Source organism: Phyllostomus discolor, chromosome 12 (assembly GCF_004126475.2).
Source record: "Phyllostomus discolor isolate MPI-MPIP mPhyDis1 chromosome 12, mPhyDis1.pri.v3, whole genome shotgun sequence".
Taxonomy (NCBI): domain Eukaryota; kingdom Metazoa; phylum Chordata; class Mammalia; order Chiroptera; family Phyllostomidae; genus Phyllostomus; species Phyllostomus discolor.
In genome coordinates this window covers 50,695,158-50,767,089 of record NC_040914.2, presented here as the reverse complement: position 1 = coordinate 50,767,089, position 71,932 = coordinate 50,695,158, and the positions used below count along the sequence as shown (strand labels likewise).

Here is a 71,932-nt window from a genome sequence, read left to right as displayed (position 1 = left end):
ATAAAGGCCAAACAAAAGACCCAACCACCAGCCAGCCTTCCACTGCCCGTTTCCCACCCCAAGCTTTAAGGAAGTCCTCTAGTTATGCACACCAGAAATAAAATAATGTGTTCTCCCCACCTCTCCAAGGATGTAGGAAAAATCAAAGTACATTTGCTATAGACAAAAAAAAAAGAGCAGGTTACTTTGTTTACTTTCTTGTGCTAAGCGCTTGCATCGCTCTGTTCCGGAAGTGAAATTTGGCTGCCAGCTGATCTCATTCTATGAGGAATCATTCTGGTCCCTGCTCACAGATACCAGTTAACTACAGCAACAAACTTGAACTATCATTTAGGAAGTAACCCAGATCCAGTCTGTTACCCATTGCAAAAGTCCACCTGCTGCACTAAACTCAGCCTGCACTCCCTGAGTACCAGGGTGAAAGCACACCGCCCGCTTGACTTCTGTGTCCGCCTGTGCATAGAGGGCTGTTGCTCGGCCTGTGATAAGACCTGCTTATGAAGCACAGGACAAAGACCAGATCTTTGATTTTGACTTGCATGACTCTTGAGGATTCTAAGGGCCTAATGGTCTACTGGGTCCCTTTCTTTCCCATAAATTATTATTATTTTTCCTGCCCCTCTATGACGGGATAGGGGATGCGGTCAGGAGGAATAAAAGGTAGGTGTACTTTGCTTCTGGACCCTGGTTCTTTTTCGTCTGGTCATAGAGATTCATCTGTTGAATTCCGCTCTGACACTGCTCTTCTGAAAGAGACATGGATGTATAATAAAGTTGTTAACTTTATTTTACAGAGTGCAGAGTTCCCATTTTGTGTGGGCACAATGCAATATTTGTTTTTCTCTGGCTGATTGCCTTTTTATTCCACTTCATTTTACTTGAGTACATATTTATTTTGGGTGGTGCAGTTGAAAGCAAGGAAGAACGGACTTAGAGTTAGTTACTGAGAACTCGACGCAAGATTCTAAGGGTAGACATAGAATGTCCAGATGGAAAATCTGCTTCCCAGAGGACATTTGGCAATATCTGGATACATTTCTTCTTTATGGTTTAATTGTGCTTTTATTTTCCTAAAATTTTATTTTTCAATTACAGTTGATATTCAGTATTATTTTATATTAGTTTCAGGTGTAGAGCACAGTGGTTAGACATTTACATAATGCACAAAGTGAGCCCCTGAGAAGTCTAGTACCCACCTGGCGCCATACACAGTTATTGCAATATGATTGACTATATTTTCTGTGCTGCACTTCATGCACCCCTGACTATTTTGTAACTACCAGTTTGTAATTCTCAGTGCCTTCCCCTGTGTCACCCAGCCCCGCCCCACAATCCCATTCCAGGCAATTATTTGTCTGTTCTCTGTATCTATGAGTCTGTTTTTCTGTTTTTCTTGTTCATTTACTTTGTTCTTTAGGTTCCACATATAAGTGAAATTATATATTTGCCTTTGTCTGACTTATTTCACCCAGCATAATACCCTCTAGGTCCATCCATGTTTTCACAACTGGTAAGATTTCATTCTTCCTTTTTTTTTTTCCTGGCGAAGTAATATGTTCCATGGATTTTTATCCACTTGTCTATTGATGGGAACTTGGGCTGCTTCCATATCTTGGCTGTTGTAAAGAACACTGCAATGAACATAGGGGTGCATATATCTTTTCTAATTAGTGTTTTGGATTTCTTCAGATATATACCCAGAAGTGGAATTGCTGGGTCATAAGGTAGTTCAGTTTTAATTTGGGGGGAACCTCCATACTGTTTTCCACAGTGATTATACCAGTCTGCATTCTCACGAACAGAGCGTGTTCTTTTCTCCACATTCTCACCAAGTGTTGTTGTTTGTTGATTTATTGATGACAGCCATTCTGACGTGTGAGGTGGTATCTCATTGTGATTTTGATTTGCAATTTTCTGATGATTAGTGATATGGAGCATCTTTTTCATATGTCTGTTGGCCATCTGTGTCTATTGGAGAAGTGTCTATTCAGGTCCTCTGCTCATTTTTTAATTGGATTATTTGCTTTTTTGGTGTTGAGTTGTATGAGTTCTTTATAAGCTTGGGACATTAACCCCTTATCATATTTATCATTGGCAAACACCTTCTTCCATTTAGTAGGTTGGATCTTTTCATTTTGTTGATAGTTTCCTTTGCTGTGCAAAATATTTTAATTTGATGTCATCCCATTTGTTTATTTTTTCTTTTGTTTCCCTTGCCTGAGGATATGGAGATATATATAAATATAAAATATATATCATATACATATTATATATATTATATATACATAATTATAATATATAATTATATATTACATATATAACTATATTACATATGTAACTATATAACTATATATTATATATATGTATAATTGCTCAGAGAACTGTTAGAGGGTTCACTGCCTATGTTTTCTTCTAGGAATTTTATGGCTTCTAGTCTTATATTTAAGTCTTTGATCCATTTTGAGTTTATTTGTGTACATGGTGTAAGAAGTTGGTCTAGTTTTATTTTATTTTGTTTCATTTTTGCATGTATCTGTTAAAAGGACATTTCACAAAATGCAAAAGCAGCTATGGTCCAATAGAACATTTTTTTCTAGACCAACTTCTCTCCACATTCTTAAACAGAGCAGACATCTGAAAAGCCAGACATAAGAGAAAGCTTAAACATTGAAAGATTGAAATTGAAATGAGTAAAAACAATAGCAGAACAATACGTTAAAAAAGGAACTGTGCACAGACAAGAAATTAGAAAAAACAATCCTTATTCCTATTGCATCTGCAAATGAAGAACAGTATGCTTTAAAAAAGGAATGTTTTGAAGACAGAATAGAGCTCTCAACAATGAAAAATATGAAGGAGTGAGAAATTCGGCAGGAGGGTTTGAAAATTAAGCTGAAGGCAAAGATGGAAGCCAAGAAAACCTCCTAGAAAACAGCGTAAAAAAGATGAGGTAACAGGAAGTAAGAAGATTTAGAGAAATCTTCTCATGTGAAGTCCAAAATCTGAACAATGGGAGCTCCAGAAAGAGATCATGGAGGGAGACACATTTGAAGAACATTTCTCAAACACGAAGGGTAAATTCCCAGACAAGGAAAGCACCTGGGTTGTCAGCACGGTGGGTGGAAATAGATCTACGTCAGACACACGTGCCTCAGAGTACTGGGGACAGAAGAGAGAGAGAGAGAGAGAGAGAGAGAGAGAGAACTCATCCCGCACAAAGGGCCAGACTCTGGATGGCTTTAAACTGCTCCACAACCATAATGCCTGCTGAAAGACAATGGAGAAATGCCTTCAGACTTTCAAGAATATTTATTTCTGCTTGGAATTCTATGCACAGCAAAATACCAGTCAAGAATCTGTGTTTTTGGTAAGCAACGTTTAAAAAAATTTTTATCTCCCCCATGTTCTTTCTCAGGAAGTTACTAAAGGATACACTCCATCCAAAAGAAGGAAGAAATCGATAAGGGGGAAAAGGGGGGAGTCTGGAAGGAAGAGCTCCGACACAAGAGAGAGGCAAAGCGAGTCCACAGGAAGGTGTTCAGGGGAGATGGCAGGTCGTAGCTGTGCACCAGGCCTACAGGACAACGAATTCAGTTGGAAGGTAGCAGAGACCCCCGGGAGCAATTTCTCCAGAATGGGAAATGGATAGGATATCTGATAATATAAATATTTTAAAAAGAGGTTTAGACAAATAACAGAGAGGTTGAAGTTGAATTGGTGATAAGTTCACACACACACACACACACACACACACACACAGGAAAGCAAGACAATTATCTCTACGGAAACTAAAATACATGTATAGGAAAGAAAAATAATCATTTCTTTGCTCATGACTCAGCTGGAACAACGTTGACCTAATCCTAATGTCAACACTGAATCTGATCTAGCAAAATTACAGAATAGTTATAGGGAAGCTGGGAAAGGAGAATCACCCCAGGAAAGGTGTGTGAGGGCCGGGGGAATGAGCAAAAGCTAAATTCTCACTAAAGAGGTGATCCTAAGAACGTTTAGGGGTGTGATAGTACATACCCAAATAACCTCTTCAGAGCATTGAAAGTGGTGGCTTCTGGTGGGATAGAGTGGGGAGAAGGGTGGGGAGATGCTTAGTTTTAAATAAACTTATGTAATGCTTTGACTGTTCACATCTGTACATTTGATAAACATAAAATTAAAAAGGTCTCAGCACAGTGCCTGTTGTGTCCTTAATAATTCATGAGTCTTTAAGAATGACGAGTCCTTTCATCATGAATCTTATTATCCCTAGTGTCCTCAGTCCTGGGCAGATGTGAAAGGAAGCAAGAAAAAACCATCCTCGGTGCGGAACAGTTCAATCTCTGCGTTAGTTCTCAGGAATTTTCTTCATGACGAGCTAATTGTTGAATGGCAATGAAGATGTGGAACCCTACAACAGCTCAGGAAGTGGAAGGGAAGAAGCAAAATTATATTCACTGAGTGCCAACTCTGTGTCCAGGACCACCCTAGGGTGTAGGTGACATCATCTCCATTTGATGGTTGAGGACAGTTGGTCTCAGTAAGGATAAGTAAAATGGCCCCTTGTCATACAGTAAAAGAAGTGGGTCTGGGGGTGGAGCCAGCTTTGGAGTCTAAGCCCATGCTCCACCCTCATCATCATCATTCACAGCATCAGAAGGCATGCAGGTGAAGTCCTGAATGACAGTTTCATAGCAGACAGAACAAAGGAAGTCTGGGTGTTTGGACGACAGGTGTGACTGGCAAGGTCCAACTAGGTCTGTGTTCTCCCGTCAAAAACAGAGCCCCGGGATGCCTGCCCGGGAAGCTGACCCAGCGGGCTGCCCTTCTGTTCGTGTGGTTTGCGGAGCACCCCGTCTTGCCAGCTGCAGACCCACAGAACCAGTCTGCTGTTTGTTTAATCTTTTAGATTCCTCCTGTCAGAACAACTTGTACTCCTTCCCTCCTGGTGAGATAGGTGAAGGCTGAACATAAACAGAGCCTTTCTTTTCCTTGTTTGCAACGTAGAAATGCAAGTGGAAGCCAGCAGCTTGAGTTACAAGGGTGGCCGTGGGCTAAAGAAAGCACGGGAACGTGGGGTGGTGAAGCGAGACCCTGAAAACGAGAGTCCCGTGTGGTGATTCTTCTCGCTTCACCCCAGTCCCCGTGGTCAGAACTGGGGGGGCAGGAATTTGGGATGACCAGAAGCCTTGGGCATCCCTGAAGTTGGGTAGGGGTGGACGCTTATTGCGGGAATTTTGGAATACATGGAAAAGAGAGGGCAGACTCACAAAGGCTAACAGGGTGTGTTAACTGCATGGATTTTTTTTTACACAAAGTTGTGGGTAGGATTAAGGGAACCTGACAAAGAATGGTGAAGCACCCCAGGCCAGCAACAGTGAGCTGCTGTCTCACCTCTAAGCCTGAAGGAGCCTTGGAAGGGAGGGGTCACTAGACCCCAGAGAGAGCTGTAGGCACAGGAGAGAGCTGAGACTGTGGGTGGAGGGATATACCCCCCTCCCAACCTGGACTGGCGAGGAGCGAATCCTGGGGATCAATACCCACTGTCTCTCTCCTCCCACCCTCCTATCACGGGCTGGTGTCTTCCCTTGTTGAACCCAACTAAAAGCCAGAGGGTGAGGGCATGCGTTACTAGAGTGCCTAAAAGTCAGCTTCTCGGGGCACAGAGCAGGATGGGAGGGAGATGCGAGGGGAGTGGGTTTGGAGGAGACGGAAAGGGACCCTCCAACCCAGGTGTTGAAAAATAAAACCAGTCACCCAGGGCCTCCAGCATGTAGCTCCAGGGCCCACCCTCTGCTCTGCCTGCTGGCTCTCCTCTCTGTGGGCTTCTTTTCCACACTGCAGAGCCCCAGCTCCAAGGGGCGCCCGTTCTCCTCAAGGAGACGAGCGCGCCCAGTGAGTGTATTTTTACTGGGAAGACAGCTGCACCTTCCCGCCAGCCAAAAATAACATATGGAAACGTTTCCCACATTTTCACCAGGGGGCACTCACTCCTTTCCCATGGATGGCGAGGAAAGTGTTTGGGGAAGCCTTTGCCGGCCAAAACAGAATCCTTTCTTTGTAGCCACAGCGAATGTTGGAATCCTGTCCTGAAGTCATTTCTGGCCAAACGATGTTTCTGTTTAAAGTAATGGGACAGGGCTCAGAGAGCGTCTTCTTGGTAAATGTTTGCGATCCGGCTGGCGCGTTCCATTTAGAAATGCGTTGAGTCTAAACGCCGCCGTGTTCTTCTCCCACCGAAGCGAACAGAGCTAAGGCGACGTTGAGGAGATAATCTACACGCTTAATCTACAGGTATACTTTCCAGAGTCGAAAGCCCAACAAATCAAAGCAGGTGAGCAAATCCTCTCTTTGGGGACTGCCTTCTAACCCATCCCCATGATTCATCCTGATGGATAAATGGAGGCTTCCGGGGGAAACAGGCTTTCTCAGGTATAAATTCTCCCAAATGGAAAGGCATTTGTTTGGTATCATATCAATCCCGTTTAGCTATTAGGTGTGGAAGTGACACGCTCTTTGTCAAAGGGACCGTGCTGTCGGTTCGGTGACACAGCCACATGTGGGAAGTGGGTGGGAGGCCTTAGACACACGTTTCTCAGAATTTCCTTAAAAGTGGATTGTGTTTGACACTCGAGGAAAATAACTGTAGATCGCTGAGTGTTTTTACGTGAATGGTATGATGTGTAGGGAAATATAAGCGTACGTTAAAACAGGCAGGTTGGATAACAATGGGGAAAATTGGCTCCTATTAAGCTATTGGAATCTTGTTATAGAGATCCTTTGGTCTATCAGTAAATGGATTCATCAAAGGGATTGATGAAAATTGATTTGTTCTGATAGAAAAGCTTGTCCTGAAGTCTGGAGACTCAATATGGTACAGTGAATAAGAGCGAAAGTTTTGGTAGGAAGTCAGTCTGGATTGGAATCCTGTCTCCCTCGTGTCTTATCTCAGCAAACTTGGGAACGTCATGTGACTCTGAGACTCAGTTTTCTAATGGGGGAAGAAGTAATGGTGCACAAAACACTCCATACGTAGGATATTTTCATTTTTATAATAAAACAATCTCATCGAAAACTTAGCAACAACACATAATAGAGAAATCATCCCATGGGCTGAAATAATTCATGGCTTCATTGCTGGGCTTTTTCTTCTTTTTTTCCAAATTAACTTTAGTAGCCAGCTTTAGGAGTGCTAATTAGTTATTTTAAAAAACAACAGCTGTTCCAGTGAATTCACTGTCATAAAACATAGGATCCTGGAGCTGAAGAGCTAACGGATTCAACTCCTCCAAATGTCTTTCAAGACTAAGGGGATTCTTTCAGAGATCTTGAAAGCTGTTTTGTCTGCTTAGCCACAAATTGGAAGTATGGGTAAATCATTGCAGTTATTGATTTAAAAAATTGAGATGTATACATTCCTCTTTCCCTTACAAATCAGTATGGGAGAGAAAGAGCGATTTCTTTCTATTTTCCTGCATTCCAGCTGACCAAGTTTATTTTCAGGGCTTTTTGTAGAATTTTGAACCATGTGAGAGAATCTCTTATGTCAGGTTTTCAGGGGAAATTAGAAAGGAAATTTGATTAAAGAATTCTCCAAGGACGTGTGGGACAAAGCTCTCTTGTCGAGAATAAGCTAAGAAGATCAAAGTTGTCAGCGCCATCCACGGGGGTGGGTCGATGTGGTTAAACAGTGTTGATTCATTTGAACACTCTCTTGTCTTATAGCACAGACTAAGAAGAATGAGGCTTTTCTGGGTTTTCCCTATTTGGCGGCCATGCTTTTCCGTGCCTCTGTATGGGGCGGGCAAACTCTAACTGGCCCAATGGTCCCATCCTAAGTAGATAAATATCCTTATTTGTTTGTATTGGTAAAAGCCAAAGAGATCAGTAGACTGATCTCAGGCTGACTTCTCTCTCTCTGTCTCTCTCACTCTCTGGCCTGGCACCCTTGTTATTGGACTAGCTGGCCGGTCTGTGCTCTAAGACTTGCCATCTCCGAAGGTAACACCCGTGCCCTCCCTTTCGCAGACCCCCCTCAGCTGGACGTCCCGTCAGGAAAGTAGTTTTCGTTTGCATTTTTCTTTCAAGTTCTCTTCAGAGACCCTTCTGACAGCTGCCATCCTCTGTGATCCTACAGCTACAGCACATAATCAATCCAAAGCTTCTGGGGTCTTTCCGTCTATGATATCAGTCCTCTCTTTAGGCTTCTGAGCTATGACAGTGGCATTGAAGTTCCAAGGTCCGGGCTCCATGATGAGATGCCTGGCTTCCCCAGGGCTTCGTGAACGGCTCCATGCCTGTGGCTATAGCCTCTTTCCCACGTGGCCCATCCTCCTTCCCTACGGAGTGTCCCCATTTCCATCGGCAGCATCACACGCTGCTGTGCAATGCTGGGGGCTGAGCACACGGCCACCGGGAGGCAGAGGGCGGGGAAGGGGGAAGCGTCCCTGCTAAGCTGGAACCCAGGGCAATTCCCAGGATGACCTGCCACATGCCAGGTTTCACATATTCTAGTCCCATTTGACCTTGCAGTTTGGTTGTTTTTGTCATCAGGTGGATTAGGAAATCTACTCCCGGGAAATAGCATGCTGTCCCCACGTGGCATCTGCTGGGCTAGCTGTTCAATCATGGACGGAGCTGAGATTCCAGCAGAATCTCACTACTCAGTCCAGGAGAATTTCCCCGGTTGGACCTCATTCCTCTCCCTTCTAAGAATCTGTAGTTCTCCACTTATTGTGCTCTTCCGGTGTTTTTAATTTTCTAAAAAAACCCACATGATTGAAATTCCTTAATAAACGTTGTTTTGTAAAGTTGTCGTAGTAAAACAGGATTGCATTCTTGTTCTAAAGTCTTCCAAAATATGGAAGTAAACGGGAAAACAGCGAGTGTCTTCCAGACGCATGGCTCTTCTCACAGGTTTGGGACATATCGTCCTCGTTGCCTTTTTTTCTGTGCATTTACACGACAGGGTGCTAACCCAGCCATCTCCCGGGGCCTGGCAGGTAACAGAAATGGGGGTGGGAGCCTGGGCGTCCGTGGAGGGACAGCATGGAGACCGGGGAGAACTGGGGGTGTGTGCACAGCAGCCACCGAGCTGCAGCAGCCAGCCGTTGACGTCGTGCTGAAAGACGGGTCTGGTGTGGCCCAAACTTCCTATTTTTCCAAGAGAAGCCTGAAATGTAGGTTTGGAAGTAAAAGGTCCTAATTCTAAAATGCTGACAACCACTTCAGATAGTTTGCAGTCGTGTTGGAGTTAAATGCAACACAGCTGCGGGCCTGAGGCGGCCGGATGCCAGCTGCTCCATGCCCTTCAATTTACGCGTGTCCCCACGGTTTGCACGCTGTTGCATGACCTGTGCCGTTGCATGTCCTGTGTGTGTTGTCTTTCTAGGGCAACTCACTTTTTAAATTAATTAATTATTTTAAAATTTATTTTATTTATTTACTTTTAAAGATTTTATTTATTTAATTATTTTTAGAGAGGGAAGGGAGGGAGATAAAGAGAGAGAGAGAGAGAGAGAAACATCAATGTGTGGTTGCTGGGGGCCGTGGCCTGCAACCCAGGCATGTGCCCTGACTGGGAATCAAACCTGCGACACTTTGGTTCGCAGCCCGCGCTCAATCCACTGAGCTACGCCAGCCACGGCAGAGAATGGCAACTCACTTTTTAAAGGCAAGGCCCTTTCCTTAGTCATTTTTGCTTTTATTCCATAGGACTCTAGTATATGCACAATCCACCTATCTCCAAAGTTTTCCATCCACACAATGTCCCCAAGATGATTCCAAAACTGAAGCTACTGCTGAAAAACAAGAACATAACCCAAACCCCAACAATAGGAACATTCACAAAACAAGAGCAGTAAACAAAGTCAACGTAGAAACAAAGTGTAATTGAGGACTTGTGGTTAAAATCACCCCCGCCCCCAAACGTCACTGACCATGGTCAGTGTAGGCGCCATGAAAGTGTAGTATTGCTCTGATTCTCTCCCCGCCCCCATTCCCCCATCTGACCTATCTGATTGGCCAGCAGCAGGATCCCTCGCTTGTCACTTGATTGGCCAGTGGCTGGAACGATGGACAGGATTGGGAAGCCTCTCTCAACCCTCACTCTCTGATCTCTGAAGTAGGTCCCCTAAGTGAAGAATGGAGATGCCAACAGGACCCTGAAAACTTGGAATGCAGAAAAAAGGTGGTCAATGGTCCTTTTGAGATCCCTTCATTTTGATGTATACAGGGCAGTGGAAGACCGAGAATGGAACGGAATCTGTGACATTGAATTTCATCCAGGAACAGCCTTATGTCTAATTACTTAACCTTGGACATTGAGCTACAGAGGAAGGATTTCTCATAGGGTTTCCGAGCGTGCTCTGACCTCACCTTGCTGCCCTCTGCCGGGCACATGTTTGGACATCGGGGTGGGTGTGGCGAAACGAGGGTTTGGGCAGGCAGAAGGATATCTAGCCTGGGAATACTCGTCTCCCCTACTCCACTCTTGCATCCCATTGGTTGGAGGGATCCTTTTTTTTTTTTTTTTGCGGAAAATCTGTCCTGTCATCCCCCCTTGCATAAAATTCTTCAGTGGTTCCGTGACCTCAGATGGAGGTTTACTCTCAACCTAACCTGGAAGGCGCTGTGTTGCGGGGCTCCTGTTCTCCAGGCTCCCCCTGCGGGCCTTCCCCTTTGCTGCTCCTTCCTCCTGCTTTCCAGCTCGTCTATTCTCATTCCTCAGGTCTCCGTTTAAGTCTCGTTTTCCCGAGACCTCATCCCTGACGCTCTAGAACAGCCGTGTCCAATAGACACCCAATGTGAGTCACAGGTGCAATTTTAAGTTTCCTAGTAGTCACATTAAAAAGGGGGAAAGAAATAGGAGAAATTAATTTAAAAATACCTTTTATTAAACGATGTCCCATATATTTTATTTCAACATGAAATCAATAGGGACATCATTGAGATATTATTATTATTATTATTATTATTATTATCATTATACCGTTCTGGTGGTAGGTCTCCGAAATCTGGCGCATATTCTGCACTCACAGCACATTTAATTAAGTCTAGGCAACTTTCCGGTCTCAGTGGCCACGTGGGGCTGGGGCTCCTGGGGCCGGACGGCGCAGCTGTAGGCTAAGCTGACTGCCCTACTGTGCGACTTGTCTCTCATCTCCCACGCTGTGCTCCAGCCACAGAACTTGTGTCTGTCCTCAAGGAGGCTCTTGCTCTTCGTCACCTCTGGGTTTCAGCTCAGGTTACTTCCTCTGCCCGGAACACGCCCATCTGCTCCTTTCTCCCCGTCCCCTCCAGGACCCGCCCCGCCTTCCCTGCTCTGTATCTGCTTGGCTCCTCTGTCATTTTCAGGTCTCAGCTTCCTCCAGGAAGCCTCCTGTGACTTCCCAGACCCAGGTGAGGGGTTCCTCAAGGAGCCTCAGTGTATGTTTCCTGCTGTGTCACCACTGGTCATTTCCTGGTTCGTTGCTCCCCCTGGACTGTTGGTATATCTCCAACTCACTAGTCCATGCCTCATGCCCACTACATGTTCAATTAAGCATTACTTTCTGATTTCCAGATGCCAAAACAAAATTTGTATACTCTCTTCTGCTGGGTTAACAAGTAGAGTCAAATAGCTCAGATTTTTCAAAGTTAAAAACTCCAGATCTAGTTGATTGATTCATATCCCGTAGCCTTGGAGAATACTATGTAAAAATAAAGGGTATAACCTGCATTAATATCCTACCAATGTTAGTCTCCTGGTTTTGACAACATACAATGGTTTTACCAACTATAATCATCGGGAAAAACCAGGTAAAGGGCTCATGGGAGCCCTATACAATTTTTGTCACTTTGTGTGAGTTTTAAACTATTTCAAAATAAAGAGCGATTTTAGAAAAGTGTCTTCTCAACCTAAACTATGGTAGGTAATCACAAACCCTACAGCCCATGAGTGCTTTTGCTTTGTGTCACGAAACGCTGTGTCTTGAAGGCAGAACGAGGAAATGAAATGAAACGTAAGAGTAGGTGAGGATGGCTCTTGGGGGTCCCCAGACTGTGGGTTCATGGCACACTTTTGAACATGAGGCTTTTGGCAGCCCTCTTGGAGTGATTAGGAGAATGAAAACAGCATTTACATGAATTCACAATAATTACAATGCAATGCAGTCTTCACATAACAATGTCTCACAGTGTCTGCAAAGCAGCCAGTGGTCACTCTTTCCCTGCCGCCCTGTCGTATAAGGGGGATTGTTTACTGCCTTGAATGCACCCTCTTAGATGCTCAAAAGCTCTTGCCCATTTGACCCGCACGCCAGCCCTGTTCACTGAGGACTGGACCAGCCATTGTATTTTCCTGGCCTTTTAATGAAACCGCCCATCCGACAGATGCTGCTGCACCTTATGTTTTCAATTGTGCCCCCATTCTGAAAAATGTCATATCGGTAAAAATTTGGTTATACCTCTGTGCCAGGCTAATAGTTCATTAGGATGTGACAGCTTAATGATTGAGAACCACTGGTCCAGATATTATAGACGGACAATCTATTTATGTTTCTAGACAATGCAAGTTATTATTTTTAGAGCCCAATCAAAACCATATGTCTCTTTTGGCCATTTTAGACTCGGCTGAGCTTCCTCCTCTTCCTTTAATTCAGCCTATGTATTCTACACCAAGTATTCTAACATGTGATCTGTAAGCTTTTATGTCATCTTATAATTCTTCTTTAAATGTATGTTTTCTCATTCTAGAAAGATGAGTTCCATGAAGATGGGAAAACCATCTGCTCCTTCTTTTGGGTCATCTTTCTTTTGGGTCCTGTGTGAGTTCAATTCCTTTCTGTCTGTGGAGTCTGAAAATATCTTTTAGGTTGTTTTATCTAAATTCAACAATTTACACAAGGGCGACAAACTTTAATCATGCCTATGCTGACCTTGTAATTGAAAAATTTGCCAACTGCCGTGCAAAGGACACTGTCAGGAGAATGAAAAGATAAGGCACAGGCTGGGAGAAAATATTGGCAATAGACAGAGCTGATAAAGGACTCTTATCCAAAATATACAGAGGAGTTTTAAAACTCAACAATAAAAAAACAGACAACCCAATTAAAAACATGGGCCAAAGATCTTAAGAGCCACGTCACCAAAGAAGATATACAGATGACAAAGAAGCACATGACATGATGTTTCGCATCATCTGTCACCACGGAAAGGCAAATGACAACAGCAAGGAGACACCACTGACCACACACCGGTCAGAAGGGCTGAAACCTGGAACACGGACAACACCAAGTGCTGGCGTGCACGTGGGGCAGTCGTGGCTGGTGAGTTTGCAAAATGGTGCGGCCACTTTGGAAGACAGCCTGGCATTTTCTTACAAAACTGAACCTACTCTTTACCGTAGGACCCAGTAATCAAGCTCCTTGGGATCTACCCACAACTGTCAAAACTTAGGTCCGCACCGAAACCTGAACATAATGTTTATAGCAGCTTTATTAATAATCCCCCAAACTTGGAAACAACCAAGATGTCTTTCAGTATGTGAGTGGATGAACACATTGGTGTAGGTGGGCAGGGAAATGTTACTCAGTGCTCAAATAACGGGCCTGTCAAGCCATGAAAAGACTAATGCATATCACTAAGTGAAAGAAGACTATCTGAAAAGACCACTTATTGTTTTATTCCAACCATCTGACATTCTGAAAGAGGCAGAACTACGGAGACAGTAAAGAGAACAGTGGTTGCCAGGGGTTAGGGAGGGGAGAGGGATAAACGGGCAGAGCATAGAAAAGTTTTAGAACTGAAAAAAAATGCTCTGTGTGATACTGTAATGGTGGACTCATTGCATTATACACTTGTCCACACTGTAGACCTCACACCACCAAGAGCGAACCCTACCCCTGGTGGAGGATGCTGGTCATTGAAGAGGCTGTGCACGTGTAGGGGCAGAAGGTATGCACCCTGTCAGTGTCACTGTGAACCTAAAATGACTCTAAAACCTAGTCTTTTAGCAATCCCACCAACAGTGTCTGAGGGTTCCTTTCTCTCTGCATCCCCTCCAACACTTGTTATTTCTGGTGGGATTGTAAATGGGTGCAGCCACTCTGGAAAACAGGAGGGAGGGTCATCAAAAAAAAATAAGAATAGAACTACCACATGATCTAGCAATCCCACTTCTGGTTATTTATCTGAAACATATGAAAAGGTTAATTCAAAAAGACATACATACATTACTTATATTACTACTTATAGTAACTGACATAGCAGCATTGCTTGTAATGACTGAGCTATGGAAAATACCTAAGTGTGTATTGATGGATGAATGGATAAAGATGTGGGATTTACATATCTCTACCTATACCCATACCTGTATCTATATCTGTCTATATTTCTCTATGTATCTATATCACCTATCATCATCTCTAAGTCTATATAGCTATGCCTATACCTACATCTATATACATACACACAATAGAACACAACTCAGCCATCAAAATGATAATGAAATATTGCCATCTGTGACAACATGGATGGATCTTGAGGGTATTATATTGTGAAATATGCCAGATGGAAAAGGACAACAATTGTAGGATTTTACCTACAGGTGAAATATAAAACAAAAGACAAATAAATAAACAAAAAGAAGACCATAGATACAGACAGCAGGTTGGTGGTTGCCTGAGGGGAGGTGAGCAGGGGGTGGAGGAAATGAGTAGAGGGGCTCACAGATACAGCGATGACGGGTGGAGACTAGACTTCCGGTGTTGCACCTGCTACAATGCATACAGATGTCAAATTGTGATGTTTTCCACCTGTCCCTTATAGAATGTCATTAACCAGTGTTCCTCAAACAGTCTTAAAATGCAAAAAAGTTCTTCTCAGTGCAGCTCCATACCTTTCAAAAACACATTCTGTACTTACCATACTCACTTCTCTCAGTAACTATTTATGAGTTGCAGACTAGGTACCTGCTGTGGGCCAGACGCTGGGGAAACAGGGAAGCAAGATGGATGGGTCCTTGCCTCCATGGAGCTCACGTGGGACCTTCTTCCTCCATGGTAACCCACCGCCCAGCACATCTCAGCCTTGGGAATATGGTATGGTCACCCACCAGGGGCTCCCAAAAGGCAACCCTCCCCCGTATGACTTGAGGAAGAGGCAGGGGTCGTAGAATACTCTGACTTCGGCAACCTTCCGAGCACCCTCTCCGGCTGGCCTCCCCATGCTTTTCCTTCTCTTCATTTCCGACGTAGCTCCCCCTTTTATTTTCTGTTCCCAAAAGGAATTCGTCCATCCCTTTCTTTGAATATATAATACAGTGGCACCCAATTGCACCTGCTATTTACTAACCTTTTTAAAAACCTGATAAGTTGCGGACTGGTTTCCAAGCCAACTGATCTGTGGGTTCCCACACACTGAGGCTGGAAAGCCGAGTGCCCGCGCTGTGGGCTCACCTCCCAGCTTCAGACCCATGAGCTGCGCTGATCTGGAGGAACTGACCCCCTTCGTGCCCCACTTCAGCAATCAGCCAAATGAGCGACACTAATGTGACCTACTTCACCGTGCTGCCGCAGGGTGACATGAGAAGGGCTGGAAAGCCCAGTGTAAGAGCTCGTAATGTTCGCTGTCTTTCTCTATCTGCTGTTTTCCAATGCGTCTGTTTTCCAATGCGTCTAAAGCAGTTCAGCTTGTGAACAAATATTTTTGTGGAGCTTTAAGTAAAGAAAAACACACACGCTTTCCATCCCTGTGACTATTTCGTAACTACCAATCTGTATGTCCCCTTTGTCGCCCCAGCCTCCCAACCCCCTTCCAGGTGATGATCAGTCTGCTCTCTGGATCTGTGAGTCCGTTTCTGTTTTGTTTGTTCATTTACTTTGTTCTTTAGATTCCACTTATAAGTGAAACCATAAGGTATTTGTCTTTCTCTGACTGAGTTATTTCACTTACCCTCTAGGTCCTTCCATTTTGTCACAAATGGTAAGACTTCATTCTTTTTTAAGGCCAACTAATATCCCATTGTATATGTGTACCAGCGGTTTTTATCTACTCGTCCACTGATGGGCACTTCAAAGAGAATAAAGTGGTACCAGAATTAGCGGGGCCGGGATCACTCTATAAATTGTATTCTTGTCTAACCACTGTGCTGTAGACATGAAACTGCTATAAAATACTATTGAATGTGAAAATCATATTGAATATTGCATGTGAACTGTAACTGAAAAAAATAAAATAAAATAAAATAAAATAAAATAAAATAAAAACCACATGCATGCCCATACACACACTTGGTAGACTTCCCTGGAATGAAACTCTGGTGAGGTTGAGAGTGTCCGATGTCCCTCCTAGGTTCCCTAGAAAGGAGACTCTTAGAACTAATTGCTTCTCACCACCTCCTAGAGAACCTGGTGGTCACGCAGAGGCCCCGGCCGTATTCTGCTTCAATGAGCCCGGGCCCCTGCATCCTTTATTACCTCCCCAGGTGACTCTGGTGCACACAGAAAATTGACAACCGCAGCTCTACAATTCTCTGCAATACTTTCAAAGCCATCGATCCCCATCATAATATTTAATGGCCACATAAACCTCACACAACGAATACACACTGATGTATTTAAGCACTCCACTATTGATGGATGTGTTCGTTGTGTCCATTTTTTTCCTTCCGGGTGTAACAGTTTGCCGTGGTAAATGTTCCTACACGAATATATCCTCCTGTGTGGGCGTGAGTGTCTGCCAGATAGGTTTTTAGAAACGAAATGGTGGGGCCCAGATTATGGGTGCTTTAAATTTTGATAAATATTGCCAAATTGCCCTCTGAAAGGGTATATCAATTTACTCTCCTGCCAACAGGGTGGAAGAGGGTACCTCTCTCCCTAGTCTTCCATTTTTCTCTTGACTCAGGGTCTAACGCTGTTTATTTTAGGGCATTGATGAAGTCGGCATCAATGATAAACGGATCTGTAGGTGCCCAGCTGATTACCTTTCAGAAGGAGATTCAGCAGCCCCATCGATACTCCAGAAATCATTTCCTTATCCATGACCCCCTCCACCACATGGCCGGGGAGGGCTTCCACCGATGTATCTGCTTATCTGGGTATCTCTGGCATATTCAAAAATATAAGAAATTTTGCTGCCGCTTTTGATTTCAGCCTGAGTTTTCTGTTTTCCACGAGAGGGGTTATTATTTATAGTCAAGAAATTCTGAAGTCAAAAAATATAATTCTCCCATTGTTGGGTTCTTGGATGCCTTCCTCCGATCAGAGCTGTATCTCCGAGTAACACATCACGGGAGTGACAGCTCTCTGGTGATTTAGGAGACTGCTAGCTCATTAGAGCATTACCAATGTAAGGGTGTATTAGTGTAACCCATCATCAGCGCGCTATCGCTCCGTGATGAATTGCTCCGAATCAGAACAATGGCCTACAGAAACTATGAATTCTTTTAGAGTTAGAAATGAAATCTTGTTTTTTTGAATAAGGAATAAATAAATATGACGGTTCTTTCACAGTGGAGAGCGGTCTAAATCACACAGTCTTCATCTTTGTTTTATCCGTTGGTTGTTGTCTAGTTGGAGCTAGAAACGAGATCTTCAGGCTGGATGGGTGGGAGGTTTTGTAGTTACAAAATGTAACTACTTATGCTGAGGGAAGATTAGCATTCAGAAAAAAAGGTCTTCGCTCCAATTTTGTGTCGTTTCCCTTGTACGTTGTGGGGCATTTGTCTGTGGGGAACGTTTTTATTAGTGTGTTTGACTTGAAATGGGGACCCCTGGAAAGCAGAGATCTTTTTCTTTTAAATAAAAAAAAGTATTTTTTATCTTCACCCAAGGACATTTTTTTTTCATTGCTTCTAGAGAGAGGGGAAGGGAGAGAAAGAAACATTGATTCGAGAAGAAGCATCCACGGGTTGCCTTCTGTACACGCCCAGACCAGGGATCGGAAACCAGACCCACAACCTAGGTACTGGCCTGACCGGGAATCAAACCCACAACCTTTCAGTTATAGGATGAAGCTCCAACGCCAGCCAGGGTGAGATAGTTTTTTTTTAAATAACTTGGTTTATCACTGCAGTGCCTGAACCAAGTGCATTGAATTCTTAGTGACGGAGAAATGAATGTGTTTCTCTAAAGCTGGATGTTCCCACTGCTGGAGTCATTCCTTTGCGTCATGATACTCCCCTTAGAACAGGCGCCTAAAAGTGCGATTGCGCCAGCAGCGCATGCACGAGATGCCGCCGCAGTGACTCGCACCACTGGCGGGAGCAAAAGGGACCCCTGGGGAAAGAAACAGAACGTGGGGGACCACCATCTCGGGTTTTCATTACGGAGGGCTTAAAACCTTGGGCTGTGGAACTAGACTGACTTGGGCTTGAACTCTTGTCTGTCACATCCTGGTTTGGGCCAGCTGCTCGACCTCTCTAAGCTAATTTTTTCATCTGTAACATGAGGCTGCAGCTAGCAACTAACTGCCTTGAAGGACTGTTGTGTGGAAGGGGCCGGAGCCATGCCTGTGTTCTAAGAGGAGAAAAGTGTGGCCCAAAGGGGTCAGGGACTGTGCCTGGGGACGCATCACAAGACACATATGGAACCGGGATTTCATTCTGATGTTTCTGAATCTGGAGCTTGAGGTCTTCCCCGCTACCCATTTCTGGAAAGCACACTTCCCATTCACAGGGTAGTTCTGCCTGTTGGGGGATGTGTGGTCCCCCTGGAGGCATTCCTTAAAACAGACACAAACCGAAAAGGCACCAGAAAAATGAACCTCAGCATCTCGGTGAATAGCAGAGCGCCCAGAAGCCCTGGCTCCCCTGTGGCCAGGCAATTGGCGTAACCGAACCCGATGGAGCCTTCCAGGAGGGGCCCAGGGTGCTGCACTTGACTTCTCGCCACTCTCTGCAGTCCGCTTCTCATTGTCCTCCGCCCAGGCAGGGCTGGCATGCAGCGTGTAGATAAGCAGAGGTGGAATGTGAAAAACCTTCCTCCCGTTCCTGTCCCCTCCCTTCTCGTCCCCCCTCCCAAGCACATTGCAAAGAACAGTTCTGTTCGGATCGGGCGTTAAAATGTCTTCCAGGCACGTAGTTCCGATCACAACTTAATCCTGCAGCTCGCTGCTGCCGCGGGCTGCATCAGCGCGTCCGACTTCGGGTTACGGGAGAACAGTGATCTTCTGTGGCTGTCGATTTGTTTTTAAAGCGCATTCAAATGGTATAAACGCATCAATGCCACAGACTATGGTATACATTATTTCAGCGAACTTTTAATTTCAGTGGATAGATGGAACGTAAGTTTGTTGAAATGAGTTTTTCCCGGTCAGCAGGGTTCCTGTGTTGTCTCTGGAATGGCTTTGGGAAGGGAAGGAGGCCCCTACGTTCCCTTGTTTCCCTTGCTTTTTATTTTTTATTTTTTGCAGTTGTTTTGGAGAACAATTTTCTCTGACATGTAGCTGGGTGTTTTATGGCTTTGAGAAATATATTGGTTTATTCATCTGTTGCAACTATAATAATATTGCCATTGGAGCCCCACTCGGTAATAAATCAGGCCATTCCTTTCCACTCTATACAAATAATTAAAATAAAAATCGAGTGTGCCAGTGAATTTGTTCTACAAGCTGAATAGAATTGTGTGCTATAAGTCTAGATATTTTGGTTGACACGAGACTGTATATCTTAAAAATAAGAAACCAAAAGGTGGGAAAATAAGGCCTTATTTCATTACATGCAATTTATAACATTTATCTTAAAGATAAAGTTGCCTTTCTCTGCTGCCTGTTAACTAGGAGCCAGAATTCGGATACTGTGGTGTGTGCGGGACATTGCATCCTCTCCCCGCCCCCTCACCAACACTCTTTCTTCTCTTTTCTTTCCTCTTCTCCTTGCATCATTAAAAACAACAACAACAACCCAACAAGTTGATTATTAACCAATGTCACCCCAATACATTTGATTTAAAAAATAAAATGAAGAAAAAAACCCAGTTGAGTTTCATTGTTATGGCTCTGGAAATGAGGTCCTGTTATTTATGTCTGCACGCTTGCATGCCATATATATTTTTATTCATGTCCTACCTTTCTCCTGAAAAGAATTAAGGGAGCTTGCAGAAATACATAATTCAAAATAAAATCAGAATGAGTGAGTCAGAGAGCTTGGTGGAAAGGGGGAGTCAGTTGAGGAGAATAAACTGCAGGCGTGACGGGCCCCCATGGCGGGCGTCTGCTGGGAAGGTTGGCACGTTGTTGGAGGATTGGTAGGATGGATGCCCTAATTCTTAGTAATCGTTAGGTGAGAAACGCATTAACGACTCAGGAAAAGCCGGACTGTGCTGGGTGTTGACGCCAGAGACGTTTCCCCTCTGGGTCCTCACCGAGAGGTATTCTCAAGGGTAAAGCTGAGGGGCCTCGCAAGGACACTCCTGATCTGAAGATGGGGAAGATGGGCCTGTTACCTATAGGATACCTGTAGGTCGGGGCAAGACTTTTCTCAGGATGTAGTTTTGGCTCTGTTACAACCCTTACCACTAGGTCCCAGGCTTGTGTGCCCTGGACGAGTGGTTCTTAACAAAATGTGAGAGACAGAATCCCCTGGTCTCTTTGGAAAAAAAATAGCATGCTTGGAGAATCCAGGCTGGTTCCTGGGCGTATGTCTTTTTATTACAGCTCGGCGGGTAGCCTCCACGTGAAGGAGCACAGGTGTTGCGGAGCTGGGACAAATTAAAGCAGTTATAAACAAGTCTATCCCTCACCTGTCTCAACGAAGAGTCCCCCTGAAATGATTAAATATTATTTTGTGGCCACCAACGTTTTAAAAATCAGCATGATGAATGAACATAGTTAAAGATAATTTAGATCGGATTGGACAGCAAACTCACAATTATTAACAACCACACCTAAAACAAAACCAAAAGAAACTAAGCAAACAACTAGAACAGGAACAGAACCACAGAAATGGAGGGCACATGGAGGGCTAGCAGCAGGAGGGTGGGAGGAGGAGAGAGGGGGAAAAGGGACAGAGAATAAGTAGTATAGATGGTAGGTAGAAAATAGACAGGGGGAGGGCCAGAATAGTATGGGAAATGTAGAAGCTAAAGAACTTATATGTATGACACATGGACATGAAGTAAAGGGGGGAAATGTGGGTGGGAGGGTGTGTACAGGGTGGAAGGGAGTGAAGGGGGGAATGGGACAACTATAAAGGCATAATCAATAAAATATATTAAAAAAAAAAGAAAAGATCGTACTGGAGAGGCTGAACAGGAAGATCGTCATCCCTACCTCCTAGAGGTGTCATGTTGAATGCGTGCATCCATTTCTTTTGATTTAAAGCCCTATCCGTACCAAGCTCATGGTGCTCACCCCCTGCCGGCCACGTCTCATCTTCATCAGAGACGACCCAGAGAAACGTAACGCAGACTGTGTACTCGAGTTTAACTTTTCTAGTTGCCGCATTTAAACAAGTGAAGAGAAACAGGTGACAGTAATGGTAATAATATGTTTTATTTAACCCAACATATCCAAGATACCGTCCTTTCGACACGGAATCGATGCAGAAATGATGAATGAGATATTTGACATCCTTTGTTTGGCTTAAGTCTTTGAACTCTGTTGTGTGTTTTGCACCTAGAACATTTCTCTGTCCTCCCTGGGCAAGTGCTTCATAGTCATGGTCATGGTCACACGTGGCCAATGGCCCCTGTGCTGAACAGCGCATGCCTAGAGATGTCCTGTTAGGGTAGATTTCCTTCCATGCAGGCTAAGAACACGATCGCCTGTTGTTTTTGACAGGTTACTCACTACAGTGCTAAAATGTATAATAGTGAAGAGTAGAGAAATAGCTTTCTGTTCCAGTCTGTGTGTCTCTCCCCCGCTCCCCACCTCTCTCTAACAGACACTTTCCATGTGGATTACAGGACAGGGGGGCTTACCTTGGAAGGAAATGGTTCTATTTTTGGCTTTTTTCTGAGATTAAAATTTTGGTTACTTTGGGGGAATCGGGATTAACGCTTGGAAGAAAAAGGAGGGATAGATGGAAATCTGCCGTCCCATCTGATAAGACCACAGCCACAGAAACGACACCGGGAAACAAATTGCAAGGATCAAGGTTAACTAAATAATTGGGTCAAGTTTTGAACAGATCCGGGGACCTGACCTCCTCTTGGGGCGCTGTGTTACTTTAGGATTTTTAATCAACTGTCAATAGGAGGGGCTTACCCAAGTCAGTCTGAAAGCTGGCAGGTTGGAAATGCAGGAGAATTACTCTTTGTACCGGGGATTTGCCATTTCAGCTTCCCAACATCCATTTTCCCTTCTAGGAAGAGCCCCCCAGTTTTCCCCTGGAGACCTCCCCTGTCCTTCACTCTCAGCCCTGCCCTTCGGGAAGGATTAAGTCTGTTCTGACTTGCAGTGGCGGAGGGCTGACTTGGCCCGGCCACTCGGAGGGTTGTGGTCTCCTGGCCGCAGTGACTGGGTTGAGGGCGGGCATACTTAAGCCAAACCGACTGGGCTCCCTCAGAGCCTCCTTGGGGGTTTTGCTTGAGCACGTGAGAAGAGGCACTCGTTTCCCCGGGCTTGGACGTAGAAGGATGTGACCTTGGGGCAGCCAGGGCCACCCCAGGAAGCCTGGGAATGAACCCCCCCCCAGGGGGTGAAGATGCTGAGACATGCAGAGGAACTGAATCCTGACGATTGCCTTCCAGCTCCAGGATTCCGCTGTGCTTGCAACCAGAGATCTCTTCTCGACCCGAGTAAATCTCCCAGCTCTCTCTCGTTTGGCACCATTTCTGCTCATAAGTTTTTAGTAATTATTTTTTTCCCCCATTTGATGCATTCATCTTGCTCTATGACAGTATTTCCCAGTGTGGACTTCTCAGGTTAATAGTCCTATAAGATGCTTTAAAGGAAAAGTGTTTCCATGGTCAGATGAATTTGATAAATTGTGTAGACCAGGTTCCCCCGCCCCCCACCTTGGTGATTCTCAATGCACTTTAACCCATTGAAAGCTCTCAGAATGTCTCAGGTTAAGAAATTTGATTAGCTCTGTTTTTCCAAGACTGACTTGGCCAGAGTGTTTTGTTTTCTGTTCTTCCTGACGTCTGTCACTCTCCTGTGGGCCACACTTCACAGGCTTCTGCTCTAGGAAGGCAGTCATCCTCCCGTGTTTCAGGTGACCGGGCTGGGGCCCCCTCTGCTTGAGGTCCCCTGGGGGTGTTTGTGTACCGCCGTTGTCAAGAACCAGCCCCGAGAGGCCATCTGTCTACAGAGACATTATATGCCTGACAGGGGAAATGAAAGTGTCTTAGACGCCCATTTAGATGGCTAGGTAGCCAACTTAGGATGACCCCAGCACGACCCGGGCAGGTCGGCTTCGATGTTTATACAGCCACTGCATCATTTGTTCATAAACTCAACGGATGCTTATCAAGTCGCTACTTCATTTTAGCCCCTCTCCTTAAGGAAGTAATAACCTAGACATCCTCCTATGTGAATCTTGCAATATGTTAATTATTGCTTTTCTTTATTTTATTTTTTAAAGGTTTTATTTATTTATTTTTAGAGAGGGAAAAGAGAGAGAGAGAGAGAGAGAGAGAGACATCAATGTGCGGTTGCTGGGGGCCATGGCCTGCAACCTAGGCATATGCCCTGACTGGGAATCGAACCTGCGATGCCTGGTTCGCAGCCCATGCTCAATCCACTGAGCTACACCAGCCAGGGCCATTATTGCTTTTCTAGTCCTTCCCCTCCTTTAGTGACCATTGATGCTGCTTGGGCTGCCTGCCCTCTTGGAGGCCGTCTTCTCATTGGTAGATTAGGGACTATGTTAACACCGACATCGTTGAACTTCTTGAGGATTCCATACGCTAATGCCTATATAGAACATAGACTAGCATTAGGCAATGTTTACATTCTCATTACTTTGTTAGTAATAATGATAATTATTATTATAATAATACCGTCGGTATAGGATGCAGACAGACTCCCCAGGCTTGGTAAATGGTGGTGTTTTTTCCCTGAACTTCATTCTTCCCAGTTGTCAGCCTGCGCTGCAGCCCGGTGCAGCGGATTAATCACACCCTGTTTTGTCCCCACTGACAGTAATGAATAGTAACTGATACAAACCAGCCTGCTAGGTCACTGATGAGGTGGCTACAAATGCTCTTTTCCAAGGCAGTTCTTAATTACCTTTTGTGTGCGAAATACCATATGTCGTAACTCCTCGGGCTGGAAATCTGCCCTGGGTTCCAGTGCCGGGTTGGATTTTCAACCGCATCTCTGGTTGGCCTCTCCTCTGTAAATCTCAGGGACCAGCTTGATTCAGTTGTTTTTCTTTATCATTTCATTCTTTCATTGGCTGACTTTCTAATTCTGTCTTTTTCCATCTCATTTTTAAAAATTATTATTGCTCGTTAAGTCAGTGACTCCAGCTGCGCTTTGAGGCTCGGGACTAGCTGTTTGAAGGCATCTGAACTCCGAATGACGGTGATGTTTCTATGGCCGACAGCTGCAGATGTAGCTCTATCGCACACAAAGGCCATTTTTTAGGGCACTGTGAAGAACTCGGACACACAATGGGGTTTTATCACTTTGAAAAGTCTGGGAAATGCTCCCTTATCGAAAGGTCGGCTTTATAGCTTCCTCAACCACCCAGGACACATCTGGAAACGTGGGTCTCAGCAAAAAAAGGCCTTTCAGCTGCTAAGAACACAGTTGTTGCCAAGCACAGGACTTTATTCAGAGGGGAGGGCAGGGTTTATCTAAAAGACACTGACTTATCCCTGAATCTAAAACAAGGGTCGGTAGACTTACAGATACGGAGAACAGGCTGATGGTTGCCAGTGGGGAGGGGGTGTGGGGGCGGGGTGACAAAGATGAAGGGGTTGAGAAGTATAGATTGGCGGTTGTGGGACAGTCACGGGGATACAAAGTACAGCATGGGGAACACAGTCAATAATACCGTAATAACTATGCACTGTGCTGGGCAGGTACTGGAAATATCAGGGGGATCACGCTGTAAATTATATGATTGTCTAACCACTAGGCTGGACACCTGAAACTAATGCAAAATCATGTTGACTGTCAACTCTGATTGGAAAAAAAAACTCAGGGGCTGGTAACCTTCTTCCGGAAAGAGCAGGTAAATATTTTAGGCTTTGCAAGCCACACAGTTGCAGTCCTAATTACTCCACGTGGCCTGTTGTGGAGTGAAAAGCCAAGCAGCTATGGATGGTGTGCAAAAGCATGAGCCTGGCCGCGTTCCAATAAAACTTTATTTAGCAAACCAGTGGTGAGCTGGATCTAGCCCAGGGGCTGTGATGTGCCCACACCTGATCTGTAACGTGGTGGCAGATTAGAAGGCACAGGGCAGAGGGGGACAGCGAGAAGGGACAGCTGCTGAGCAGAAGGACGGGCAAAACCTTCCAGCAAGAGCAGCTATCCAGGACCCTCCCACGTGGGAGAAACGGTTCTGGGGCCGTCTCCCAGGGCCATAGCGACATGATCGATGCTGTTGATGATGTGACTTCGGATGGGGGAGCTGGGACTCATGCTGCTGCTCTTACCCTGCCCCCCCCAAGGAACTATTAAAATGTCGTCTCTGTATTCTGATCGCAAGGACAGTACTTTGGAGAGTGTGTTTAGGAGAGAGACATCAACCCGGTGAAAATGAAAAAAAAAAAAGGGATTTCGACACTTTCAGGGTGGTGAGCGCCCGTTATCTAAGAGACTCTTATGGAATTCCCTGTTTTCTGAAATCCGTGGCCCTTGAAGAGCTACCGTTTTTTCATCTTTTGCTCTTTAAGTGTGAGACTAGCTAACAAAACCAACTTTCTACATGAGTCTTCGGACAGATTCTCCATGGGGGTTAGGAGAATATTCAAAATCAACATTACCTCCTTTTTTTAAAAGCAACCTATGCAGAATGAGAAAATGTACTTTATGGAGTCACGATTCATGCTGACTGCTGAAAACAGAGCGTTCTCCCAGGAAAATGAGCATCTTGGACCCACTCTCACTAAACTTGGAGGGAAATTGGTTGTTTCCAGCTCGGGGCCCTGAGAATACATCCCTCTCAGCAGCTGGGCTGCTGCTGAGTTTGTGCCTTTGAGGGTTTTTCCAATACAGTCTCCAGGACTTTTTTCAAGGGAGGAAATTCTGTGACTCGCTATTCAGCAGATTCTAGCTCTTTCTCCCCTTTGCTCTGACTCATTCTATATTTATCACTATTGATAAGGAACATCCGTAATGGTTGGGATTTATTCTACTTCGCTTAGATATTGTTGATGTTCACATTATAAAGTATGAACTTGTACAGACAGCTTAGAAATTTCCCCAAGTTATTTACAAAACCTCTCAGGATTTTCTGTTGGGGGTTGACCATCAAGGAGAAGTAGAGATAAACAATGATTTAAAAAAAATATCCTGCCTTTACCTTTGCAAAAATGTTTCCTCCAATGCCCTGACTGGTGTGGCTCAGTGGATTGAGTGCCGGCCTGTGAACCAAAAGGTTGCCGGTTTGATTCCCAGTCAGGGCACTTGCCTGGGTTTCGGGGCAGGTCCTCAATAGGGGGCGCTTGAGAGGCAACTACACATTCATATGTCTTTCCCTCTCTTTCTCCCTCCCTTTTCCTCTCTCTAAAAATAAATACAATCTTTATAAAAAAGTTTCCTCCATAGCTAAGAGTTTATTATAACTTTGCAATAACACTGCCAAGTGTTGCCTGAGGTCCATAATGGGGGCCTCAGAGCCACACACCACAAATGCAAATGCTGGCTCCATAGCTTATGGCTGGGGGATGTTGAGGAAATCACTTTGCCTCTACACCTGTTTCTTTATTTGTAATTGAAACCCGAATTCTATGTTTTTCAGGGCTTTTGGGGGGATTAAATGAGATAATACACATGGAGTCCTTAGCACAACGTAGGGCTGCCAAGTATAGCCATGTAGACTGTGAGCCACACAACTCCAGGGGGCACCAGTCACAGAGGCTACAAGGCAACATGGCAGCTCTGGCCCTAAGCCAGTGCTTGATATATGCAACTATTATTATTATTATTATTATTATTATTATTATTACATCAATGAGAAACCCAGAGCACACCAATGTTATAAAACCTGTCAATGGTTACAATACATTCTTTTTTAAAAAAGGTTTTATTTATTTATTTTTGGAGAGGGAAGGGAGAGGGAAAGAGAGAGAGAGAAAGAGAAACATCAATGTGCGGTTGCTGGGGGCCGTGGCCTGCAACCCAAGCATGTGCCCTGACTGGGAATCGAATCTACGATGCTTTGGTTCGCAGCCTGTGCTCAATCCACTGAACTACACCAGCCAGGGCAGTTACAATACATTCGGTGAAAAAAAAAACTCATCATCTTGTGGCAACAACTAGTAGGCATACCTTGTTATCAACAATCCTGGGGTGTTTTTAATATTAGACTTCAATAGTTGGATTTAGATCATCAACCATTACCCAGGAAACACTTGGGCTAGATTTTTGTTTGTCTGTGGACTTGGTTCATCTGAGACATGACTCCAGAGTTGCCTTTGAGATGACTCCTTAGCCATCCTCTCCTACGCCTAGTGCTATATTATTACTAGGAAAGTAAAGTTCCATCCATCCATCCATCATTCATTCATTCATTCATGAAATACTATCAAGTACTGAATTGTGTGTGACACTGTTCCAGGCACGAGGCTCCGAAGGTGACTAACTTGTTCCTCAGGGGGCTTGCAGACTCCTAGGGAGGCAGACAGGTGAGCAGTTCATCAGAGCGGGGTGAGAGATGCTCTGTAAGGGTGAGTCATTCATTACTTGATTCACCACTCTCCCTGTTTACTGAAGGAACGGACGCGCAGGACTTACTATGAACTAGGCGCTGACGTTGTGGCAGTAACAGAGCGGTTTAACCAACAGTGGTTTGGACTGGGTCCCTCCCTTAAGAACGTCAGTGGGGGCTCAGGGTAGGCTTCCTGGAGTCGGTGAGGCTGGAGCAGCTGGGGCTGGACAGCAGGAGGAGGGGCTGGACAGACATGGAAGGCGGTGGCGCTGTGGGCGGCTCAAGGGAAGTCCAAGTGCACTGGGCGCTGTCAGGCCCGGGTGGGTGAGGGTGTCCAGCCGTGTGGTCCACAGCCCCCGTGATCCTGGCTGATCCTCTTTCCACCTCCGCACCTCCACGGCCCAAATGAGAAAAGTAACCTTCTCTCCATTAACAAGCCTGAGGGTTTTTGAGAGGTCCCAATGTGGTATGCCTATGACATTTCTTTGGAAATTATAAGGTGTTAGGTATTCCATCCAAGGGAAGAAGTGAGCATTTTAAGTCCAGAATATAAAGCCCAATGAATAGTGTCTTAATTACATCACCAGGAACACCTGAGATGAAGACCTGGAGGCAGGTACTCCCAGAAAGGTGGAGCGAGGGCCCAGGGAAATGCACCAAGGAAGCAGAACGTTTCAATGGAAGAGCATGTGACTGAGGTTGCTGCTTGGGCCATGGAGGTTCGATCCTGCCAGGGCCTCCTAAAAAGCAAAGGGAACGCCTTCCAGAAAGGTGCGCCCCAAGGATGGGAGGTGTGGGTGTTGGTCCATTGGTCCTGTCAACTAATAAAGATTTGAGGCTGTAAAACAAACTAAAGGTTTACTCTGGGGTCTCAAAGGATTCGAGTCTGAGAGACACGATTCGGGTCGCAACCCAAGCTGGACTCTGGAGATAACATAGGAAGGCAGGGTTTATAAAGGCGAAAACCACAAGATGTAACTGTTTCATGCAAATGAAGGATTGCCCACTAGCTTAACGGGGATGGGTTGGTTCCAGTATGCAAATGAGGGGGGGTGAAAACTACAAGGAAGGAAGTGAAGTCCATATATGTCCGTGTAGGTTGTTGCAGAATGTGTATAGTTCTGGGATGTTTACAGGTGGGCCTTGAGCCAGGGACAGCAACAGGTTTAGCAAGTTGGTAACACCTCGCAGAACTGAGGCAGACGTGCATAGATCCCGGCAGCCTCCTGACTCTGTCTTAAGTGACTCTTAGCAATGCTTATTCCCCTCTTTCCCTCATAATCAATTCCTGTTCCTCTAGTTAAGGGCATGGGCCTGGATGACAATGGGGAAAAGACACAATTATCTAAGGCAGGTCCACAATGTTTGAATATCTGATTCATTCCCAGCTTCTAGATCTAATACGCCTCATCGTTACAACTCGATTTTCCTCCTCTAACTCTTATTAATAGAATGCCTGCTGGGGAAGAGCCACACAAATTAGCGCTACAAATGTGTTCAAAGTCTTCCCCCCCCCCCCCCGCCCCCACCTCAGTTTTGATGTTGCTTCTTTGGAGATCTTTCTCATCCCTGAACATTCCCATAGAACGTGGGTATGGCTGAGAAGTACCTCCATGATTAAAATGGAATGTTCCGTAACAAATTATGGTTAGACATCCAATTTTTGAATTCAAGCAATTAACTTATTCAGTAGGAAACAATACCCTGGCTTTAGGGGCAGAGTGCCTGGAATTTTAAATTCTGAACTTTCTTTGTGACTTTGATAAAAGTGTACTCTATCATAGTAAAACATGCTATAAGTAATATAGAATGATATATATATATATATATATATATATATGCCTCCTACTAGGCCTTGAACATCCAGCATGCCTAGCCTATCAAAAGGATGCCAAAAATAGTCTCACCCACAAAGAGGTTCTGAAGTTTGACTTCTGATAGAAATAATGTCATAAGACTAAGCTGTAATTTGGTAACTTCGATATCAACAAAATCTCTTTTCAAATTCTCCGATTAAATTTGTCTCTTTAGCAGGAGGCCAATATGTTCGCATTTTTGGGATTTAGATGAGAATGCTTCTAGTCACGATTTTGTGCTATGCTAGATGTCTTTTATTTTATTTTATTTTATTTTTTATAAAGCAAGCTTCTGCTGGCCTCTAGTTATAAGTACCTTTGAAGGTGAATCCAGGAAGGTAGGAAATTTGGGCCAAACGCGTGACCTAATTATTTGAGTTTCTGGATGTGGCAGCTGGTCGTGACTTTAGATGTTTCAACTGAAACAATTAGCCGTGAGTCCTCATTCCTCACTCTTCGGCCCCCCCGAGTAGGCAGCCAGCTCCCTAATTAGCTGAGTGATCTTCGGTGAGCCACCGTCTAGATGGGGAGTGGAGGGTCAGTGTGGAAAAGGTCAACAGCCACGCTTTCCTCGGAGCTGGAAACCACCTAGCGTGGTGCTCCGCATAGAGCGTGCGCTCATTCCAGAGGCATTTTTGAGCATCTGCTGTGTGCCTGGCATTATTCCAACGGCTGAGGTTACCACGGTGCCCGTGGCAGACAAAAGCTTCCACCCTGGTGTAGGAAGACAGACAAAAGCAAGGAAAGAAATCAGGATTTCAGGCTGTGTTGCAGAGAGGGCAGGACTGCTGAAGACTGAATATCCTGGGACGTCTCTCTGAAAAGGGGACATGGGAGCAGAGACATGAATGACAACGGGCCTGCCCTGGATGGACCTGCAGGCAGAGGGAACATCGACCCAGGACCCTAAGCTAGGCAGGAGCTTGGCATCTCCAGAGAGCAAGGAGACCCAGAGTGTTGTGGGCAAAAGAGAGAGCAGTGAGAAGTGAACTGAGGCAGGGGCTAGATTGTGAAGGTCCCGGAAGATATGATTTAGGTTTTGCTCCAAGTACAATGGGAAACCATCATCATCTTTGAAGCCAGCGAGTGACTAGATCCGATGGGAGTGTTTATAAGATCACTCTGGATGCACAGTGGAGAAGAAACCCAGGGAGAGGATGTAGGGAGGCCAGATGGAAGGAGCTAAGGCCAAAGCTGATTGCGGGGGGGTGGGGGGGACGGATATAGAGGATATTTAGAGCTGTGAGACTAGGAAATAAAAATCACCTATGAAGAGGAGAAAGCCCTGAAACTTCAAGTGCATGAAACATCAGTATTCAGAGATGGCTCTGGGGAAAACAATTGAGAAACAGCAGCCATTGAGGGTGGAGGAAAATCTTCATGGTGTCGTTGGAGCAAGAGAGGATTTTCAACGTAGTGGGAATGATCACCTGTGCCAGCCCCTGAGGGCAGAGAGGCTGTGGGGAGAGAGAGTGATGCGGGACTCCACTCCCCCTTAGAGCAGACGCTCGATACCTATGGTTATTAGTTATGATTTATAGTCTCAGAGATCACATTTCAATTATAGTTTTGTTGTGCTGCCTTTCGAAACATTATGATCTTGGCTCCCTCATATTGTGGCATGTATGAAGGGGGATCACCCAAAAAACTGGAATTATCTTCTGTAGAGTGGACCCCTCATAGTACAGGCTTCTCCTGCTTGGTGAGTGTTCTAGGAACCCATCTGTGTTAGTGCACTAGCTGCTGTTGTTGTGAGAGGCTGCACTAGGCTTCCGTGAGTTTATTTTTGAAGACTCTTTCAGTGCATTTGCCCATTTCATGATGGGTGATTTCTGTGTGCACCTGCCTGTACCACGCTGAGTGTTCAGCTGTTTTTGACCAAAAACGGCGTGACCTCCATAGTCCACCCTCCCTATTCACCCCATTTCTCCCCAAGTGACTTTTTTTTGTTTCCTGGGATGAAAAAAGTCTTCAAAGGGAAATGTTTTGCCCATGTGGAAGAGATGAAACAAAAAAAATGGCAGAAGCACTAAAAGGCATCAACATTAGCAAGTTCAAAAACCATTCTGAGTGGTGGAAAAAATGTCTCGATAGGTGTATTACATCAAATGGAGAGTACTTTGAAGGCGAATGAAGTTTAAATATTAAGAGTAAATGCACAATTTTTATAAATAAATTCTGAGCCCTGGCTGGTGTAGCTCAGTGGATTGAGCACGAGCTGTGAACCAAAGTGTCATAGGTTTGATTCCCAGTCAGGCCACATACCTGGGTTGCAGGCCATGGCCCCCAGCAACCGCACATTGATGTTTCTCTCTCTCTCTTTCTCCCTCCCTTCCCTCTCTAAAAATAAATAAATAAAATCTTAAAATAAATAAATAAATAAATTCTGGTTTTTTTTGGGTCCTCCCTCGGATTCCATTGAAGTCCTAGTAGGGACATCATAAATCTTGGGTGAATGTATTTTGATGAATATTTCCTGCAGAATCAGGACTTTTCTTGCGGCGGGAAGTTTCTAGACGTGGGAAGAGAGGATGTCTCAGTAAAACGCCTACTTTGTACCTCTGAGGTTTCCAGTAGCGGTTAAGTTCTGGAAAACACATCTTCCTGTGTAGTACTCATGACAATGGCTATTCTAGAACTTGCATTACCAAGATAGTTCGTGTGTAAAAGTCTCCCCCCAAATAATGACGAGTTCCTTAGCCAGTTCTATGCCATCAAGGCAGTGCTCCTCCTAAGAACTTCTATGCTCTTACATTTTAAAAGCACACACTCAGAAATATTAGGCACTTGAGACTCCACAGTATCAAGATATATATACTAGCCTGTCTTTTTAAGATATCTACCTGCAAAATGAGATTTGAGGAAAGGCTTTTCTCCCCAAGCCTGAAAATTTGTTTAGGTCGTGTAGGGAAATATTTATCACAGAAATAAAGGGGTTCGTTGAACAGGACCCATCCCTGAGCACATTCACCGCTTCAGCTACATATCAGATCCATAGGACTTCCTCCTGGCCTGAGAGAATGTTCCAGGCAGACCATCTGAGCTATTTTAATGCCCTCTCTCTATTGCAGTCTTTCAAGAAATGTCATTATCGCATTCCTAGTCTTAAGACCGGGAAGTGGAGCCAAATGGATGGTGAATCACTGAGACCAGCGTGTCACTTTTGGGAAGCTGTTGCTGAGGTAGCCAAAGTGAGCTCTTAAACAATTATTTCAAAGTAAATACTGAAATCCCTGACACCGTCCAGGAGTTAATTCTTATCAGTTCAGATTAGGGAAATGCTTCAAATTATTTCTAAACCCTGAGTTCTGACTGATGCTTTTGCCTCTCTTTGAGCTCCTTTATTTCCCGAGACTCCAACACTATGGTATCTCACGCTTCCATGTCTAACATTTTGTGCTCACCTCCATTGTGATATAGATTTCATTGGAAGAGAAGGACATATGTGTATGTGGACATGCATACACACGTGTGCTTGCATGCATGTTATATGAACTTTGAAAACAAATCAGTCCTATTGCCTGGAATCTGTAGTATATTCCTCTGTTTTACAAATCGTCTTGCAGTCCGATCTAAACATTTCAAGAGTTACAGATTATATTCAATATTTTGAGTAGCGTATGAAGTGAAAATGACCCTTTCTCCAACACCTTCCATGGCTCCCAGCACTTTCTGTTTTCCATGTTTTCCACCTTGTTTCTGATGCTATTCTTGTGGAGACAGTCCAGCTCCCAGTGCAGAAGCATCTCTGCTGCCCTCTTCTGCCTCCCGCCATGCCGTGTTATATGCGGGGCTTCAACATCTCTGAATAGACGGGGAGAGAGGAGCTGATGGAAGCAAGGTTAAGGACGAAGGGGTGTGGGAGAGGAAGAACGGTTGGTTATTTTTTCCTAACTTCACACCTTGGATTATAGAATTGGGCTATGGATAGCAATAGAGAATTAACTTCTCTTTCTTTCTGTGGTGCTAAGTATACTCTTTTGATTCAGAGAATATGTTCCTGTTTCTATTAAACCCGTCTCCCTGAATGATACAACAAGAATCACATCCCCTCTATCTTTGGGCATATAGATTTTTTTCTCTCCAATCTTTGGCTTACTGTGCTGTAAACACTCCAGACCTTGTGTGTGTATCCGTGAGCAATTTATTGGGAAGTTTGGAGCGTGAATATCAGGTAACCCTGTCAATCCTCAGAAAGAAGATACCTGCTAATAAGGGCTCTAGGTGGCTAACGGGGCTCTAATTTAAAACCAGAGGCCTCTCAAGCAAACCACACTTTAAGGAGAAGCCTACACTAAGCTACCTACCACCTACACCAAACTAATATACTGACTACCCTGTGTGTCTCCACAGCGGAGTCAACCCTTATAAAGGAGTTACTGGAATTGTGTTTGAACCAATAGGACCGAGCCTTTCCCTGTCCAATCAGAGCTGTGTAGCTATAGCCTCATTAACATCTTCACCAACCAATCAGAGCGTCCCACTGTGGCCAATCAGGACAGTGCTTTTTGTATATCGCACTGTGAGGATTTGGAGTCGTCATTTGCATGAGGATAAACCAATCAGGGGTGAGGGGCGGGGACTCCTTTCTGTATAATTAAGCTGCGCGGTGGCGCTGACATCTTATTTTCCCTCAAGACTGTGTTTCTGTGGGTGGAGTATGTGGAGGAGCCTGGAGCGGAGCGGAGCTGGGTAGCTGGAGGGGTCCTCGCCTGAGAACTGCCTCCCTGTCGGGTTCCACCGCCGGGCCGTATCGCCATGGGGCTGTTTGCACCGACGCAAGTTTCCTTCTTCAGCGTACCCCACACTGGGGATTCCGGTTGGTGCCGAATTGGCTCTTCGGTTCACATCCCGTACGTCAATCTGGAACTCCGTGGAAAGAAAGTAAAACCCTCCAAGAAGGTACGTGATGCGCCCTTCTGCTTCAGCCCCCACTGCCGAGACATTGTGCTGGGACAAAGAACAATTTTCTTCTTGCCGTTTAACGTCGCGCTCACGAAAAGCGTCGAATTGCAGATCTGTGTCGCTCCTTTCAAATGTGCCTGACTTTTCAGGGCTCCCCTGATTTTTCATTCAGATTTTTTTTGTGTGTGTGTGTCAGCAGTGTTCCTCATTAAAAATCGGGATATGAGAAATAATAGGAGAGTTGGAAAGTTTGAAGTACCTTCAAAAGTGCTCACATCGTCTGCATTCTGAGTCTTTCTTTCTCCTCGTCGCTAAAGGGGCCTCTAATTGTGACCCTCTGTTCCCGTGTGTTTTGTTCGAGGAATACCCCCGACATCAGGCCCTCGAGGCCTGCCCCCGGCGTGTGCCGAGAGAGGGTCTCCCATGCTGGCGATTTGCAGGCGCTCCCGGGGGATGCCCACCGTGCGATGATCAATCACGACACCATTTTCACTGTCATTAAAACCTCTTTGTGCACGATCGCTGTTCTTTCCTCACATGAGGTAAAATTAAAGACAGGTTGAATAAAAAAAATAATTGCTCTCTTTTATCCAAAGGGGAAATGTCTCTGAGGAAAAGAGGAAGAAAACTTTTTCACAAAAAAATCAGTCTTTTTGCCCTGGCTGGTGTGGCTCAGTGGATTGAACGCCGGCCTGTGAACCAAAAGGTCCCAGGTTCGATTCCCAGTCAGGGCACATGCCTGGGTTGCAGCCAGGTTCCCAGTGGGGGGTGTGTGAGAGACAACGACATGTTGATATATCTCTTCCTCTTTATCCTTCTCTTCTCCTCTCTCTAAAAATAAATAAAATCTTAAAAAGTTCAGTCTTTTATTGAGAAGCACTTTCATTTTCCTCAAATATTCCAACATGTTATTTCCTCACCAAGAGTGGATTCGTTTAAGCCAGAAACAATTTTAGAGTGTTCCGTTGCAGGTTTGTGTTCTGGATGCTGCAGCCCGCCCTGGGTTTCCCTGTATGCCCGGAACACTGTACGGCGCCCAGGCCATTGCGAGATACGGCAAAGGCAGATTCCAGAGTGTTCTCAGTCAACGGGAATTGAAGGGCTCCCAACGGCAGTCACTTGCACCCAACACCTTACACCCAAGAGTGGGCCTCAGAATTAAAGGGCTTTGGATGCCCTGTTGGTTAGGAGAATAAACTGAGAGTATCAATTAAGAATTAAGACACAGTGCCCCCTTGAAGCTACCCCAAGCAGCGGAGATTGGGACTGTTTTGGAACCTGATGACAAAATATGGTGAAGAAAATTTGATTATGCCTGATTACGTGGGGTCTCCACTTTCCTTTTTTTCCCCTCTGAATCTTGCAGATTTCTACCACAGGTAAGGATTTGCCTTGGAAGGAGGGCCCTGGTTGAGAGGCGAGGAAGCTGAAGGAAGGAGTGTCTGTCCAAGTCGCAGGTAGGGGACGTCTGCGCCCGGTTTCTCCACCTGCGCCGAGCGGAAGGGTTGGAGCGCGTGATCCTTGCTTTGACCAGCTTCGGTGCCTGTGGTGCCGAGAGTGCGTCCTGACAGTGATGTTACCAGCAGTGCCCAAGCCATGGGGTAGGGACCTCTGAGCAAAATCCAAGTCGCTGAAAACAGATTTTCTATCACTAAACTCTCTGGGTGAACGATCACTGTCTTTTTTTTTTTCACATGAGATAAAATATCAAAATGTCCTCATTATGAATGTAAACAAACATGTAATAAGGCTGAAAATAGTAAAATGACAGTGGGTGAGGACGTGTATAATTCCACCACCAGAGAATGGCTCCTGGTGGCATCTTAATGTATTTCTTTTTGTTAACTTAAATTATCTTATTGTTCAATTACAGTTGTCTATTTTTCCCCGCCCCTCCCTGCCATCATCTTAATGTATTTCTACTGGTACTTTTCCTGTATATCAGGTGTTTACCTAATTGCATCATATTGTTTATAGCTATTTTATACGTCGTCTTAACACTATAATGATTCTCCTCATTTGTGCATATTCTTCCCGATCTTTTTAATCGCTGAGTGGATATATTTAATTATTTCCCTACTGCCGGGAAATTCATTCCAATTTTTTTGCTCTTACAAATAATATTACGGTAAACATCTTCATTCCTGTGAAATCTGGTCTCCCTCCAAGTCTATCTGACTTCAAAAAAAAAAATTCATTTGGTTGGCTCCGGATCCAGAACCCTGGCTGATCCCACATTACACAAACCCTGTTTTATCTCTGTGTTTACAGTTGCTCGCGATGATGTTTGTGAAATGCTTATGGAGTTGTTTGTGCGGTCAGCCCCACATTAGATCTGCCGGCCACTTGAAAATGCTAACTGGGAGCAGTTGGGTAGGAGAGGCCTGTAGCAGAATCATGTTTGAGGAGAGAAATCTGGCACGCGCTGGGAGCCCTAGCTCTCCTGTTGTGGGGAGGAAGAATGTTTCCCCCCAGGAGCTGTGGCACCAACCCTCCCGCACTATCCCCGGTGGCAATGGGATGTCACCCCTTGGGATGCGGGTCCCTACCTTGCGGTAGAGGAGGTAACAAATGACCAGTCTTTCATGCTGCTCTCCAGCCCCCAGCCGTTCCTTGCCATTGATATAACCACTGAAGAGTGTTAAATTTCTTAGTGCTGTGAAAATTGGTATTAAAAGAAGTACTTTAAAAAAAGAAATGGGAGCTTAAGAGCTATAATAGAAGAATAACCCTTAAAGCAAGTCAATTGGAAAGCATAATGAAGTTGATAGTGGTCTTTTGAGTTTAGTCATGAATTTGTTAGAGAAAAAAATGACTTTTCTGAAAACCACCATCTGTGCCATAAGTAGATCCATTAACACTGCTAAAGACACCAAGAAGGTTATGCTGCCTGCCACGGCAGTCTGTCCCCCACTGCATTTCAATTCTTTCGCGTGCACTGCGCAGGTTTTCCGGAGTCCCGTCCCCTCGGCCGCGCCAGAAGGCTCTCGTCACCCCCTAATGGACTGTGATCTTCAGGGTGAACTTTGCCTCTTGAAACAAGCGTCCCCTGTGCTACTCAGACCTCTGAGTGTTGACAGGCCTGGCGAGGGGCCGGAGGCTTGAACAACTCCATTTGCGTAATGCTGCTGCACGTCAGATTCTATCACGTTGGCATCCAAGGGGCAGGCCAAAGATTTTGGACAGAGTTCTGTTTTGATGTGTCAAATCCAGGGGTACCCTAGAGAGAGGTCATTAAACTTCCACGCAGAGAAAAATCTCTCTTAATCATATTAGACTCTTGAAATAATTTTTCTTAAGTTAGGAATATTCTTTTTTAAAGTGCAACTAAACACCCTTCAAGTGATTTTATTTTGAGTGATATTTTCACAATTGAAACCTATGTAAAACTTCTATGCAGAAATGCGTAGTAGCTGCAAAAAGAAATATTCATTTTCTTTTCATCACTCTGAATTTTTAAGGTTATAGTGTACAAAAGTATGTCCAGATGTGTTGTTTCTCATTCAGTCCATGGGAATTTATTAAGTACTTACTATATACTCAGCACCTGTCAGATGCTGGGCACATGATTCCAGCCTTCTGGAAATATTCCCTGGAGATTTCGTGAACATCATCAATTGAATTCCAAGCTTCTTAAGGCCAGAGATCGTGTCCTGACTTCTTTTTTTAGCCTCTGAAAAAGTAAAATTTGTGCAAAAAGTACCGAGCAGATGCTAAATGAAAGAGTGAAAAAATAATGAAATCAGATTAGACCTATAGTGCTTAACAAACCTGGCTTACCACGCAAGATTTGGAAATCTTGTGATGAAGGCTGTGAGATGTATCTGTGATGTTTCTGTTCTTCCCTTCGCTTCAAGTTCTTTAAGCCCAGTGGTTGAGGCAAATGATGGTGGACGGCAGAGAACAGAGATGAGAGACTGTTTGAAGTGCTTGAGATGTGGGGGAAAATTCCCGTAAAGATAGAAAAAGATCTTAGCAGCTTCCAGTCAGCCTCTTCCACGGATGTGAGCAGTGCAGCCTTGTGAGCTGGGGGAACACGCTCACACCACCCGGTACCTGAATAGCAGCCGCTTTGTTATTCTGAATCCTGGCTTTGTTATTCTAAATTCTCTCCTCCTGGTCTTACTTTTTAACACTGGTAATACCATTCACGCCTGGGTTGGGGTTTTTAAATTGTAGGCAACATAACCTGGTTCTGATCAACTTAAGCAAAAAAACGAAGGCTATGGGGTGGTTCATAAAGTGAATGATAGACTTGAACCTCGCCTCAGGAAAGACTGGCATCCGATTTGCTCTTTGCCTCTGGCGAGCAGGAGCTAAAGGGTGGCGCCTTGTGGGAGCCACCGTTACAATGAAGGGGCACCAAGAGTTTCCAGTCTTTGTGTTAATGTCCTCTAGATTCCTGTTCCAGGGAGAGACCGCTGACTGGTCTAGCTTGGGTCACCTGCTGCCCCTTAGGCAGGAGAGGGTGGGACATGGTGATGGACAGTCCCAGTAAGACTGTATCCATTGTGGGGGGCGGGGCGTGTTCCAAATTAAACCCAGGTGCTGTTATCGGAGGAGGGAGAATGCATGCAGGGTAGGCAGACGAGCCCCAACACACGAACAACTGCATTTGCTCATGAAATCAAGTACCCTACCCACGTAGGCGTTGCCCTCTCCAAACATTTCCCACTCTGTTCCTGCCTGGCATGCTCTCTCCGAGCTGAGGACCACCAGGACCCCTCTACCTCACAGGGAAGATGAAGGTCTCCAAGGGGAAATCCCTCGTTACTCCTCTGCTCTACCCAAACGTTCACCCTTCCTCTCAGGTTTCTTTCCTTTCTAAGACTATAACCATGTACATGAACTCATCATCACACCTCCACTGGGAACCTTGCTGCAAAATTCCATCTCTGCCTACCCTGCACCCCATGACCCTGTGGTTTAACTGGTGCCCTGTCCTGACCTCTAAGGTGGAGTGTGAGACCCTCAGCTCTCTCCTGAGTTCTAGCATTGATGAGGGATTTCTTCTGGAAGGAGAGAGACTTTAGGGTCCACTGAGACCCAGAGGAGGAGCCAAAAGATGGGCGTGTAATGAGCAGAGAGGAGAGCCAAGCAGGGAGGAACTGAAACCGCAGACTAGGCAAGGGAAAGTGGAGTGACGTCCTGTATCATGGAGAAAGTAGTAGGGACTGGTTTCGGGGCCTTTTGAAGAATCCTCACCAGATGGTTTGGATTTGTTCAATGTGGCTTTTGTCCTGTGGCGATTTGATGGCACCCATCAGAGTCTGACACCTCCCCCTAGGTAATGCACCTTAAACTCAGCGTGGTGAAGTGGCATGTTTCTAACAATCCCAGGGTTCCATGCAAAGTTCTTCTCATTCGGTGTCTCATCCTCGTCCAGCTACAACCAATGGGCTTTTCCTTCTCACTTAGGGAAGCTTGGCGAGGTCCCCAAAGCAACAGGGCGGAGCAATGAAAGGGAGTTGACGACGGTCAGTGCATTGAAATTTTATTCTGTTTTAAATAGCCACTCTGGAGCACATTGACACAAGTTATTCCATGTTGACTCACATCCCACACAAACTGCTTCCTCTTGAGCCCTGTGACTTAGCTACTGGGAGCTGATAAGCTTTTATTTCCCTTAGTCCTGATTCGGCGTGTCGGCCTAGTGGTGGTCCTCACTTGCTTTTAAAGGGAATTTTTGAATGAAACATCTAATCAGCAGGTAGCTAATGACTCAGGTACCGGTATCTGTGGCGCCTTCCTGGAAAAATTGGGATTGATCAGATGTGATACTTTTAGCAGAACCACCATTATCCCAGTCACCATGATTAAAAATTTATTGATCAGAGGGTGTTTTTTGTAAGTAACAGAGACCTGCTAAATTAGCTAGGTAACTGGTTTATTACACAGAGGCACAGAAGTCTCCAAGAAACAAATAGCCTGGCTTTCTGGGAACGGCTAAGTCTTCAGGTGACCTTCTCTTTGGCTGCTTTTACTTTCCTGGTTGCAGGCTCACTGCGGAGATGTGTCTGCTCTATTAATCCCTTCGTACCTTTTCATAAGGCAGGTCACGTGTGTGGTTCGGGGCTGTCCCGGCTCAGACAGTCAGCCCCGACTCTCTGAATTCTATATTATATCTCCAACTTGACATCCCTCCTTCCAGTGCTGGCATAAGATGACCGATGGTCTCTGACGTCTGCCCTCTGCTGCCAGAGGTCAGGGTCACCTGGTAAGGTCATGGTCATGTAGGCCCCCGCCCCTTCTGCAGGGCAGGTGGTGGGTGTGGGCTGTTCAAGGACAGGACTGTTCCAGGCATGTGCTACACACACAGCTACTCAAATTCCCCTTCATCAGGGAGTCCCTCTCTCTCTTTATCCCACATCTCACCTCTGGTTACCAAGTGTGATACTCTAGTCTGAATGAACGCGTTTGACCACAGGTGGCAAACCCGAGGCCCTAGGGCTGAATCGGGCCTCCACCTTGTTTTATCTGGCCCTCCACCTTGTTTCCACCTGGCGGCAGCGCCGAGCTCTCACTCAACTGTTAAGGAGTAGTTACGTGTTCAGTCCTAAAGTTACATTCGGCCCTTTGAAGGCAACGGCGAGGCTGATGTGGCCCCCGGTGACAATGAGCGTGACACCCCTGCTTTAGGCTGAGACTCCCAAAGCCTGGAGTGGAGGGCTCCCCTGGGCCTGGCACCCCTGGCCTTGCAGAGACGGACGGCGGCATCTCCAGTCCAACGGGCAGGGGCTCCTGGGAAGCCTGGCTCTGTGTCTGGGAGAAGCCGTATCGGAAACCGATGCAGATCCATCGCTGAAGGCCGACAGCAAGATACTTAACATCGTTACTAGCTGTGCTAACTGATTTAATGAATAGGGAACATAACAAATGAGTGTGTTTACCAAGTTAACTTGTGAAAATGAATATCTGTAATTAAAGCGGCTCACAACTGACAGGCAAACAGGAAATTATTGTTATTATTATACACAAATCATCTTAAAATACCAGAACTTAATAAATGGGGGAAAAAAACACAAACAATGGCTAAAACTGTCTGCTAAATAAAAAATAATGACGAACACCTGTGGTCTTTTTATAGCACTCCAGTGGAGATTTTTTTTTTGAAGACCTAATTATGTTTTTGTAATGCTACCATTTCATTATTTCTCTGTAGCATTATTAAAAGAAAGTGTCCGTGTTTTCTCTGTGTAGAAGGTCTGGCGCGTAGATTCAGGCACGGGGTTTTCTTAATGCCCCTCTGACAGTTCTAGCTCCTTACTGGCGAAGAACGTGGGCTTTGGCGAGGCTGGGTGTACCTCTCTGGTTGCACTGGAGCCGGGCCAGGGGAGAAGGGCGACGTAGGGCCCTTCAGGCAGGGTCTGCCAGCAGGGAACTGAGGACCAGTGTGGCTCACTGGGCACCACCAGACCCAGCTCTTTGGTTAGCCTCCCCGGTCTCGATTCCCAGCTTTGTCCCTTTTTAGCTTTGTGCCTCTGTTTTCCCATTTGGAAAATGGGGATAATCAAGCCCTGGCTGGCGTAGCTCAGTGGATTGAGCACAGGCTGCGAACCAAAGCGACACAGGTTCGATTCCCAGTCAGGGTACATGCCTGGGTTGCAGGCCATGACCCCCAGCAACCTCACATTGATGTTTCTCTCTCTCCCTCTATCTCCCTCCCTTCCCTCTCTAAAAATAAATAAGTAAAATCTTTAGAAAAAAGTAGAGCTTTCATTAAAAAAGAAAAAGTGGGGATAACCATTACACACGTCTCCTAGAATTATTTAAATGAATACACGGACAGAGGTTATCATGCTCAGTACATCATAAATGCCAATCTCTGTTTTTCAGACACGGTAGACCTTCCTCTGCCTGAAATGCTCGTTGCCAGATCTCCACCCGTTTTGTGAGACCAACTGTTTTGTTGTTTGTATCTGTACAGAAGCCTTTTCTTAGGAAAGGCTGTTCCCTACCACTCTAAGGAAATGACATCTCCCTTTGCTCCCACCATTGTTCTTGTTACTCCATCATATATCTAGGTTTTATTGTATTTACGGTGCTGCACACATCTTCCTTGCCTGTCTGTCTGTGCCCTCCCCCCAGGATGGTAGTTCAGTGCGGACAGGCAGCACTTTATCTGGTCTTGCTTACTGCTCTGTCCACAGAGCATAGATGATTGCCTGGTACCTAGTAGGTGCTCAGCGAAAAGTTGTACAAATGCCTATATGAACACTTTAGTAGGTGTGTGTAATAGACTGAGTTATTGACCTATCCCTCATCCTGCATTCTTTGCTGCTATTTGTCTCTGTAGCTCTGTCCACTAGAGAAAGAGTTTATTTCTGTGGAGTAGATTCTAGCTGTACATACCTGGATCAGATCTGGACCCAAAATGCAGTTCGAAGCTGAGCCCAGTCTAGACCAGTCAACTCTCAGCCAACTCTCACACTTGTGAGCAAGAAGAAAGAGTGTTTGAAGTCACAGAGCTCTGGGGTGGATGTGAATGCGGTCTTTGGTCAATAGCATGTCAGTTACCATTAGGATCCAGAAGAAGTGGTAAATCAATCTCGCAGGCAGGACCGGGGTAGAAAATGTTTGAGAAGTAATTACTGAGAAAGTCTTTGGAAAAGGAAAAAGATTAGCTGGTAGATAAGATGAGGGAGAGTGTTTGGGCAAAGGAATTCTCTGGGCCAAGTCCTGTGTTCAAGTGCATGGAGCATCTGGGAGAGGGTACCTAGGCCACAGGGAAGAATCTGTGTGGGGATAAATTTGAAATACGCTTCAAAAAAACCCAAACCCAGTAATTACAATTTACGTTTGTGAAGAGTGCTTCAGCTTACTGAGCAGTTTCGCACACACTCTCTTGTTTAGTGCTCATGATGGCCCAAGACAGCGCTCTGCAGAGACTTCGGGAACCCTGGTTGGGGTCCTGCTGCCGTGGGCTTGGGAACCCACCTTGGAGCATCTCTCTCAGCCTTGGCCTTCTTGTCCGTGAAATGGTGTTGCTCTCAGGGTTGAAAAAGAGGAAGTAAGTGCAGTGCCAGATGTGCAGTAGGATCCAGAAGTAGACCTAAAGTGTCCTCAGCCTCCTCCCATCTCATTGTACATCTGACGACACTGAAGCTTGGCGGAAGCATCTTGTCCATGCGTCACATTGCTAGGAAGTGGCAGCATTAGGGCCACCCTCCCATGTTAGGGTTCACCCCTCGACACCATGGCTGCGTTTAGCAGCAGCTGACCGATGAGGTCAAACTTTGGGATGGGGGGGTGGGAGAAGAACATTTTTTGTTGTCTTTTGTACCTCCTTAGCCACCCTAGAAAGAGTGCCCCAGGGAAATGTAGAATCTAAATCATAGGGACCATCAGCGTTAGTCAACCTTCCCAAAGGTGATGAGCAGGGAAGGAGTATTTTAGTTGATGAAGCTGAAAAACCAGATGTTGCTCTCCACCTCTCCAATCCCTTCTTACCAGGCTCTCTGTCCTACGGATGGATCTGTCTGCTTCTCCCTGGCTGACTCCATGCTGCCTACTCACTATCCTGGGTCTGATTCTGGAATTCAGCCCCATTATATGTAATGCTTGTCTAAGAGATATACAAGGTCGGTCTGGAAAAAGTCTAGCCATTGTTAATATAACAGTTTGTGTGACATGGATGTCACGTGGCAGCCAAGGAGAGTGAATTGAAATGCGCATGTGTGAACAATGATGACTTCACTGTACTGGTCAGTGGGGACAGTGGATGCTGTTGAGTGAGCGTGTGTACTATACAGCGGTCACATTCCAAATGACTGGGTGAGTAGAACAGTGAATCTACATGAAATTTTGCATTAAGCTTAAACATTCCTTCATGGAAACTATTTGGATGCTTCAGAAGCTTTTGGGGATGATGCAGTGAGTGCAGCTCAGGTAAAAGCGTGGCACCGACACTTTGAAGAGGGTCGAGAATCCGTTGGGAGTGATCCACCTTCGAGAAGGCCTGCAACAAGCAGAGCCCCCGAGGGCGTTGAACGTGCACGGGCTGCAATCAGCAAATATCAGTGACTGACAGAGAACTAGAAGCCGATCTGGGGGCTCCAAAAACGACTGTGTCTGAGATTCTGACACAGGGTCTTGGCATAAAACTTGTGGCAAAATTCATTCTGCAGCTTCTGCTACCAGAGCAGAAGGAACATTGTGCTGCCGCAGTTGGGAGAACTGTGTGAGGTCCCAAGGTGCCCACTTTGAAGGGGACCGAGGCATCATTGTCCTGTGTGCAGTGTTTCTTGTACAATAAAAGCCTTCTTCAATAAAGGTCTTTATTTTTATAGTGCGTGGCTGGATACTTTCTGGACATACCTCGTGGAACATAGGGGTCTAGAATTTACAGAAAGCGATTCAGGTTGTGCAAGCAGTTGCTCAAAAATAACTTTGTGACTTACTAGAATAGCTGAATAGGTTGTGGACAGCTCACTCTTTTTTATTAGTTTCTGTTATACCCTTTAAGGCAAAAAAAAAAAAGTTTAAAAAGCCCATGTGCTATAAAGGGTCCTACACACCCCCCTGGAGCCCTTCTCCTTGCAGGAAAGGGTTAACTAGAAGCCATTTGTTCATGTGCTGTGATTGGGGTTTCGGTCATCCTGCACAAAGAAGACATTGAAGTTGGGATGAATAAAAGGCAAGAAGCAATCAGAAAGTGGCAGGAGACAGTCCGCTGAGTAGCTGACCTTGGTGCCTTTCAAGCAGCTCTTGTTCTGTAAATTAAAGGAGAAATTGAAGACATGGTCATAAATATAAGACAAAAGTCAATGACAATGCAATGAAAATCTTATCATTGTGCTCATAGAAAGAGCCCCCTGGTGCCTGAGTTAAATAAAATAAGGCAGCAGCGGGCATCCTGGGTCAGGCACTGTTGTGTGAAAGTTTTCCTTCCCGAGAACACAGACTGCGAAGCAGAGGCAGGAATCCCACGTGCACGTGGAAAACAGACTGTGAGGACGGGGAAACCCCATTGGTCTCTGCCTCTTTGAGCCAAACAGAAAGGCAAGGGCACTCTGAGTGAAGGGATTTTGAAGCCAGGGCTTTGAAAGGCAATCTCTGCATTTCTGGGAGCGGAGGGGAAGAAACAGTGTTTGACCCAGAGCAAGTGGAAAAGGATGTTCTAGAAATTTCAAGTTAGCCCAGGAGAAAGGTGCCGGTAATGCAAGGGAAGAAATATTTAAATGCTCTTAGAAGGTAGCCACCAGCATGGTGGCCAAAACCATGGGCTTTGAAGTCAGACAGAAGTTCAAATCTCTGCTCTGAAAATTTAGTATCTGCATAAAGCTGGGGAAACTCCCTAGACCACCTAAACCACAGTTTCCTCTTCCCACAATGGGGGTAGCCGTCCATATCTTAGTCCATATCTTATCAAATTGTCCGTCAGATTAAATGCGGTAACAAATGGAAGGTAGCGTGGTGCTCAGTCAGCACCTGGGGCTGTTGCCCTGCAGGACGTGTGAAATGGTGGTGATACTGGTGACGCACCTGCTCCGGGTGATTTAGACTCCCAGTCTTTTTCTACTTGAGAAGAAAGCTTTCTTTCCTAATGTATTCTGACCTGAAGAATTACACCTTTTTATGTGGACAAAGTGTTGTTCAGAGATTTCCAATACGCCACCTTGACTTTACTGTTTACATAGATGAAAAGTGGCTTTTATAGATTTTCTTTTGGGTATGCTATATGATCTGTCAACATTTAATAAAAAGACTTATTTTTGACCAAGACAGTCCATCAGATCAGTCAAACTAATATGGCAAAACCTCCCCTCCCTCAACCACAGTGACAAGCCTGTTCCGCCAACTTAATCTAATTCACTAAATGTTTAGGTACCTTGTAGACACAGCCTCAAGTGATTTTTTTTTTTCTTTTGCTTTGTGATTTGCATGGGAAAATGTACTGAGTCTGAAGAAGCTGCGTGATCCTGGTGAACTGAAACCATTGCTTTCGTGTTTGCTTTTTAATTTGGTTCTTCGAGGGCTTAAAATCCCAAGGGGCAGGGAGGGCCTAGCAGAAGAGATTGGAAAATGATTCCTGAATGGATATTGGGTAATTAATTATCTGAAAATGATCTGTCCCCAGCCCAGGGCAGGCTTGCTTAGTTGGACTTCAGTCAGGTTACCCTTCCCTCTTCTGTCCCTGCTCTCCTGGGGCTCTCAGAATCTTTAGCTTTTTAAGGCAGAAAATGTATTTAAGAGCTCCTTTGTTCTAGCGGCGGCGCTGGGAGAAGATTGTGTCGTTGCTGCTCTCCAGGCCCCGGGAGCTGCCCTGCTCTCGGTCTTCTGAGCATGTCCCCTAGCCCTCCCAGCAGTCCCATCATCCCACCCCTTCCTCCTGTTATCCCAATGTTTCCCTTTTCTGACTGCGTGGGTCCGACGTCCTGGAAAAGCCTGTAAGGATCATTTAATCGAGCCCCTCCTGCTGTAGATGGGGAGGTTGAAGGCCAGACAGATTGAGTGACTTACTGAGGTCACACAGTTAATTAGTGCGGAGAGGGGGCTTAAACTCCCACCGGGGGCCTTTTCTTTGAGCTTCTCTTCCACCCCGTTATCTCCAGCTAAGCCGCAGGCTCGTACATCGCGGGACGGGGCTGCCTTCTCCATGTCCCCCCTGCCATCACGGTGTCCGTGACAGAGCAGGACTCATGTGTCTGTCTGCTGGTGAACAAACTGTGCCGAAAGCATCTTCCTCTCCCTCTCCGACTCATGGGCTCAGAGGAGCTCTGTTCTGTGGCAAGAGGAGACTTACGTGTCTGCACTGCAGGGGCGGGGGTCATCAGGTGGCGGGCAAGGGGAGGTTGTGTCCTCTGTTACCTGGAGAACGATCCCTCGGGGCTTTGGGGATTGTCACCGGTGAGAACAAATTTCTTTCTTTTTTTTTTTTGGTATCTCCTGGTGGCAAGACCTTAGCTTAGAACTTCCTATTGGCCAACATGCCTTCAGCTGAAGGTTACCGAGACCATTGTGAGCTCACTGAAGTAGGACGGAGGGTTGTTGAGAGGAGGCTGAACCACATCATGGCCCAGGGGCCTCAGGGTGGGCTTGGTCCCGGAGACAGAAAACCACTGCGGACCCAGGCGGCCGTGCCTTCTCCTCTCATGTCTCCGTCCTCCTGTCCCTGCAGATAGCCCCTCGCTGCTGCTCCAGCCGCAAGGCCAGGATGATCAGGCCACAGTCCCTAAGGTTCCCCCTCGTCCTGAACACCTTAGTTCTAGGCACAAGCAGAGCTTGTCTCTAGCTGCCTCTAAGCTGCAATTCCAGATTTCTTGGAAAGGGAATTTACTTGGCTCAGGTGGGGCCAAGAGTCCGTCTGTGTTTAGATGAACTGTGTTGAGGGACCCCAGGCCACAGAGTACTCATGTGAGTGAAGTGTAGTTCTTGTAGACAGTCTGGTGGAGGGTGTGTGCGCATGTATGTGCACTGGCAGACTCTGTGACAGTCTCTGTGAGGCGCGTGTTTGTCAATGTCACTATGACAACACACAACCCCCAGATCTCAGTGACTCACAACCGTGAACACTGACATCTCACTGTGCGTGTGCTGGGGCTCGACGCCATGTCTCTCTTCAGCCAGGCCTCGGGTGGAAGGAGCAGCCCTTCCATAGGAAATACTTGTCACAGAGAGGAAGGAATCAGAGGCCGGGCCCACGTGTGCACCTGCTCTGAAAGCATCCCCCTGGATGTGGCTCAGCTCAGGTCCGCTCACAGGGGGCCGGGAAGTCCCACAGCCAAGCCCGACAATGGGGCCGGGGACACATGCCAACCCCAGGAAGGCTCTGCAGGTCACGTACTGAGGGGTGGGCCGTGGGGTCCCCTCCCAAGGCCGGGCAGAAAGTGAGAGCGATAACACAGCTGGCCCCCACAGCTTTTAATAACGGCCACGATAATTGACCTATAACAAGTGCTTAACATGTGCTCGATACTGTGCAAAGAGCTTTATGCAAATTACCTCATTTAATTATCTCAATAACCTTACAAAATCACTGCTGTTGTTCTCACTCTATAGACGAGGAAGTGGAAGCTTGGAGAGGTTAAACAACTTGCCCCATGCCGCAGCTCACAAGTGGGGTTTCCCAGATTCAGAGCGAGGTGCTCTGGAGAATACCCCCTGTACCAGCTTCCTACGGGTGCTGTAACGAACTACCACAAATTTTGTGGCTTAAACCAACGCAGATCTGTCATCATCTGTGAGTCAGAAGTCTGACGTGGGTTTCACCAGGCTGAAACCAAGGAGTAGCAAGCAGGGCTGCGTTCCTTGCTGGGGCCTCTGGGGAAGAACCCGTTCCCTGGCCTGCTCCAGCTTCCAGAGGCCCCCACGCCCCCCACCCCCCCGGCGTTCCCTGGTGCACCTGCCCTTCTTCCATCTCCAAAGTCGCCAGTGCGGGTGGAGTCCCGCCTACATGGTGTCGCTCTGACCCCGCCTCCATCACCACATCTTCTCTGCTCCCCTGCCTTCCTCTTCCGCTTTTCAGTTCCCCTGTAATTGCACTGACCCCCCCACCCACTGCCCCCTGGTATAATGCAGGAAGATCTCTCCATCTCTAGGTTCTTAGTCACATCTGCAGAGTCCCTGTGCTCTGTAAGGTAACAGAGTGACACGTTCTGGGAATTAGGAGGTGAACGTCTTTGGGGGACCATTATTCTGTCTATCATATCACCATTCCTTTGGGGGTGCATGTGGTTTCCAAGAAACTCTTGAGAAAAGGGCGAAGATAACCATCCTTCCCACTCTCGTTTACACTGATTTTTCCATAAATCAAGACCAATGGTGTCTGCTCAAATTAAGAAGACAGTAATCTAGCGAATAAGTGTAGAGTTCGAAGCTGATCGTCTGTTAGCTGTAAAGGAGAGAGCCTATTGCTGGCTCTTCAAGTAGAAAAGCTGACGCATTTTATTACCAGGGCTCCTGGCGTGGTGCCATAATTAATATATGGTAACAATATTACTAAGAACGAAAACATGCAAGTATGCTCTTAAAAATGTCAACATGAAAAGTAAACTTAATAAAAAATAGGCACAGGAACATATATAACAAAGATTATCTTTAATAATGAAATTATTTATGATCAAACACTTTTACTTAATTTCAGTTCAATTCTAAAATAGTCACAGTAATGTCATGATTAAATATTAATGCTAACAGAAACAACCTAATTGGGAGGTTATTAAAGCTTCAAATTAAGTTTTTCTTTCCCTAACCCAAAAGTTCCGCCTAGAAGGGCGTCAGGGGATTTCTAGCACGTGTGTTTTATTAACATTGATTTGCTGGGCTGAGAGAGGGACTGTGTCAGGGGAGGTTAAGCCTGAGTTCCTAGGCAATGCTAATGAGACATTTTCTGTCTGTTCTTTGAGTAACCAGAGGAGTGGTTACTACTCCTGTGTTTCTTGATGCAGAGCTGGCTGTTGCTTGGGACATAGCCATTTATCGCTTGCTGCCTAGTAAACCACTCCCAGACTTAAAACAGCCGTCTTATTGCACACAGTCCTGGGGGTCAGCAGCTGGGGCTGGGCTTCTGCTGGTCTCACCTCGGGTCACTTCTGGTTGCTTGACTGGAGCTGGCGGCCTAAGATGGCTCAACTCACGTGTCTGATGGTCGGTGTTTGCCTGTCAGCAGGGCCACCCGGCTCCAGGAGGCTAGCCTAGGCTTCTTTATGGGGGTGGCTGGCTTCCAAAATCAACCAGAGAGAGAGTAAACCCCAATTCACAAGTGCTTTTTAAGCCACTGCATTGGCGTGTTTGCTGAAGTCCCATTGGCCAAAGGAAGTCACATGACCAAAGGAAGTCGCATTGTGGGAGGCAGCTGCACGTGGTCATAGACACAGAGGCACGAGTCACTGCGGGCCATGACGGTTTCCATATATGTGTGGAGAATCACCTGGCATACGCGTAGCTTTCTCCAGAGAGACATGATACAGGAAAGAGAGTAAAAACGTTGTATACCCTTGTGTCCTGGTGGGGTTCCATTACAAGCTCCCTGTAAAAGATTCTTATAGCTTCGCAGATGCTGTAGGAAGAGTGGGGAGCCCCTGGTTAATGGCTCATGAATTGTCTACTTCTTGTTGTCAGACAGGACTCACGTGACACACATTTCACTGGATGGGACCCTGCATTGAGCAGGACCTCAGGCTTCTATGCCAGGAGCGCCTTACGTGGTGGAGCCCACATTCGGATCGGGCTTCTCCACGGAGCGGTGTGCGTGCATCGCATTGGACTTTTTACAGGTTTTTTCCGCTACATACTCTGTCAGTTACTGGGGGAGGATTGCAGAAATCTCCAAAGATAACGGTAGGTTTTTCTTCTCCTGTTTTTCAGTTCTCTGTTTTTGCTTCATATATTTTGACACTCTGTTATTGGGCATATATTGTTAGGATTGTTAGATCTCCTTGATGAATTACCTTGCTATCATTAGCTATTCTAATCTCTGTGATACTATTAGAAATATCATTAGAAGGTTCCAGGTAGTATTCTTGTTATGAAGTCTTCTTTGTCTTCTATTAATAAAGTCACTCTAGCTTTTCTTGGATTAGTGTTTGCATGCTATCTTTTTTCCTATTTTTAAAGTTATAGTTTATCTACATTTGTTTTCTCTGGCTTTCAGATTTCTTTCTTTTTTTTTTTTTTTTTTAAGCATTGGCTCTCAGCAGGTTGATTGTGATATCTCAGTGTAGTTTTCTTTAAGTTTATTCTGCTTCCGGTTCGTTGAGCATCCTGACTGTGTGGGCCGATAGATCTCTGGCTGACATTTTTTTCTTTGTCAACCATTAAATTTTTTTAATTGATGATTGATAAACAAATCATAAACAAGGTTTGAATATGCCAAGATACCAAGGAGCAAAATATCCATTGGTGGATTCTGGTTGGGTTGGAAACAATCAGCTTGGTATGCTCTAGGGAGATTCAATCCATGTGGGGCTTAAAAATCTCGTATCAGCCTGGCTGGCGTAGCTCAGTGGATTGAGCTCGGGCTGGGAACCAAAGTGTCCCAGGTTTGATTCCCAGCCAGGGTACATACCTGGGTTGCAGGCCATAACCCCCAGCAACCACACATTGATGTTTCTCTCTCTCTCTCTTTCTCCCTCCCTCCCTAAAAATAAATAAATAAAATATTAAAAAAAAAAATCTCGTATCAGGGGTCAGGACAGCGGGCTCTTACTCTACATCTGTCGTTTCTGTGATGTGTAAACTGGGGCAAGACACCTCCCCTTCAGTTCCTCAGCCTTCCTATATTAAAATTGAGGGATTGGGGTCTTCTGAAGCCCCTTATAACCCCCACCTTTCAGTATTTCGTGATTGAGTGCAGCTCTTTCCAAGCATGCCCCAGAAAACATGAATCTCATACAATGATGAGAAGGCAAGGGTCTCCCTGTTCCAAGGCATCTGGGAGACCTCACATCCTATCGTATTGCATAGACTTGAAAGTGCCATCAAGTAAACACATACCATTAGCCTGTGTTCAATAAAAAGAGACAAATATTTGTCAACTAAAGTGTGAAACAACTCTTTCTTGGCCCTTGAAATTTTTATTTTACACTTACTGAAAGAGCTGTGTAATATTTATTTAGATATGGATTTTTATTGTAATCACTCATGTTGGTCTAAAGAAGAAAATTTAAGCAAATTAAATTGCTTAGGTTCTTTCAAGGTTCATGTTGAGTGTGACTCTTCTGGATTTTTTCTTTTTCTTTTTTACTTAGAGTCATTGATGTTTGTGTTTTTCCACAAGGTGTCTTCTGTGCCATCAGGAGTCTGGGCGATGCCACATTTTAGAAAGGCAGGGTCCACGCGTGTCCTGGGGATTTTCTTCCAAGCCACTGTCACCCACTCTGCAAATTGTCATGCATATGTTCAGCCACAGCTGTTTTCTGGCTGATGACAATTGTCTGTTGCATTCTGATTTTGAAAATGTCAAAATGCAGGGGAAATATACATTTTGGAATGAAGGAGATATGGTATAATCCCTTCTTGGGTATGCATAATGTATGATACATATTCAAGGCTCTGAGATACCCTGCACTAAAAAAAAAAAAAAAAGTCTGTTTGATTGTGTGTATCCCAGTGTTTCCCAAAGTTATTTGGCCCCAGAATCGACTCGAATGCCCCAGAATGGCCTCTTGGTCCTCTGAATGTGTCCTCCACCCATGGAAAGGAGAGGAAGTCCTGTAAAGTTGGGGCATGCCACTCCGTAGAGCCAAGAAAAGGGTGTGTGTGTGTGTGTACTGTCACAAGTGTGAACAGTAAGCACTTGTTTACAAGTGCAAGCTCTTCACTCTCTCAACAGGAGGAGAGGTACTTTCCCTTCTTTTTTCTTGGTGTCTGGGCTCAGATTTGTCTTCTAGATGAGAAGTCCCCCCCGCTCTCTATTTGGTGTTCGTCTGTGAAGGTGGACATTCCCAGGCTGAGCCTCCCCGGCTGGGTCCAACCCAGCTGCGTACGTCCACCCAGATGGATAACACTTGGAAGACCCTTCCCTTTCTCAAGAAGTTTGGAGAGTGAGATTGACCTTTTGGGGGGCTTTTTGTGCTTCCAAGCACAGCTCTGCAGGCTGGGCCGGCTCCTCAGCCTCCCAATACAATGGGAGACTGAAGAATGTTAATTTCTTTTCTGCGTGGTACTTAAAATTCTAAATCTGGGCCAGTTCGCATCACAGCCAGGCTGGTTATTTGACTGGTGTTAGTAACACCTCGGGCTTCATCATCTCTGTGAACTGTGGTATATTAGAGTGTCTCGTGCTGTTGTTAGTGAGAATTCTGAAGCACAATTAGTCTTAATAGCTGCTGTAATTGACAAGAACCATTTTGTTGCATCCCTAAAATACTCTGTCCCTTCCATCAAAAGCCACAACACATGTATGTGTCATCAGGAAACCTGGAGAGGACAGAGGACTGGTGCAATTAGAGTGACAAGTTACAGATCTAGCCTTGGAAATGAAGACCTAGAGTTAACCCTGCCTTTATTCCCAGCCCCTAATCGAGCGCTATTATTTGCACGACTCTAACCCTCTGCCAAGATTGTGCAGTTGTTCTATAGGACTGATATTTACTTTAAATATACATCAAATATCAAAGAGCTAGGAGAGAGGTTAGAATGCAATTTGTGCTTATGAAGAGGTGGGTGGCTAAGGCCAGAGACATTATTTATCTTCTGATTTCTGCACTAGTCTTTATGAATATAAATAAGAATGTGACTCTCTGGGAAAATACTGTTCGTAGGGGAAAAGTCAATAGTAAGCCTGAGCTGGATGCTATGGGGACCCTGTGTTTTCCATGTACCTTCAGAAAGAGGGAGTCAGTGGTGATTTCCTTTGACGAGCCACGTGTGCTTGGATACTCAGTGAAATGGGTTCACATCCTGTTTTTGTTACATTGTTGCTGAGTAGCTCATGTTTTTGAATATGAATTAATTTTATAAATTTAAGTATAGCTCTGGCCGGTGTTGCTCAGTTGGAGCATTGACCTGTAGCCAAAGGGTTGCGGGTTCAATTCCCAGTTGGGGCACATATCCAGGTTGCCGCTGTGGTCCCAGGTCTGGGTGTGTGCATTCTTTGGTCTAGGTGCACACAGGATGCTTCTCTCTCCCATCGATGTTTCTCTTCCTCCCTTCTTCTCTCCCTTCCTCTTTCTCTAAAAAGCAATGAAAAAAATGTCCTCTAGTAAGAATGAAAAAAATTTTAGTATAGTTGGTATACAATATTATATTAGTTTCAGGTGTACTAGCTCATTTCTTTTTGTGGGTCAGCAAAGAGAGAGTGAAGAGGGGTGAATAGAGAGGGTCAATCATAAGCTTTGTGAAATAGGATTTTTAGAGATCTTGAATGTAGAAAAGCATCCCCAAATTTTCTCTTAAACATTACCAATTCTCATTTTTTACCTTCTTTTATTTCCCTGTATTTTATAGTACTAGCCCTTTTGTAGAATGTTTTCTGTGCTTCTTGGGCAAAATAAATCCCTTTTCTGGCGGTTTCCATGGTAACACATGGTTTGGTAAAAAGTGAATTGGGCTAATAGGAGTCTTGACTATTATGACCTTAAAAAAACTTCTCTGGCCTCAGTTTTCTCTTCCACAAAATGAAGGCGGCATTCTCACTGATTTTTGAGCTGCTGTCTACACTGCCTTGCTCTGTGATTTATGTAATAATGCTCTTGAGGTAAATGTTGCATTCCACCTTGAATAAAACATCAATTCTTGGAATGGAAGGAAGATAGAGAAGTTGGGGAAATGTACGAGAGTGAAAGTCAAGACTGGAGACTCTAAGATAAGAATTCTGAAAAGCACACTGCCCACAAATTAGGGCAGAGGATTAAAAGACCTCTGCAAGGAACGTTTTATTTGGAACACTAATGCTTTTTGATTACCTCGTGGACAAACCAGAGCATTCCAGAAAAATCTCAGGCCTTTACCCTGAGGGTTGTACACATCTTTCTGTTTGTTTACTAATTTTAATGAAAATCTAGTAGCTGGACAAGCAATCAGTCCAATGGTTGGGTTTTTTAGTTTTTGGGTTTTTTTTTCGCTTATTCTAGCAATGAATTTACAGGATCTAGTCAAATAGTGTTTTGCAATTTTTCAGACAAGTACACAAGATAGCAGAGGAAGCGAGAGTCATGGCTTAAATGAATATAGAAGTCCTTAGCAATCCTTACCAAATACTTCCAAATGCTTACCAAATACTCTCTGCCTTCCGGGCGTGTAGGAGGACTGTACTTCCTGTTCCCCCGGTAGTTGGGTGGGACTGTGCACAGCCCAGGTCAATGAGTTGTAAGTGAAAGTACTGTTTGTCTTTTCTAGACTGGAATGTTGCGTTCTTGGTATAAGACTGTCCAGGGCTTCCTTTTCCCCCAGCACAGTGACCAGCAAGATGCGGGGGTGGGGGTCACAGGGAAGAACAGGGGGTGTGCTGCATGCTCTGAGTGACCGCGGTGATGTGAGTTCCCCACTGAACTGCGATGGGCATGTATTGTGAGTTACGGCCACTGTTGTTGCAAGTCCCCAAGCATATGGAATTGCTTGTTACCAGATCATACTCTAGCCTCTTCTGATGTAGTCAGTTTGAGACCTGGTTTGATGCACAAACCACAGAAAATGTTCTGGCCACAGATGCAGGTCTTAGACCAGGGGTCCCCAAATCCAGGGCCATGGACCGGTCTCGGTACTGGTCTGTGGCCTGTTAGGAACCTGGGAGCAAAGCTTGCTTGAGCTCTACCACCTGTCCCCACCCCCTGCCCCCACCCCCTGGCCCCCATCCAAAGACAGCAGTTGAGACAGCAAGGCTCACCTGAGCTCCCCGCTGCCCACCTCCCCTCTCCCTGCCATCTCCCACAAAACCGATCCCTGGTCCAAAAAGGTTGGGGACTATCGTCTCAGACTTTTCCAGAGAAACTGATCAATAGGCTGTGGGTGTGTGTAAGAAGATTTATTACAAAGATTGGCTCACGTGATTATGGAAGCTGTGAAGTCCCCCAAATCAATAGTCAGGACAGCCACAGGCCACAGGGGAAGTCCCAGTCTGAGTCCAAAGGCCTGAGAACCGGCAATTCCGATGCCGGAATGGTGTCTGTTCCAGTCTAAAAGCCAGCAGGCTCGAGACCCAAGAAGAACTAATGTTTCAGTTCAAGTTTGAGGGCAGAAAAGGATCCATGTCTTTGCTTAAGCTCTGGGGCAGGAGGGGTTCCCTTTTACTCAGCCTCTTTGTTCTATTTAGGCTTTCAACTGATGGGGGGGAGGCCCACCCACATCAGGGTGGGTAATATTCTTCACTCAGTCTAGATTCAAATGTTCATCTCATCCCCAAACACCCTACAGACACACTCAGAACAATGTTTGACTGAATATCGGGCACCCGGTGACCCAGTCCAATTGGGACATAAAATTAGCCATCACAAGGTACATTTGAGGCATGATCAGAAACAAGTTCGTTCAGTATCTTCCACTCACTAGGAAATATCTCAAACGTGGTTTGGGGTATACGGCATCAGACCCTTAAGTCCAGCACTGCCGTATTCTCCTGGGGTATTGCAGTCAGGGCTTCCCGAGTTGACTGGCTATTGAGTTTCTTAAAAAAGAGCAGTTGGTTTATGTGTCAGGACTATATTATATTAAAAATTCTTTCTTGCCCCCTGGGCACATTCATTTGTCTTTGTGGAAACCACATGTTTGTATGTGGGGATTCTACCACCCTGCCTGCTGGGTATGGCCAACATTAGCATACGGGCATGTCAGTTTAGTACCCAGTGTGGACTAGCACCCGAGGCTTTGAAATTCTTGGCGTTCTCTAGTAGGCTCTGCCCATCCTAGATACCCCTGAAGGTCACCAAAGCAACAACCCCCAGGCACCACTCCAGCGGCAGCTTTCCACAATTTAGCTTGGAGCTCAACTTCTTGTTAAGTGAAAGTGATTAAAAAGGATTTCAAGCATGCAGCCCGAGACTGCTGAAAGTGGCAGATGGTGTGAGCTAGTACATTATGTCAAGGAATCCATGCACATTTTTGCAACCATTTACAGCTCTTGGTACATATTAATACTCCCTGAATGCTGTCATCACAGGAGCCTAGCCAGCTGACCCTTGTCAAATGTGCCACTTCTTTTTCATTTCCAAAAGGCTTCATTTCAGTTGCCTCTTTCTATCCTCTCCTAGGAGAATCTTGTTTGGAGGTTTTGTTAAGAATTCAAGGCATCCTGAATTGCTCTTTAAGAGTCTCTTGTTTCGTCCATGTTCTCCTTTGTTCGGGATAGACATTGGGGGCTGGGGGACATTTACTTCCTGGCTGGCTGTCCATTGTGGGAGGCTTTGCCCCGTATGCACTGACACTTCAGGGAAGACAGAGGCAACGTGGCCTCGCACATTTCAGCTCATCAGCCCCATTAACGACTCGTGGTAGCGGGAAGCGCACGCTGTGGTCGACCAGCTGGTGCAAACTGAACTCCCTCATCTCGGTGGGTCCGTATGTCCCAACAGTGGCCTGTTGGGCTCGCAGGAGAAAAGGTCTGAAACCTGAGCCTGCCCCCACCCAGACGGACACACCAGCCACCGCTCATGCTGTCTTTGTTGGAGCAACAGCCTCCATTTGCAAAATGTAAAAACGCCTCAGCCTGTGTCTAACGTCTAGCTCATCTCTTTCTCCCCATGAGCTGTCTGGAAGTTTTTGTCAGTTTTGTTTCAGGGCTTCCTTGACTGTGACTGTCCTTTCTCATACTTGACGAACCACTGAGGTCTGAGTCCATCCGCAGAGACCTGCCCTCTAGCCACGACTGGGCACAGGCAGGGCTTGGAGATAGGAGGCCACCTCCCGCGGGCTTTGCTTTGGGCTTTGCGAGCTGTGCGGGTTCCACTGTAGGGATGCCTTGGCCATGGCAGGGAGCAGTGCTTCCAGGCAACCAAGAGCAGAAGAGGAGGTTACACTTGATTCGGTCTCAGATGGAAGGTGGCAGGTAACACTGAGGAGGCTGGCTCACACTTGGGAAAGCCACCTGGGGATCCCTCCTCACATTTGCAGAGAAATTCCCAGGAAAGGCTAGACTTAGGGTGGTCCAAGCACAGGGGGACTCTGAGTCACTGTAATTTGAATGTGAAGAGAAATGTGATTTGGACCAGTGTCAGGTCCTTCCGCTCCTCTCCCTGGGCTTCCAGCAAGCCTGGAACTCATTCCCGAGTTCCTCTTATTTCAGCCGTAGGGATCCGCAGTGTCCGGAAGGGCCTCTGTGCCTGCATAACCAACTAGTCATGGACAGGCTGGGCACCGTCTAATGTGCCGACGGCAGACTCTTCGGGGGTCTTTGAGACCCTGGTAACAAGATGACCCCTGGTGGGTGGCAGTAGTGTTTTTGTTGGAAGGGAAACGACTGTTCCCGCTGTCAGTCACCCAGGGAAGTGACTCATCACGGGGCAGCGGGTGAGAAAGCTTTGCGTGCCGACCTGGTACTGAGCGATGGGAAGTCCCAGAGCCCGTCAGGGGCATGCATGTTCTCTGCGTTACCTGGCGCAGGTAGGTCGTGTGGGAAACGGATGCAGGCAGTGAGATTTCGATGGGGAGAGAGGGGTGGAAGACTCAGCCCCTGCCCTGTGAAGAATTGGAGCCCTGAGAAGCTGAGGCGGACCCTGCCTCCGAGGGGGAACTCGGGACGGACAAGGAGGGCGCGGCTGACGCACAGCACTGTCTTCTCGGTGTGTCGCGGGCCGGCCCCAGCAATCAGCAGATCCGTGCCCGAGCGCCTGTTCAGTAGACACCTGTTAGATGATTAGTTCCACAGCTCACACTCCACCAGTCGTTTGGAATGACAGGGGAACCTGGCAGCGGCGCCTTATCTGGTTTCACTCGGGGGAGGAACGAAGCACAAAGCAAATGGAACTCCTTGGAAAAGCAGGTCACCTTTCTTCCTCCATTTTCTAGGGAGGTCGGACCCCTCTCTTGAGTGACCAGGGCCTGTGTCACTCAGAGAGGAGGAAGGTGGCTGCCTGTGCGGTGAGCTTCCAGCCCTGCTGGAAATCCCTGCTCTAAGCAAAAATATCTCCTCTGCTCTCAGCTGCCTAGAATTCCCAAGTTATTTCTATGGGCTAAGCCTATGTCTCCAAGAGCCCCTATAGCGATACAAATACCCACAAATGAGTCGTACATTCAAGCGTTGTCTGCTCTCGATGTGGTGCTAGGAACTATTTCAACCCTGAGTGTCTCCACGTGGGCTCTGCATGCCCCTCGTGGTGTGTGGTCCAGGAGATAGCTGTAGGTGGTGTCTGCACAATCGAATCTGGTGGTCTTTTTTATATTTTTTATCTAGGTAGTCACTTTTTATTTAAGGCAAATGGGCCTGCTGATGAATGTTGAAGATATAAAATCTCTTTTGAATGAGCTTATTTAATTTTTAAAAAGGTAACGTGAAGAAAAACACTAAGTACAGTATAAGATAGGTGGAATGAATATGGAAAATAACCTGGATGATTCTAAGTTTGGAAAATGCTGATTTCACAGTATATCTTCTTTCATGAGTAGATGGAAAGGCCCTGTAATGAGGGTGAGGCAGAAGCAAGGCTGGGAGTTCTTGGCCTTGATTTATTGACTAATTGGCTAACGGTGAGTGCTGAGAACAACTGCAGAGGGCATAGGGAGGGAACTGATTCAGTGTGGGGACCAGACAGACTATAGGGGGGACCCCAGTTCTTGCTCTGGCTCTGCTATGACTGACAAGCAGCTGGCAGGGTCCTAGGTGCCTGTTGGGTCATCTTCCTCTCAAATAAGCGACAGCCCAGAGCACGAGGCTGGGCAGAGCAGGGTTCCTGCCCGGGCTTCCTCCCTGGAGGCAGGAACTTGAACTTAACCACCAGTAGACCACCCCTGGGGTGCCCTGCCAGAAGAGGAGGAGCCTGGGAATGACAGATCATTTTGGATGTTAATTCTGGGGCCAGAGGGGCAATGGTTCTTGTCCTCTAAGACTCGGACTAGAAAAGTCCCCAAAGGCCTTGCAGTGCGACCGGACGTGTTTATAGGGTGTGCTGGCTTCAGCTGTGGCCAGGAAGGCATGCACATAAGCTGGGTCTGCTGATCTTGGAGGGGAGTGACCCTGGGTTTTTCAGAACTTGATCCCCTCGTGGCTTTGAAAAGCAGCTACGTGAGGACACACACGGGCTCATCTGGCTCACCATTCTTCTCAGGCCTATGGGTGCAGAGTTAGAGCCCAGTGAGCATTTTCTGAATGAATGAATGAATGAATGAATGAACGAACATTTGTTGAACTAAGCTGAGCTTGATGATATGGAGAAGATATTTCACCTCTCTGAGCCTCCAAGTTTTCATTTTTATAGTCAAGTCTTAACTGTTGGCTAAACCATACACTCAGTTCGGTTTGCCTCATAAGGCCGCGGTGAGATCAGATAAGCAGAACTGGTAATAGTTACTTACCTTCTGCGCTCTTGCTGTGCGCCAGGTACTGTGCCAAGAGCTTCCCATGCATTCGTCTACCCCAAGTGTCCTCACAACAGCAGTACCCACTCAGGACACCTGTGACATTTTCAGGGCCCAGGGCAACAGGAAAACACAAAGCTCTTTGTTCCAAAATTACTTAAGAATTTCAGGACGGTGACAGCAGAGTGGTAAACCAAGTGTGAAGCCCCACTAAGCAACTGCAGAGGTCACCTGTCCATGAGCTGCCCCTGCTGACTGTCCCTCATTCGCCTACGATTGAACTGAGGCTTGAGAAGGTCCCACTCATACAAGGTCGCTGGCTACTGAGAAGCACACAGGATTTATATCCTGGCAGTCGGAATTAAGAGTCCAGGTTTGTTGCAGCTGCTCTGGAACACCTTTCTAGGGAGACAACGCATGCAGAAAATAGTGCTGCCTAAATACAGAGTGTTATTCCTTTCCCCATCAGCAGGGGCAGCCTTGTGAATGAAGGCCGCGCAAGAGTTGTAGGGTGAGTGCATTCTGGGGATCTAAGTAGAGCATGGCGATGAATCCATCACATGGCACTGTACACCGTGTTTTGCTGTGTGTGATGTGCACTTTTTTGCCCAAATTTTTGAGGGAAAAATAAGGAGGCACATTATACATGGGCTGTACTACTTCTCTATCTATATACATGTTTGTAATTCTTGTATTTATGCTTAGGCACTAAAAGTATAACTCTAGAGAGCAATAACAATATCCGTATGCAACATGATACCTTGGACTATGATGATTGGCTTTGTTTCTAAATATAAGTAAATAAAAAATCGAATTAAAAAATTAAAATGGAAGATTTTTTTCCTGAAAGTTTGTGCCAGAAATGTGGGTGGGCATTACACATGACGAAATATGGGGATTTTGACTTTGCTAAGAGAATAGGTCTTCTGCCTCCTCACCATGCACACATGCACACACACACACAACTATGTGGGGCGATACATGTGTTATTGAACTTGACTGTGGTAATCATTTAGCAATGTAAATGTATATTAAATCACCCCATTGTACCCCTTTAAAAATCACATTGTATAACCTAAAAAGATACACTTTATGTCAATCATACCTCAATAAAGCTGGGGGTGGGAAGACCCCAAAAAGAGGCCACGGCCACGAGGAAATATCTGGGAAACCACGTCCTTTCAGAAGCCTGAGATGGCACCAGGAGATCGGGTCTGGAGGGGCTCCGGGTTCTCACACCAGACACGCTCTTCTCTCTGTCCCCGAGTCTCACTTAGGGACCATCAACGTTGCGACAGGCACTGATAGTTCTGAGGCTATCAACATGAGTTTACAAAAGGGGGTCAGGCCGAATCAGCCTGATGAATATCGTCGGTAGAGTGTCTGCAAACCTCCGCAGGAAGGGGGGCTGCAACCCGCTCGGGCTCTGAGCAGGCACTGGGTAGGGCAGATGGCGAGGTGGTGGGGCTGAGATCGGGGGCTGATGGCGGGATGCAGACCTGGAGGCCAGAGCCGGTGTGTTGGAGGCTCCGGTGAGCCCAGCGGCTCGAGAAGCCCTGGTTTGCTCGTTCCCAGAGAATTCTTCCCGGCCTCTCGCCCTGCCAGCTCCTAGGGGCAAGGGCCTAGCCCTAGAACGCTCCCCAGCGCCTTGCCTCTGGGCTGATATCCCTCAGCCCTCACCCCTCTCATTTGGGAAAAAGGACCCTGGGTTTAGAGAAATCAGATGCCAAGTACAGTTAGAGATGATTTTAGAATCTTGTACACCAAGACTTCTTTCTAATTCTCTTGGCAATGAACCCTTCCATCAACCCAAATGAAAGCTGTAGAGATTTCACATTGTAACCCTATAGGCAAGTGGTGCATGTTAGAATTCTCCACGTCTCCCCATTTACTGAGAGGGATTTGCTCGTCATCTTGAAGGCAGAGGAGACAGAATGGACAGGCTTCTGCACCCGGACCAGGAGTCAGCCAGCTTCTGTAAAAGCCCGGAGAGTAAAACAGTTCAGGCTTTGTGGGCCACATGGCCCGTGTTGCAACCTCTCGGTTCTGCTGTTCCAGTATAAAAGCAGCCACAGGCAATACATAAATGAAGGAGCACGTCTATGTTTCAATAAAACTTTATTTACAAAAAACAGGAGCCGGGCTGGATTTGGCCCCGGGGCCATAGTTGTCAACGCTTGATCTAGACTCGCCTTTTGTTGAATGTGCCTGAGGATTCCTGGTGATTGATTTATAGCGACTACAGTGGTTTAACGGATTTTCTAAAGATGATTGTGATTATTCGTAATTCGCAAAGACTTTGAACCTAACGTGCTATTGCATGTGATTTTTAAAAAGTGGCTGACAGAACTGGGTGCAGGGAAGTTTAGGGAACGTGTCCAAGAACTTCCAGCTCGGGATGAGAAGGCCGGGAAGCTAGTTTTGGAACTGTCTCCCCCAAACGTCTACCACTGAGTGATCTAGAAATGACTTCCGTTTCAGGACAGCGCTTCACACAGCCCGCTTCTTTGGTTAGGTGCCTACCAGAGGCCTTTGGTGATTCTAATGATACAATTAGGAAGAAGGAATTAGAAGGACAGCCACTAGGGGAGGGCACAAAAGGCGAATATTAGCCCCCTCACTCTCCAATTAGTTCCCATCTCTCTCCATTACCACCCCCTCAAGCAATATAAATCCTTCGACGTATAATAATACTTTTCAGTGGACCTGGACATTTTTATGGGATGTGAGGATATATTTGGCCAAAGTCATGGAACTCATCATTTCTCCACCAAGTATGATGTCATTTAGAAGTTCATGTTCCTGCCATTGTTTCGAGAGTCCTGTTAAAAAAGCCAAATATGTTTCCATGGGCTCCCACAGCGGGGAAGCAGCCACGGTCGTGCATAGCCATGTCAATTAGAAGTGGACTAATTAAGCGATGAGACAGGGGCAGCAGTGCGTTGCGGAGAGGTTACTGCGCGGCTCACAGAGTGCCGCTGAGGCATCCAGCCAAGAGCCGAGCGACTTCCACCGGCCCAGGCGTTTCGGCGTCCAAGACATGTCACGTTCTCCTGGAAACAGCATCCTCTGCCACCCATGTCCACTGTGAGGGATGAAAAGGCCCTCTTATTAACTAGGTGTTACTAGGCATGGGCAAACTGACAGCTGTTTCATTATTTCATAATTATGATTAACGGCCTTCCCAATGAAGTCATCGTCCGCTCTCCCAAAGCCAACTGGTTCCTTCTGGGACAGTGTCACCAAGTCATGGTTAATGTTCCTAGAAGCATGAAGTGCCTAGAGTTTCCCAAACCCTGACCCTGGGGGGGTGGGGAGGGGGAGCCGTGACTGCCTTCGGAGACTGCGCAGGCCTGTTCTTGGGGAAGGGACCCGACGAAGTCAAGACGGGGGGCTGGGGTTGTATGTGCATGGTGATGGGGGGCAGAGGCAGGAAGAGGCCAGGTATTAACTGCCGCTGGTCTTTGAACCGCACTGTGCTCTCTGCTAAGCACCGCCCCCTGGATTTTTCATTTGGCCTCCGTAATCATTCTTCAGAGTGAACGAATGTTGCTATTGCTACTGCAGATGATAAAACAGGCTCAGAGAGGTTAGGCCACGGGCTTGAAAGTCACAGAGCTATTGCTTGGCAGCATGGGCATTTGAACTGAGGGCTCTGGACTAGCGCCTGCTTCGTTCCGTGGGCAGCCCTCCGGACCAGGGGTGGCAGCTATGGTGTAGCGCAGGTGCATCCCTTTGATTCACGGGAAATCACTGAATGCTTTTTTTTTGTACTAGGCACTTCAGAAACACAAAGAAGAATCATTAGATTACAGATAATGCCGTGGGCTGAGGCATGCTCCCCCGTCCTGTTCGTGTGCTGAAATCCTAACTCCTGGTGCCTCTGAACGTGACTGTATCTGGAAGCAGAGTCTTTAAAGAGGTGAGTTCCCATGAGGAAGTTCATGGGCCTTCATTCACTGTGACTGGAGTCCTTCTAAGAAGAGGAAATCAGAACTCGCGTACAGAGGGAAGACCAGGTGAAGACACGGAGAAGACAGCTGTCTACAAGCCAAGAAGAGAGGCCTCAGACGGGACTAACCTGCCGACACCTTGATCTTGGACTTGTAGCCTGCAGAACCGTGAGGAAATGAATTTGTTGTCTGAACATCTCTTAGAACTAACACGGACAGAAATGAAGTACAACCCAAGACAAGGTGTGATCGGAGCTGGAAGAAAGGGCAGATAAAATCAATAAAATATCATAAAAACTTTGTTTGTTGGTGGGCACTTGGCCAATATGTATTCAAATTTTAAATATTCATACCCTTTGTGTTAGATAGTCTACAGTTAGAGATCTACCCTAAATTATCAGATAAATGTGCATGGTTGTATTTAAAGTGATGGTGAATAGAGGCTCACAGACCGCTGGGAACTAGCTACGTTTCTGCGGCTAGAGGATTGGTTCAGTAGAGTGTGGCACCCGATGCCAAGGAATACAATGAGCCATTGGAAAGGATGAGGTAGGTTCAGCAACACTGATGGGAAGATGTCTGCAATGCATTGTTAAATTTAAAAAACTCGAGTGGTAGAGGAGGGACCCCCCGATGTGTATTTACATGCATTAGACATAGAGAAGGATATGTGCTAACTGTTAGCAGTGCCTTTCTCTGGGTATGTGGCTACATAGGAGGATCTTAACTTTCTACTTAGTTCAAGTTTGGGAGGAAGCTGAACCCTGAGAGGAGGGGCAGCTTTGGAGGCCTCCACAACAAATCACGCTCTGCTCTCCTCATAGGAGTGGTCCTGAGAATGGAACGAATGCGCGTGTGTTTGGGACGGTCATTCAAAGCAAAAGCAGCCAACACCTGTCCAGTGCTGTTCTAAGTGCTTTACATGAAATAACTCATTCAGTCCTCCCTACAGAGCCTTGAGGTAGCGTGTGTGATGTTGTGATTTACAGTAAGATATATGTATATAGATTTGGTGCTCTGGCAGAGCTCCTAAGCAAAAAAAAAAAACCCTTTGGAATAAAGAATGGACGTCATGAAGGTGTCTTTTGTTATGTTAATGAAGGGACTTCTGGACCTCCCCTAAGGATGGGGGTTTGTTTCCAGTTTGGAGTCTTGGAACTATTAGTCCCATCCCCTCATTTCTGGGGAGGCTGCAAGGGCCAAAGATTGTGTCCCCCCACCGCTGACCAATTACTAGGTCCACCATCCCTACGGAATGAAGCCCGCACAAAGGCCCCAGAGCTGGGGCAGGGGCGGTGTTTGGAGAGCGTCCAGGCTGAGGAATCAGAATGTTCCCATGAGCGGCTGTGCCAGGCCCCAAGCTCCACAGGGACAGACGCTCCTTTGTTGGGGACCTTGCCCTGAGTGTTGCTCCATCTGGCTGCTCATCGGTACCCTTTAGCATCTTTTGTAATAAATTGGTAATCGAGTGAGTAAACTGGCATCATGAAGTTGTGTGAACCATTCTAGCAAACTCATGGAACCCAAGCAGGGGGTCATGGGGACCTCATATTTACAGCCAGTGCCAGTTGGTCAGAAGCACAGGTCGCGGCCTGGACTCACTTGGCATCTGAAGCGGAGGGTGGTGTTGTGGGGCGGAGCCCTGTGGAGTCTGGTGCTCTCGCTGGGCATGTGGTGTCAGAACTGAGCTGAGTGGTAGAACCCCCAGCTGGGGTCAGGGAACTTGCTGCAGGTGTGTGGACTCCTCCCCCCACCGCTGCCTCCCGCCATGTTGGAATTGGTGGCCAGAGCTTGTAGTGTGATACAAATATGAACCTCAGTTTATAGAAGGGAATTGAGGCCCAGAGACGATACATGAGTTACTCAAGGTTGCACAGCTAGCAAGTGGCTGAACTGAGATTTGAGTCAAGGTAATTTGGCTTCAGAACATTTTTCTAATCATAGTTGAGAAGACGTGCTCTCTTTACAGGAATTGTATTGCTCGGTGTGGTTTATTCTGGGCGCAGTGTGGAGACGGTGATGGTGTGGACAGCTGCTCCCGCTTCCGGCTCATTTACATGTGCTGGACGGTTTGTCCTTTGTGTGAGTCCTCACGTGTAATCTTAATAGCAACGTGAAGAAGGTAATAGGATTCATCCTCCCATTTTTCACCTGAGAACTCTGAGGGTGAGAGAGACTGACTTACCCAAAGTAATAATAGAACTGGGACACAGAGCGAACCCCTGAACCACTAGGTTGCACAGCCTCCGGGCAGCTAGCCAGCTTCAGCAGTGCTGTGACCCCCATATTTATATGAGATTGAAGTTCGGCTTGAGTAAACATCAGTGGCCACTGGAAGGAGGGAAGGATGAGCTGGACTTTTCCTGGAGTCACTGGCTTCTCTCTCGGTCATGTTAGACCTCACCCCAAACAGGCCCCCTGCAGGCCTGAAGGGGCAGTGGAATCTCAGCAGGAACCAGTGTGGTCCGAGTGGGGCCCGTGAAGAGTCATCCCTCTGATGGGGACAACGGTGAGATGTTGGCTGCTGGTACAAGCTGTCTGATTGCCCCCTTCTCTCCCCATAGCTCTGAATAGCGCCTCTCCCTGCCTCCCCGATGTGCTAGTTTAAAATAGCCTCTCCCGAGTGGCAAAAAGCTCCCTTCCACGGCTCTGCTGGGGGCGGGAGGAAGTGGTCTAATCCACTTCGAAAGCTGTTCTTCTCTTGCTGTTTTGTCAGGGAAGGTGACACCTGAGTCCACAGCTGGGTAATTAAAAACCCTCTTAATGCCACTTGGAAATTAAGTGGCTCGTATGCAACACGCCGAGTCTCCCATCCTCTGGGCTTGGGGTAATGAGTGTCTTTTAATACCAGTGCCAATTGTAGTTTGAACATCCTGAGAGGCAAATAGAATAAAGACAAGAAAATCTTTTAAAAAATAGGGAATAAAAAACCCCAAACAATTTTGCCCTGCATTTATGTGTCCCGTAATTTTGCATCTTCCATTACTGCTTGAACTTGAAGCAAACCCCAAACCCGAAACAGCACGCACCTTTTTGGAATGCGGTTTGACTTTTAAGTCATCATGAACTGTCTGCACATAGTACAGAATCTCACATTTACTAACACGTGCACAGTTAATTGCATTTCATTGGAAATTCATGTTGACTCTGTGGATCTGCACTAGCAAGTTACCACGAGTCTAACACACCTGAGTAGCAATTTGTCTTTTTGGAGCATTGTGGAGTGTTAGATGACCCCAGATGGACTCCCTCTTCCCTGAAGTTGAGGAGGTCCGGCCAGCAACTGGGGATTGGGCTGAGGGGGTGACGGTTCATCCGTTCTTCTTCAGGGACCACTCATCTCATCTTGACCTTGACTCAGTTCACCGATTCAAATGCTAATCTCATCCAGGAACGTGCTTCAGCCACACCCAGAAACGACGTGTTACAGGCATAGACCAGTCACATGGACCATTAAAATGAACCCTGTACCCCTGATAATTTGGCCCTAGAGAAGTCCCCCCGAATCTAAAGCAGCCCATGAGAAAAGAGAATTCCCAAACTCCTCACTCAAGGTCTTGAACTAGAAAGTAAATCCACTTAGGGAAAGATAACATCATGTTTCTCATGACTCTGATTTAGTGACCTGAAATTCATCACCGCTTCCACGATCATGTCTCCAAGTTAGCTCGACTGGAATTCCTGGGATGGTTCACCCTAAAAAGAACCCAGGAGCCTCTCGCAGTCTCGGCAACAGGTTGGACGGCGAGAGGCACTCCCGTCTCGTTCCTCTCGGTACGATGAGGAGCGGCAGCTGATGGAGCCGAGGATGCTAAATGGCTTATTAATCACACCGCACACCAAGGCTGTGTGTTTTCTCCAGGAGTCTAGTGAGAGATTGCCTCGTCTCCTGCCGCTCCCGCAGCATAATCAAGGCATCGAGCTCAATTAAAGGAAATGCCATCTTCTCATGACAGCAGGTGCAAAATTACCTCTAATTATGAATTTGCTAGGTACAACAGTGACTCTGCGTGAATGATAACGTCGCGTTCATTAAAACAGCCGTTCGGGGTCTCACCTTGACACGCGTACAGTCTCCGAATCCAGTAGTGAGTCCGTTGTTTCAAACCATCCACTGCGCTCTTGGTGAACCGATCTGGTGTGACACTTTGCAACCCCAAACGTTTGTTCAAAGTATAAGATTTGGGGTAAGGAATGTGGGGTCTGAGCCCCAGATTCACTACGGGCTGGCGTATGCCTTGCAGGAGTCAGTGAATCTTGTCAGAACTCAATTCCCTTCCCTCACACAGGAGGGCGTCGGAGCTGGGCAGTCTTGAAAAGTCTTCTCACACTTCTCCTTTTAGTTGTTCCTTCTACCAAAATGTTGATCCCGTTGGGAAACAGTGGTGCCTTTTTACAAACCTGAACAAAAATGAAGAAAGTTGTGAAGCCTGGAGTATTTTGAACCCATATTCGCGGAGCTCGATTTCTGAAAAGACAAACACCACGTTTGGGAAAATGGAATCTCTCGGTTTCCCTGTGCGCCTCCATATAATGAACCCGAACCTCAAAAGGCTGTGTCCAGGGCAGCTGAAACGTCAGGAAAAAAGAAGCATGAAGGCTCGTTTTGATGAGAAGACTGAACTCCAGATGGTTGTTTACGGGGGAACCAACTTAGATTCCTGGCTGAAACTCAAAATGTTATACATGTGCCTACATATTTAATACTGTACTCCAGTTCCCAAGCCATCTCTGATGGATTTTTTTCTTATTTGCGAGTCTGGGTATTTCTTTCTCTTCTAAATGGTTATTTCTCTACCCAGATACATGTGGGAGAATATTTAATTAGAATTGGAAATGTTTCGAGCCTGTTAAGTACAATCTAAGTGATAAGTATCGTGATCTTTACATGCTACAATAAGCATTATAATACACGCCTAATTCACTGATGAACACTTGGCATGTCTTTGACAAATTCTTAATAAATTGCTCAAAAGAGCCCTTTAGAAAGTGTCATTTCACACTGTATAACTCTACCTCTGATATTTCGCAACCTTGTCTATCTGCAGAAATGGGAAATTCTCTTGAACATTTTTCTTAACTGCTTCTGATTTACGGCTTTCGGTGGAAACTCCCAGGGACTTGTTGCAATATACTGTAAATGAAATCTGCCAGCTACACAATTTGAAAAGTGAAGGCTGTAGTCTCCAAGTTTGCACCTAGACAATGAATCGTGGGGTCCATCAGCACATAGAAGTCCTGAACCCTGCGCTTGGTGTGCATCTTCAAGGGAAAAGCTGCGTGAGTCTAACAAAGATGAGCCACAGCCCGGCTGTCATCCTGGGGGTATTGAGAGAAGATTTGTAGCAATTTAGTTCACTGTTACTGTTCGGGGCAGGGATTCCTTAGCATCGAAGTACTCAATAAATTCTCCCTGTGCCCAGATCTCAGACTTTGCAATTAAATTTGGGTGTAAGTAAAAGATGCGTAGGAAAAATTAATTTAAAAATGCGTTAATTTAGGAAAGTATATGGCTGCGAGCAACTCAAATTGCCTGGAAGTGGGGGAAAAGCAATACTGGATTCGGTGGGATCATTTGTTTCTCTCTCTCTCCGTGCCCCCAGCAAGCGGCTCTGTCTGCAGGTGTTCCATGGTGAGGGTCTAATTTCAGTCTCCTCTGTCTGCATTGAGGTAGCTGAAACGACTAAGGATATTCCGATGAGACAGGCGCAGCTCCAAGAGGTTAAACGTATTTTAGTCAGGGGACCTGGCTCACTGACTTTTTAAATGAGTGTTTCATTTTGAGATAATTTTAGATTTATGAAATAGTCACCAAGACAATACAGAGAGTTCCGGCAAGCATTTTACCTAGTATGAACACCTCACATAGCCATGGTGTGTTTCTCAGAACTAAGAAATTACCGTATTTTGCCATGTATAACATGCACCCATGTTTGTGTGAGCATCATACACGGGATTATTATACCCGTTACAATGCCCATGGAATGTAATCATCATACCCATGGACAATGCGCACCCTTAGTTTTCTCTCAAAAATTTGGGCATAAAGTGCTCATTATACATGGCAAAATATGGTAACATGGGTACATTACTATTAACGAAACACCAGACTTTATTCATGTTTTATCTCCCCCCCCCCACTAATGCTTTTTTCTGATTCAGGATGCTACTGAACACCCCACATTGCGTTAGCTGTCATGTTTCCTAGCCCCTTTTGGTCTGTGACAGTTTCTCAGTCATTCCTTGTTTTTCATGACCTTGACATTGTGGGGGAGTACCAGTCAGGTATTTTGCAGAATGCCTGTCAATCTGGATGTGTCTGAATGCCTTTCTCACGATAAGACTGGGGTTATGGGGTTTGGGGAGAGGGCCACAAAGGACCTTTCTCATCATGGCACACCGTGCTATTCGGCCGCCAACCCAGCCTACCAGGGGCAATGTTCACCGCTGTCTGTCAGTTCAGGTAGTGTCTGTCCCATTTCTGGGGCTACGTTTTGGATTGGTGGTAAGGACTGTGGCAGTTGATTAGTAATGTCTGCCACAAGTACAGAATTAGGTCACTGTGACAAACCATTTTTTTTGCAGGTGAAGAAACTGAGATTCAGTGAGCAGAACTCCATGTTATTGTTCCTGTGGCTCAGCTATCCATGTCCCCAGCATTAAAAAAAAACCCAGAATTTGTTGAACATCTATAATATGCAGTAGGTTTCTCATCTGGTAGACTGAGAGAATGCAGAGGCTTTAGGAGAGACTTAAAAGATAACCCAATTTCCTCATTTTTTTCATTAAAAACATTAAAAACTCTGAAAAGAGAGCAAATACACCAGAGGCTCAGAAAGTCCCATTTATTGCCTGAGGCACAGGAGCCAAAGAGGCTGGAATCTCGTCCTCTGACGGGTTCACTGCATTGCATTCCTGCTTAGACAAACTGTTAACCATGTTTCTGTAAGTTACCGTAAGTTTCCGCAGGTACTTTATGGCATGAAAATGAGCACTTTTCGTTGTGCAGGAGAATGATACATCAAAACATTTTCTTTCTATCCCACCGAAGCATTTCTGATTGCTTAATGTAAATGCATACTTTTTACAAACAACTGTGGGCTTTCAAAAATTTACTCGTGTGATAACAATCGACTACCAGCCATTCTCAGGTATTGAGCTGGATGCTGGCTATATGTTGGTGAATAAAACGGATAGGTGCCCACCCAAAGACACACTATAGTGGAGTATGCAGACATAAAATGAAAACAATGACAGTCACAAAGTAGGAAGACTGCTGTGAAAGAAACGTACATGGAGTGCCGACAAAATGAAAGGAGGGGAACCTAATTGGGGGCGTCAGGGGTGACTAGCCTGAGATAGAGTCACTCATAGTGAGAAGGAGGCCTGAGTCAGGGTGGGTCGCGTACACAGAAGCCCTAAAGGACAGGACAGATGACAAGTCTGAGGAACCGGAAGTAAGGTCTGCGAGGCTGGATTGCAGTAAAGCACGGAGCAGCTGGGATGGCATAAGCTATCCACCTCCCCTCGGTCCTTAGCGGTCCTCAGCACAGCGGTGGCCTTCCCTGGCACACCGGGCTGTCACACAG

The 71,932-nt window shown here is 46.0% G+C and overlaps 2 long non-coding RNA genes across 3 annotated transcripts; both read left to right on the top strand.

The window, feature by feature from the left end:
• Positions 1 to 10,763: 10,763 nt before the first annotated feature.
• LOC118497475 lies at positions 10,764 to 17,871 on the top strand. The gene is made up of 4 exons (XR_004899998.1): positions 10,764 to 10,799; positions 12,730 to 12,800; positions 13,848 to 13,929; positions 17,835 to 17,871. It is a non-coding gene; the product is annotated as an uncharacterized LOC118497475 (long non-coding RNA).
• Positions 17,872 to 32,350: 14,479 nt separating this feature from the next.
• LOC118497474 lies at positions 32,351 to 64,318 on the top strand. Of its 2 annotated transcripts, XR_004899997.1 has the most exons (3): positions 32,351 to 32,789; positions 35,870 to 35,960; positions 64,168 to 64,318. It is a non-coding gene; the product is annotated as an uncharacterized LOC118497474 (long non-coding RNA). The 2 variants fall into 2 exon arrangements; XR_004899996.1 differs by lacking the exon at positions 32,351 to 32,789 and having other exon boundaries at positions 35,264 to 35,960.
• The last annotated feature ends 7,614 nt before the right edge of the window (positions 64,319 to 71,932 follow it).